Source organism: Cyprinodon tularosa, unplaced genomic scaffold (genome assembly GCF_016077235.1).
Source record: "Cyprinodon tularosa strain WSP-4 unplaced genomic scaffold, ASM1607723v1 ctg155, whole genome shotgun sequence".
In the NCBI taxonomy this organism is placed as follows: Eukaryota; Metazoa; Chordata; class Actinopteri; order Cyprinodontiformes; family Cyprinodontidae; genus Cyprinodon; species Cyprinodon tularosa.
The window spans coordinates 30,146-98,611 of NW_024038386.1; the positions used below are offsets into that span (position 1 = coordinate 30,146).

General features: G+C 38.9%; 2 protein-coding genes across 2 annotated transcripts; both read right to left on the bottom strand.

Annotated features, from left to right (window-relative positions):
• Positions 1-8,879: 8,879 nt before the first annotated feature.
• On the bottom strand, positions 8,880-13,732 carry LOC119780109 (transmembrane protein 233). Its single transcript, XM_038280011.1, has 3 exons — positions 13,319-13,732; positions 9,344-9,478; positions 8,880-9,162 (listed from the first exon to the last, which is right to left on the bottom strand). The coding sequence occupies exons 1-3, from the start codon at positions 13,493-13,495 to the stop codon at positions 9,151-9,153; spliced, it is 324 nt and encodes a 107-aa protein (XP_038135939.1). The 5' UTR covers positions 13,496-13,732; the 3' UTR covers positions 8,880-9,150.
• Positions 13,733-15,627: 1,895 nt separating this feature from the next.
• Positions 15,628-52,923, bottom strand: LOC119780111 (RNA-binding protein Musashi homolog 1-like). The gene is made up of 14 exons (XM_038280013.1): positions 52,634-52,923; positions 52,074-52,114; positions 51,364-51,445; positions 49,577-49,661; positions 36,719-36,760; positions 36,283-36,375; positions 29,383-29,431; positions 28,728-28,810; positions 26,815-26,932; positions 24,356-24,436; positions 23,784-23,840; positions 18,861-18,917; positions 18,557-18,711; positions 15,628-18,478 (listed from the first exon to the last, which is right to left on the bottom strand). The coding sequence occupies exons 1-14, from the start codon at positions 52,906-52,908 to the stop codon at positions 18,437-18,439; spliced, it is 1,260 nt and encodes a 419-aa protein (XP_038135941.1). The 5' UTR covers positions 52,909-52,923; the 3' UTR covers positions 15,628-18,436.
• Positions 52,924-68,466: the final 15,543 nt, after the last annotated feature.

The window sequence follows — 68,466 nt, forward strand, 5'->3', positions numbered from 1 at the left end:
TACTTTGTTTGGCATGGAAACCTGATCGGAAAACATCAAAGAAGCTGGTCATTGTTATGAAGGCATGTAACTATTGGAACACAACTTATTCCAATAATCTTACTGATGAAGGGGAGGTCTGAGATGGGAAATGTAGTTCTGCAGGATCTATTTGTACATTGTTTGTTTTTTTCAACAATGGTTTGATAGTTTGGAGAAAACAAACAAAATAAGGGATATGTTTATTATTTTAGTCAAATCAGACTCTAAAACGGCTAAAACTTTCTTAATAAAACCCATGGGTAAAACATCTAGACAGCATGAAGTGGAGCTTAACTGCTTAACATTTTCTTCAAAACTTTTTCAGTTTATTTTGCAGAATTTAGGTACTGTATTTTCACGACTATAAGGTGCATATAAACGTCTTTTTTCCCTCAAAATGTGCGGGGCGCCCTACAGTGCGGTGCGCCCTATGTGTTGTTACTGCGGACGTTGTTGAGACCACCATGAGAACGTTAAAGGGGGAAGTGTGGGCGTGGATTGTGTATAAAAGAACAGGTATGTGCTTTATGCAGAACATTGTTATCTTAACAACCCTGAAAATGGCAAAGAGACACACCTATGAAGCACAGTTTAAACTGAAGGCTGTCAGCTACGCAAAGGAACATGGAAATCGAGCAGCTGGATGGATGAGGAGATGATGAAAGAGTGGCTGAGGGAGGTGTATGTAAGGAAACCAGGTGGTTTTTTCCACGCATCACCATCGCCGTTAATCTGTGACTCCATGCGTGCCCATCTCACAGCCGATGTGAAAAACAAGGTGAAACAAATGAACGCTGTGCTTGCTGTTATTCCGGGAGGTCTGACAAAGGAACTTCAACCGCTCGACATGGGTGTGAGTAGTAAGTAAGGCTGCGAGCGACGTGGGAGCGATGGATGACCGACGGAGACCACAGTTTCACGAAAAGTGTAAGGCAGCGCCGGGCAAGTTACGCCACAGTTTGCGGACGGATTGTTAATGCTTGGGCTAACATGTCTGCTGGCACTGTTGTTCGAGCTTTCGCAAAAGCCGGCATCATTTCCGAGGAGCCGCACGGCACGGAAAGTGACTCTGACAGCGAAGAAGGGGAAATTGGCATGTCTGATTTTGTGCAGCTGTTTAATTCAGAAACAGAGGATGATGACTTTGATGGGTTTGATTAAGACTTTGTAATAAATACATGAATAAAGCACAAACATACTCAGTTTTGCTCCCGCTCTATTTTTAAATACGCAGTAGAGGTATTTAAACGTAGTAGAGGATATGTACCGGTATATAAAACCCGCCCCCATAATCCGGTGCGCCTTATGTGTGTGTTAGATACAGTAATGGCACACATAACTGAGACTGCGCCTTTTAGTACGGTGCGCCTTATGGTCGTGAAAAAACGGTAAATTAACAGTTTATTCTAACTGGAGACAGTATTGGTACTGGAGTTGGCCTTGATGTGCAGATCAGTCTCCTCCCAATGGTTACTCAAATTGTAAATTGAACAATTATCTCGGGAGATATTTAAAAGAAACTATCAACATCAGACTCAGCTTCCCTTTATATTGATCGTAAAAAAAAGGAATGCAATGCTATGTTTGTATGTAACAACATATGTGTCATGATTTTATCTAAAGCTCGGACCCACATACAGTGAAACCAAACAGAGAGACACGGATGAAAAGTTTGACGGATTTTATTGAAGCTGTTAAGCCCAGTGCAGAGTGTTTCTGAACTCTGCTCAGCCGGAACTGGAAGATGAGGGGAAGACAGACTATTAGATCAGGCTCAGTGGGAAATTTGATTCGTTGATTTGAAGCAGAGGATCTGGTTGTTGACTTTCCAGAGAAGTGAAGGATCCTTGACTCCAATTTGTCTGTTGTTTTTCCAGAGTTTGTCTGACTCGGTGGAGGGCGGAACAGGGTTTACCCAGAACTCGGACGGTGTAGGGCAGGGGTGTCAAACTGGTTCCAGAAAGGGCCGTGTGGCTGCAGGTCTTCTTTCCAACCAAGCAATTGCACACCAGACTCCAGTCATCTCATCAAGTCATCATGTTCAGATTGGACTCACTTGATTTCCTGCTGTACTTGAACGGGTGAAGATGATTCCCTTGCTCAGTGAGTAATTTCAACGTCCTCAAAGGAGACTGGATCCAAACCTCCTGTTTGAATCCCTGCCTCAGTTAAGACTCAGTTGATCCTTCCTGGGAGAAGAGGTCCGAAAAAGGTCCAGTTTGGAGGATGACTTCCTGCTGAGAGGCAAAGACAAAAAACAAAGTTAAAACTCAGGGAGACAAGTGGCAATCAGCAGCTTAAGAGCACTCCGTTAATGAGTTAACCGCCAGCAGGTGTGTGAGGAGGCGAACCATAACCAGGCGCCTCCTGTTGGTGGAAGGGAGACACACACAAAAACAAACACACAGACAGGAGCCCTGACAATATGAGCTAAATCTGTAAACATTCACCTGGTTGCTTACAGACAGGTTGGTAGGTAAAGCGTTTATTTAGACATAAATACTATTAGAATATGTCCTTTAAATACAATAATGGAAACACTGTTCTGCAATCAAAATCATTTGGGGCATTGGGAGAATGTTATCTCGTCCCACTGAATACATTTCATGTTCTTTACCTCCTGCATTCCCACCATTATCACGTTCCATTTATGCAGCTGCATGAACCTCCTGAATAGAAGGAATGTGTCATGAGATATGAGAATATGGAGACTGTGGCGCTAATGGAGTCAGCTTGTTAGAGAGGCCTATATCAGCGCTTGGTTTGACTCATGAATGTACAGTGAAAAGTGTTCCTAATAAAACACCAGCATGGCTACAGGTGATACCGTTTACCAAAGGGAGACATCAAATGCGTTTTGATGTAAGCATGTTAGAAGTAAAACTGACTGTAAAGCGCTCAGTTAATTGTATTTGTGTAATTTTTCCCCCTTCACTTTGTATGTCAATCAGTTTGCTGACACAAAAGTCTACCTTGATCCCTTGATAATCTGTCTAAATTCTTTCAAGTCGCCTAATCCCTGCACTCATTTTTCATCTCGTCCTCTTGAGTTTTGCTTTGGTGCGACATCAAAGAGGTTGCGCTACAACCGTGTTGCATTTCCTTTTCAACTGACAAGAGATAATAGAGCAAAGATTAGTGCTAAAACTGACTTGTCCAAGTGAATTACAATGTCTGCATCAAACCTATTCAGGGAGGAACTGCTTTGACTTCCACCTGCATGGGGGAGATATGGTTTCACAGAAGGGTTATTTTTTGTGCGTGTGTGTGTATTTGTCTGTGTTGCATGTAGGTGTTATTTGTGTCATCAAGGGTGCTTGGGGCACCATTTTAGCTCAAGGAGGGCAATGAAACGCCTAAAAACAGCTGGAAAGTGTTGCTTTAAATAACAACAATGAGAAAACTGAAATGAGTCATGAGATGAAACAGACTCAGAGGATCACAGAGCTCCACAAACCTCATCTGAATCATCACTTTTATTTGTTCCTACCTTTTTCGGCTTCTTTTTCAGTCAGATTGAGGTAGGGCCAGTGTTGTTTGGCCGTGTGATGGAGTGGGCAGTCTGCAACATGGAGACAAATCTGCTATTTTTAGCCGGTAAAATACTTTGATATATCCAGTGACAAGAAAGTATCTAAGGAAGGCAGTTTGCATTACAAGCTGGATGGAGGAAGGGAAGTGGAAGGGAAATATTTCAGACTGAGATTAGCCATTTATCTTAATCTCTTTACAAAGAAGTTAAAGTCTTTGTCTGCTCACAGAGTTTTTGTATTGCTGCTTTTTTGCTTAGATTACAGGAATAAATAGAAGACAATACTAATTCTTTAATGAAAGCCATCCAAACAAAGTGGCTCTAAATTAAGAAGTAAATGCCCCCTTTTTCTTTTTGACAATTTTGTTGGGACTGCCAAGCTTATTTTAACTAAACACATCTATTTACACCTAGCCTTATAAAGAAACCACTTGGATTGAAAGTGTTAAATAACATCTAATAGATGTAAAGCACATTTAGAAAAACAAAGTCACTTTGCAGCAGTCTGTAATTCTTCGCCCTCCATTGTGTGATAGGCTGGTGCCTGTTCCATCACTGGAAGAACATAAAAACCCTACGCAGAAGACCCCAAGTTGTGATTTCAAGACAGGACTTTCTATTTTATTAACTGAACAGTTGTACATCCTCCTATGTAGACCATAAGCATAAAAAAGACTAAACTTGAATAAAATGTATCAAATATCTTTTTTTCTGATTGTCTTATCAATACTGTCTATTTTGAGTCACTTGATCGACATTGAATAAAATAATTCGTCCAAGGTTTTTTATCCCTTTTTGATTCTCCTATGAAATTCCCTTGTCCTCCGATGTAGTTTACAACTGCATGCACAGGTGCTATCAAGTGTGAAAATGGAGTAGCTTGGTGATGTGACTTGGCACACCTCTGACTTCCACTGTCCTCGGCAGAAGTACTGTGCTGACTCTGCGGTCGCTGGGTGCATCAGAGATGGAGAGAAGCTGAGTACAAGGAGATGTTGAACCAGTTTGTGGCATCGTGTGGAAATCTGATCTGATCTGATCTTCAATATCAACAAAACAAGGGAAGTGATTGTAGGTTTCAGAAGAAAGTAACACCATGGGATAAGAAGTGCAGCTGGTTGACGAGTAGAAATACCTTTGCATTTACCTGGACAACAATCTGGAGACACAATTGTGAAGCCATGTACAAGCAATGATATTTGAATTGGTAACACGGCTTCGGCTGCTAGTTTAACTTCGTCTCCTTAGCTGCTCTGCATAACAAAACCAAATATTTTAGATTTCAAGTGTTGCTGTTGTGTGTTGAAAATACAGCGTTACTTTAATGCTTTTTTGGTCTAATTCAACTATGCTAGTTCCTGCAAAGAGTTAGTGTGTATCCTGGTGTATCCTCGAGTGGATTTCTCCCAGAATTCCATCCTGTGATTTTTTTCTTGGAGCAGGGCGATGCTTAGAGAGGGACAGCAGCAAACAACACGTTTTAATACGTGAAGTTGTCGGCCTTACACAGGAAAGGGCAAGGCAAGTTAAGGCAAGGCACGTTTATTTGAATAGCACAATTCAGTACAAAGATAATTTAAAGTGCTTTACAGGTATTAAACAAAACAGAAGAAAAATAAAAGCAGAGTAAAAATAAAATAATAAAAAAAAACATTATAAAAAGCAGGTAGTAAAACAAATAAAACATTTGCACCAAAAACCTAAACTATAATACCTCAGTTAACGGTTTAACTCCCACAGTCTTTAAATTAAAAGAACTTTTAGGACTTTTACAGTCTTTTAGGAGATTGTTTCAGATAAGTGGAGCATAGGAACTAAATGCTGCATCTCCACGTTGAACTAGAAGACCTGAGTTGTCTGGGAGGCTGATACATTGACAAAAAAATCTGTGATGTATTGAGGTGCTGATCAATTCAGTGATCTATAGACTAACAGAAGGATTTTGAAATCTATTCTCAGAGCTACAGGGAGCCAGTGGAAGGAGTTGAGAATTGCATTAACCTCTTACACCCTCAGGGGGTATAAATAAATTTCTGCCTGACAAAAACACACAAAAGTAAATCACTTATAGCCTCACAGCTATTAGATTTAAGAAGAAACTTTTGGTACCTCTGTAAAGGTAAGATGTCATAGAATGGTTTTCTGGTGTCAGCACCATTGTAGCTTTGACCCTGCCTGAAATATTAGGGACAAAATACAAAATATTTTGCATTTTTTGAACCTCGCCAAAATGTTCTTTGAAATAAACATTGCAAAACACTACCAAAATATTATTTATAGCACAAAAAAGTAGTACAGACTTTTAAATCTAAATGTTGTGTAAAAATATACCAAATCTGGACTCAATCAGATGAATCATATTTATTTTAGAATGGTATTAGTGAGAAATTTCTTAGGCGGAGAGGCCATTTTGGCACATTTATCCAAAAATGTCACCAAACTGTGCCAAATGTGTTTTTTACATCAATACTGGAGGTCTGTTAAAGTTAAGAGGTCACGTAGCAACTGGACCCACCGGTGGGTCCGTAGGGTTCTAGGGGTTAATAAACTCTACAAAAGTGAAACGCATGAATGAGTTTTTCTAGATACTGTTTGGACATAATTCCTTTACTGGAAATGTTCAGGTGATAAAAGGCTGACCTAATAACTGCCATGTGCCTCTGAAGTTTCAGGTCGGAGTCCTTCATGGCACCAAGAATTTTTAACCATAATCAGTGGTTTCCAGCTAATTTTCAAGCTGTTAAGCAGGGACCCAGGTTTGGCCTACAGTTCCTGTTTTCTCTGGGGACAGGGACTAAAAGTCAGTTTATCTTTGCAAGGCAGGTAAGATAAATCTCTATTAAAACATATGCGCTAAAGACAATAGCGTCAAACATTAACTCTAAGTATTGGTAGATAGATTAAGCCACAAAATGTGTTGAAATATACCTAATGAACTAAGAGTGGTGTTTCACCTCTGTCACAATGTGAACTGTGTTACAGTTTTAAGCAAGTTATTTTGACTTAATACAATGTGGACAAATACGGACACTTTTAAAGTGTTGGATTTAACTACGTGTGGTTTGAATTAAGACTTCCAAACTTAATGTGTGTATTCAGCTACACACAGAGCAGTTTAAGGCACAAAGAAATGTGAAACAGGAGAAAAACATTTTTTGTGCCAAATTTTGGTTTGTATCTATTAGCTGGAACTGCTAAGACACATTTCAATGTGAATGATCAATTATCCATCGCAACACTTTAACATGCTAAGAATAGCTTAGTGTTTCAACAGACTGTTTCATCAGAAAATTGAAATTAGTTTTTGGTAGACTGGTGAAGTTTTTTTTTTCTTTTAAATCTTTTAAATCTCTTCTATTGGTATCTGTGGGGAAAGCTAATAAAACAATGTGTGTTTAAGGTGATTGTCAGAAGATTATATCTTTATGAAGCTAGTTAAAGCCTTATTGGAGCAGAATACTGAGGCTTTCCTGTTGAGACTACAACAAAGCAGCAAATCTTCGTCGGAATGGCCAAGAAAATTCTAACCTTTCAGCTGCAATGGCCTAGTCAAAGTCGTGAACTCTTGTTTTAAATATTGCCAGTACCCCCCTACTAGAAAAGGGTACAATAATGGAAGTCTTTATTCTTATATAACTGTGATAGACCATGATGTGAAAAAGACAAATCAAGATCTGAACTTCCATAACATGAACGACAGGACATGCAACAAAGAGAGGAACTACAGTGTTCTGTAGGTTTGAACTCTGCAGGACAAAACTTCTGACACTCTGAGGCGTTAAGGGAGCAGAAGATGCTCTAAGCTCAGTTCTTAAAGGAACATCAAAGCAGCATTGTAGTTTTTCTGTACAACTCTGGAGCAAAAAGAGGAAAGGAGTTCTTTTGGATATATTTCAAAAAGATTCAAAGCGTCAGATCTTTGAAACCACTTTTTGGCAAAGGTTGCTTCAAACACAGATTCTAATTTTCAGTCTGCGTAAAAACTCTTTACACTTTAAACTTGAGTTCCACTCAGCAGCTACAGAGAACCCCTAAAATAATGGATGTTCCCTGTGCAAAGCAAGGTTGAATTACTACTTCACTTAACCTCGGGTAAAACCTTCAGGTTCTGGACAAAAACGAATGCAATTAAGGAAACAAAGAAATATACTAAGGATACAAAGAAATGTAAAATACATTTAGAAAATAAGGTCATCTTTTATAAAGCCGCTAACTGAAATAAGATATAAACACCTGCAGTTGTCACATTGCTTCTGTCTATGCTTCATTTGTAATCTTTAAATGTGTCAGAAAATTAAAGATATACAATAGGGGAAACAAGGTGTTGAATAAAAATTTATCCCGAAATAAAACTAAATTAACAATAACTCTTGAATAATATTCATGGAAAAGTCCAAAGTTAAAATTAAAGTTGCCAGAAAGTTTTACAAATGCCTGTCTCGGATTTTCTCATGTCTGCACCCAAATATGGTGGTGGTAGCCTGATGCTCTGAGGATTCTTTCCTGCATCTGGACCTGAACATCTTGTTGTAATTAATAGAACTGTTTCAGGAAACCCTTATCCAGATTGGGACATCCAGATGTAACGCAAACAGTGGGACAATGATGGGAAGAACACCAGCAAGTCGACTTCTGAAAAACTAAAAAACTCACATCAGATTTTGTGGTCTAGTCAAAGTCTGTAATCAAATGCAGAGAAGATGTTCTAGAATATTCTTATGTCAGTATTTATGCTAAGAAATCCTAAAGTCTGCTGGATGACGTCAATTTTACAGATAATAGGCAAAAATCTTTCACAATGGTGAAAAAGATCGACAAATCACAAATGCCACAAGGGCGGCACAATCAGTAATTGGGTTTAAGAGCCTTTTAGGAGGGCAGGTTACATAGTTTATCAGAGGTTTTTGTTTCATTTGCAACAAATGCTAAAGTTTTTTGTTTACTTAGGTAATCTCTGTTGTATTAAAATTAATATTTGGTTATATAAAATAATTTAGGCAAAATCAAGTCATTGGTTTTGTTTTTGAATTTATTATTTACAAGAAAACATAAAAATACTGACACATTCTACAGGATCAACATCAACACAAACACACTGACTTACATATTTGGGGAAAAACATCATTTAGAAAAATCAAACCATTAATGTAAATACAGCGGAGAAGAGGGAACAAAAAGTATATCAGCTTAACTGTTTTGGAAAATGTACTTCAATGTCAATCTGAAAAGTAATATGTGACCTTTTAGTTTCTCTTTGGGTCCGTATCAATGCTTTAAAATAAAGGGGAAATCATTACATTTCATTAGAAGTTATATATTTTATCTGTTTGAGTCAAGAAATGGCTGCAAAAAAAAAATTTAATCTACCTATACTGAATAGCAATTCTCCATCGTCTTGGCCTCGTGCAAACTAAAATCAATGGATTTCTGTTGCTTTTAAGCATCTGTGATATCTAGTGCAGAAATAAATCGCATTTATATTGACAAAATGAGTCATATCCTCTCAATGGGTGTGGGTAAATAACGGCCAGTCCAGATAAAACCGTCCAGAGGTTTTTATTCCATTGTCTCATATTGTTTCCCCCTTCCTTTCACAGCTAAAGATCCATCTGAAAGAAAAAACATGGCCTCAAACATCAAAGAGAGTCTGTGTCAGACATGTAGAGGCACATTATAGATGCAGTGATTCTCAGGCACAAACACGACATGTTACAACATTTATGTCGCTCAGTGTCACCGTCTGTAGATATGGGAATGAAATGTGCAGAGCGACGGAGCTCTCTGACTTACTGTGGTGAAGTGAACAATGCAGGTGATGGCGATGACGAGAAGGCCGATGATGACTGAAGCGATGGAGACGTACAAAGCGTTCCTGCCCAGCCTCCTGGAGCCGTCATAGTCACCACGATAATAACTGTTTCTAGACTGGGAAAATAAAAGATAGAAGTAGATTAAATCTAGCATTGTGAACAGGTTGTGCTTTTCTAGCCTTTGAATTTCTGTCTTCGATTGACAATTACTTCTTTAAAAATGTCTGTAAGCCAAGTAATTACTGCTGCACCTATAGATGGTTTTAACCTTCATTTGGGCATTCTAAAGAAAGATATAAATAAAAATAATTTAGATATAAATGCATGTGTATTATATAAATATATATATATATTTATTTAATTTCCCTTTGGGATTATTAAAGTATTTTGAATTGAATATATATGCTTTTATTTGATGCTTATAAATATTTATAATTAGTATTTGTAAGTAATTTTGTCTTAATTACTGTTATAATGATGATTTGATCACCAAATTAGTTGAGGACCATTTCAATAATGAAATAATGAATACATCACAACCTATAACTTTAAAAGGGTCTCTATGCGTTGCCAGCTTAGATTCTCAGCAAAGGTCTGTCATGGTTTCGTGGCAATATCTTCTGTATTTAACCTAAATCCATTTACCCATCAGCTTTTTCATTGTCATTACACTGTCACTAGTATAAAGCAACAAAATTCACTCTGCATTTAACCCATGCCCTTTGGGAGCAGTAGGCATTGTGCAGTGCTCAGGGAACAGAGTGGGGTGAAAGGTCTTGCTCAGAGACCCAGAGTGGCAGTCCGTGGGAGTCGGGCATGGGCGTAGGTTTGCATAGGGACCATAGGGACATGTCCCTACCAAAGTTTTGAACCGACCTAATTGTCCCTACCAATAATTGGATGTGAGCAACATGTTTATAATTTACAGCAGTAGTTGTTGCAGCAGAGGCTTCTTTTCCTCTCGCAGCTCCTCTGCCTGGTCTCTCCTGTCCCTTTCACGTAGCAGCGCATGGAGCTGCGCTGCGCTGTTTAACTCCACTCATTGGTTGTTCTGCCTTAGGTTCCGCCCTCTCTCTCTCTGATTGGCTGTTTTCTAGTCCTGGTGTGCTTGGAGCACAAAATTGAAAATTGATTCACACTAGAATGCTGCGGTTATTACAGTAAATATTAGGCTACAAAACTAGTCCCAATTAAAAAAAATGAATATCATGTACACTAAAAAACAAAAACCTTTTTTTTCTTCTATAAAGCGAAATATTCTGAGTCAGCCAGGAGTTCTGAAGACACAAAATGGGCAAATAAAGGCTGTAAGCCATCAACATTTCTGATTCTTATCCACAGCCAACTAAAAAAGAAAAAGTGAGTGTTTCCTTTTTACCAATATGTAGTTGCTATTACTGGTTTCATTTTTTTATGACTCTTTGAGAAAGTTCAGGTATAATTATTAGCAGGTGTTATTTCTCTTATAGAGTACAACAACAAGAAATGGGGCCTAAACATCAGCTGTTTTTCGTTTAAAAAACATAATTAGGGTTCCACATAAAAATAGTTCTATTTTATTGACTATTTATACTTCTAGAAATAGGATAAAGACAAGAACAAACAAAGGAAGAATATAAACATTGATTTTATCTTACATAGATTTCCACACAGTCTATAAGTAAATTAGTACAAACATTAATGTCTGGTAAAAATGCTTGAATCTGGCTGTTTATTTTGGATAATGTTAAATTACAGATAAGATAGTGTTATATTGTCTTTTATAATTGTTAAAAATTATTTTATATTTGAATACACTTCGGCTCATTCTTAGTGTTGTGTTTGTAGATGATGCCAATAAAAAAGAAAATACAGTAAGGAGCTATTTAAAGAGTCAGACAGTAAGCAATATAGGACAATGATAAAAGGTTGTGTTACATTTAATCCTTTACTATTAAAAATGCACTTATACATTATATGATTATAGGAAACACAGATATCCAGTAATAATGATGCAGGGCAGCTTGTAGGTGAAGCAGCTGGCCCTTCAGTGCTTCAGGTGATGTCTAAATAAACCAGGTGAAACTAAAATATTTCCACATGGATGGAGAATATACATTTATATTATGTTTTATAGTCTCCATTCTCCAGTTAATGATTAATCACATACTAAATTAGTTGACGATTATTGAAATAATCAATTAATACGATTATTTTTTTCAGCCCTAGATAAAATAGATGAAATGGGCTATACAGAGTAACTACAGCCCAGATGTTCAACTTTTATAGTGAAGTTAATATTTTAATGAATGTATTATTTTGCTTGATACAGAGAGAGCATAGTAGGAAAAATATAAGAGTGGGGTTTAACTCTGCACTATTGTATATCTTCAAAAGAATATACTTTATTTACCTTCTCTATTAGTCATGCAAATGAAACCATTTACAAAGTGGAAAACAGTCCTAATTCCACATTCATCAGAGCCTGTGATACTTCAAACATTGATAAACAGCATCTAATGAGTGTAGTGCTTATAAAATTTTTATTAATGTAGCAAAATGATGCTTTTCTCTTTTAACAATGAATTCGTCTTATCAGTACGGATGCTCACATCGAGCATAAAAAAGGGCACGCATATTGCAGCACCAATGACACCAGACCAATAGTGTCCCCACCAAAGTTCAAATCAAACCTACGCCCTTGGAGTCGGGCTTGAACACAGAACCTCTGGATTCCACTAGGCCGCCACTCCCCTACAATGGATCTCTGTAGCTTCTCCATAGTAACCATCCTTGTTGACTCTCCGATGACAGTTCGTTTTGCCTGCCCTGTCCGTTTGGAAGTAAGGACATGTCTTGTTACATATGTTTATCCTATTTTCAGGATGATGTATTGAACAGTTGACAGATGTTTAGAGCATTGTTTTAGAACCTAACAATGCTTTTACAGTTTTAGTTTTTTTTCATTGTGGTCTTTGTGATCCTGCTTCTCTAAATAATATCCTTTAAAGAATAATCTTGGACATATATTGAGATGAAATAACAACTGGTTGGATTTTCTATAACTATTTTGAAAATATCAAACTGTAAAAACACGATTAGGGTGAAACTCCGCCCCATTGAAAAATTCTTGTGCGACTGGAGAAGCCCGAAATCATACAGTGTATGCCCGGCTTTAGATAGTAGATAGTAGACCCCACTTTGGGTCCTTGCTCAACCAGTTTGTGGTGTTGAGATACACAGATACAGAAATCAAGCTAAACAACAATTTATGTCATTGTGTCAAGAAATATAATATCATCTCTTAAAATGAAAAAAGCTACTTTTGTTGTTGATGTTGCATGTAATGTTCTTACACCTGCGGTTAATTTTTTTTATTCGACCAATAGTTTGGGTCATGAGTCGACCATATTGTGAGTCTGAAACTGAACAATTCAGTAACCTCTGCTCTAGATTGCCCTTCAGTATGAGTGTGTGAGTGTAGGATTGTACTGAGCTGCCCAGAGACCGCCCTGGACTGCTGATCCGTCCTGCCACCCTGTCTCAATGAATAGATTTAATCAGCATAAACCAGACGATATACACTAGGATGCCTTTCATGTAGTGATTTAAAAAAAAAAATCTTAAATAGCAGGGATCATCACAAGAAAAAACAAAATAAGGTGCAATGATTTTGGTTTTAAAGTGGCAAAATGTGAGAAATATATCAGTGTTTTATCCCAGGACACTCTACTTTGGCAGATTCAAATTCTGCCGTCTTCAGAATCAGTCCTTTCTCATTTTCCAAAACAGAGGATAAAAATAGAAGATGCAGTTGTCTATGAGGCAGGGTTCATCACATTCACTCACAGGTCAAAGGGCAGTGTCACCGCACACCTTCAAAACACCATTTCCTTCAGCTTGTTTCTGGTTATTTCTCAATGGCCAAAGAATTTTGTAAAATCCAGCCTAGTTTATCTGTGTAGTCCATACATACCATGACAGAGAAGACCAGGGCCACGATGTTTACGGGACATGCTGGACAGAAGCACGCCAACATGGTCACAAAAAGGTAGCTCCGGAGGGGAGGTGGAGGTTCCTGCTCCTCTAAATAAAAAAAAGTGCTCCCGCTTAAGGAGCTTTTGGTTTGTGAATCTAGCACACCGACTGCCATTGACGTTCCAAAGAAACACGGTATGAAAACAATTACAACCCAAATAAAACTGATTAAAACAATTCCAAAATGCAGTGAATACAAAAGAAGGAAGCTGGAGGAGCTGAAGTCCAAAGTTTATCCAGAAACTAAAAGAAGTTATTCTTTGGAAGCCATTCCGTTTCACTTCTGTGGGTTCTTGTGTTTGTAGGCAGATGGTAAAAGGAGAGAGGCGAAAGAGGATCTGTGACCCTGCTGGCCTCTGTCCAGCTCTTCATATGTAGGGGGGATCTGGTACCCCACAGAGTGCACTATGAGCTCCACTAACTGGTTTAAAAAATCTTTCATGTTAGGGTAAATTTAAACAGTTTGTTGCCCAAAAAAAAAAAACTCTTTTCTGTATGGATTTATGTGCTTTAATTTTTCACCAAATGCCACCACCTGCAGAGATTTAATTGGTAGAGCTGGATTTTTCTCATTTATATGAAGATCCTCCCAGCAATCATGAGGAGGGGAAAAAAAGAATTGTTGAGCAAAAGTCAAACTTTGCTGTTGTTAACATTGATGTTTTATTTTTTCCTGAAGCTATTAGTCTTATCAATGTCACTACTTTAAAAAAAGAAAAAAGTCCTCTTTGTCAAATGGGGGAGAAACAAAACATCCCACAACATTATAGACCATTCAACCTTACTTTACAGTGACTGAGTTGGATTTTTAATAAATGATCTCTGTCTAAAGTGCCATCCTCTATCTTTAGCAGAGGTCTCAATTTTTATTACTCAAGTAAAGGTATAAATGCTACTGTCGATAGGTGGGGTACACCCTGAACAAGTCGCCAGTCCATCGCAGGGCAACGCAGAGACAAACAACCATTCACACACTCACTTCTAAGGAGAATTTAGAGAAGCTGATTAACCTAAAAATCATGTTTTTGGGTTGTCGGAGGAAGCTGGAGTACCTGGAGAGAACCCACGTATGCATGGGGAGAACATGCAAACTCCATACAGAAAGACCCCAGGCCAGGAATCGAACCCAGACATTCAGGCTGCAAGGCAGCAGTGCTACCCACTACTTCACTGTGCAGCTGGAGTATCCACTCAAGCTTTTTACTCAAGTAGTAAACTAATAGTAACAGTGTCAATTTTAACAGCATTTTTTTTTTAAATACCAACAAACCAATAATAAGAATCTCCTTAAATAAAATAAAAAAACCTAACAAGTTTATTTTTAAAATGTAAGGAGTAAAAAGTAGAGAAAATTGCAAAAAAATAAAATAAAAGAAGTGGGCATTAAAAGGTGTTAAAAAAATCCAGTAAAGTATAGATAAATATACCTATTATCCCATATTATTGGTGGTGGGAGGATGAACTCCTCACAGTTGGAGCTATTTTTGTATTTTTTAAGGGGTCTGACAGAAGATGTGGGTGATTTTTGGGGAGGAAATAACTTCACGAGAGTTCCTCGTGAAGTATTTTCCTGACTTACAAAACTAAAAAAAATCAACCTTAGCTGAAGGGATCTCTTTTCTTTCCTATTTTAAAGGGCGGCTGCAGGAAATGAGCCTCAATGTTATATTCTATTAAAAACAAGTTTTATAAGTTAGTATTTACATTTCTGAAAACACAATTCAGATTGACTTCATTTCTCCCAAATGGATATAAAATGTTTTTTGTAATCCTTATATGGGTTTTCTTTTAAGAGATGTTGGAGAAACATGGCTGTGAGGAGGAAGGATCTCCGGCAGCAGTCTGTTCTACAGCGACTCTAGAGAGGCCTGACTGAAGACTCTGTTTTTTTTACATCAGTCTGATGAAGACATTCACTTTTTTCTATACTTTTCTTCATGGTAATAATTTCTCTTTTTAAAATAATTTCAAGAGCCTCTAGAGTAGTTACAGAACCTTCTATAGAAACTTGTTGTGCATCTTTAACGTTAACTTCTTTTAAAAGTGCAATATAAATTTATCTATTAATTCAAGCGTGAAATGATGCCACAGCAATGAAATATTTATTTTATGTTTTTTTTTTTTTTTTACATTTTCATTGGGACGAATATATTTGGGGCATTTTGAAACTCTTGATGCTCAAATTGATTCCCCATGACCAAATGATCCAAAGCACAGTCATGTTTGATCAAAAATACTATTACAAACTGCTTTAGAATAATTTATTAGGAACTTCAAATTGAAATATTCAGAAAACAAAAATAAAAAAGGAAAGCTTGGCGAGGGACAGTCAGAATCTTTACCCGAGCCCACATGGAGCTCCACTCCAAATATTGGCCTATTTCCATACATCACCAAAACAAAAAGGCATCTGTAAAAGCAACATACAAGGGGGAAAAAACATCTCAAAACAGAAAAATATAGTTCTTTTCTTCCCAGAAAATAAGTCTTAATGCCGCAGAATTTCCCACTTCTTGTCTGCTATTACCAATAATAGTACTATTTTCATTTGTAAGGTAAAAAATAACTTATTGCTTTATTGTACGTTTAAAAAGTTACAGTGTTGGTGTCCAGCAGTAGTTTCTATTTATTTTTTTAAAACCATGTCCCAGCCTGTCTGACAGATGAACTGCTGGCTTCCTGTGGCAGAGAAGAGGCTAAACAGGCAGGCAACTTGTTTTTTGTTTTTGCAAAACTCTTCCTGCTTCTCCTGCCAGCCAGCGGCGTCTCATAGTGAACCCCTGTATCAGAACCGACTGGGAACGTCACCCTGTTTCATTTCTGATTCCCTGCCATGCCTCCGCCTTTCCACCTCCACATGGAGCAGAAACATTAAAATTAATTTGTTGGTTTCAGAGAAGCACATATTTGGGAGAAGGTTGGGCGAGAAATGGAGGCCAACCACAAATGAAACAGGGTGTTCTTTTTTTTTTTTTTTTAGTACCAAAGAAAAAAGGCAATTAAAATGATCCTCCGCTGCCAGAAGTAGTTCCATATTACACTCTGGATGTATGCGCACAAACACGGACTCACACACGCTCAGACGCAGCCACATGCACCTTCGAACAGTGATAAGAGGACAGAACAGGATTGTGATTTTTTTTCTCATCTTTTTTTCACAACGGCGTTCTCTGAGAGTCCTTCATTTGTCTTCACGGTGGACAGCACCGCATAAAAGAATCATTTATTTTAATAAGAGAACAATAAAACAGAAACATTAAGAGAACCGCTCAAAAAAAAAATATATATATATATATATAATATTTTCAAAAAAAAGAGGAAGTCAAGCAATACCCAAATCCCTCATTTCTGGTTTAAGGTTGTTAGAAGAGTCTTGCAGTGAAGACCACAACAACAAAGACGGAGAAAAGGCTTAGACCTTTAGAGACCAAGACCTTATATGGTCTTGGTCTCTAAAGGTCTTGGCCTTGTCTCGGTACTCCTTGGTCTCGGTTGGTGTAGCTGACTTGACTACAACACTAGTCTGTGGTGTTTATCTGAAATGGGCAGCATGAAGATGTAAGAGTTAAAGTAGCATTTTTAAGGAAGTAATAATAAAAAAGGATGACTTTATCAAATGTCCAAATAAGCCTAAAAAGCTCCTTAAATTGTACTAAATAATCTTCCACAGCTTTAAGATAGTTTGTCCTCCATAAGTTGAAGTTGACAACTGATCTATTTTTTTCTCAAATGTGCTACATGAAGATGCAGAAGTCCAGCTGGCAATTCTGAAGGAGTAAAGCAATTAAAAAGGGGATGACTTTTGAGTAAAATGGATAAATATGTCAGCTAGAAAGCAAACGATTCAAACGGATTTTCTCCTTCTTTGTTAGCATTCATCCTTACACCGAGTCCTTCTAGCATTTTGCAGGAGGTATAGCAAAAAAAAAAAAAAAAAAGAAAAAAAGCAAATTGATTGTTATATACAGAGAAAATAGGCCACAGAAGATCCTGGAAATGTATTCATGTTTCATCTTCTCATTTTAAGCTAATTTTTCTTCCATAAGTCCACTTTGTTTAACTTCAGTTGCATGGTCATTCAAGAGTCAAACGCTCACTCTTAAAGTGAAGGAAAAAATAAGATTTGGTCGATTATTGGAGCATATTTCACCTGACAAACTCCTAAAATGCACGTTTCAGCAATGCACGGAAGTGACACAAAAGCGGACTGGCCCACAGTGTGCACATCTAACCATATGCATACTGTTAAAGTAGTGAGATGCTTGGAGACAGTAGCATATGACATCCAGTCAAAAACCAACCAATGAGAATCCCCTCCATCCCACCCCACCTTTATATACAATATCTTACAGGAAGACATAAAAACATTGCTTTAAAACCAATTAAAGAATAAAATACCTTACAGATTATCATTATTATGTCAATATTAATAACAATATTACAAAGGTTTTTTGTTTTTAAAGACTACCAAAATATACATTTTTTCTTCTTCTGTTTTCAGTGACAGTTGCAGCGTAAAAAAGGACTTTTGTTGGGTTTGTTCTTCCTTTGTTAAAAATGCCCCCACCTCACATATTTTGTTTGTTTTTACCACATCAGTAACAGCTTTGAAAGATTTCATGATAAAATAACACATCACATTATAATAAAATCATTTAGAAAAAAAAAAACATTTCAAAACAGTTCGTCCTCTTCCTCCGACGGCTTTTCATACAATTTTCCTGCAGTTTTCTCCTCTCAGCCTCAATAGAGGAAACAAAAGGATGACCGAGGAAGGATGTCGGGGTTGTCGAGGGACTAGTTTGAGGACATGAGTACAAAAGAAAAGAAAAAAAAAAACTAGAAGAACCGGGGACGTTACGTCGAAGTGAGATTAGTACAGAGAAACAAGGGTTCTGGTTTTAAAAAGATCTTCAGTCGGTGGGTGGAGCCACGTGGTGCCAGGAGAGCCCGCGGCCAGCCAATCAGATTGTGCCGTCAAAGGGCAGTCAGCATTCTGATTAGCACAACAGCAGACAGAGGAGGAGCCCTCCGATCCTCTGTGACCTGAGCCTCTTCAGTGGTAGCCATTAGTGAACGCAGTGGCAATCAGAGGACCCTGAGGACACAGTGGCAACAATGAATGCACTCTTTGTGAGTACATATGTGCAGCCTTGCATGTTTCTGAATGACCTACCCCTAGACCATGTCCGAACCCTGTGCTGGGGGCGGGGCTGGCGGCACTGATGTAGGTGCTGACTCCTGAGTCTTGGTTGGCTGCGGCGTACAGGTCAGCCATTGGTCCGGGGCTGCTGGTGCCCAGGAAGCCAGCTGTGCGTGATGGGGTGGAGCCTGAGAGGCAGAGGAGACGAGTCAAGCTTGGACACCAGAGGGCTTCACACACACACACATGCTTCTAAAAATATGCTTTTTATTTGTTCAAGCGAGCCTGTGCAAACATTGCGTACAAATATAAAACACACTGGGAGTCACAGACGTACCTCTGACTACTGCTGCTGCAGCTGCTGCCATTGGACCGTATGCAGTGAGTGGAATGGCTGAGGATTACATAAGAAGCCACGTTAAACGCCTCATTGTGGATCCGCTCTGATATCAGATCATAAAGCAATAATCTACAGCTCAGTGTGGCTGAATCTACATCTGCTCACACATCTGTCACGTCATTTCAATCCAACTGCTAGATGCAGGAGGGCAACATAGAGAAGCATCTGGCTCTGAGTTATCTAGGATAAGAAAAAAACGCTACGAGTCACATGTCGGGCTCAGGAGTTTTGAACCTGAAGTACAGCTGCAAACGACATGCTCGCAGATGTGGGTCATATTTATAAAATAACCCAAACTAACGGTGCCTGCTGCTCTGCTGTACCAGGAGAGGGCATAAAAATAAAAAACTCCCTCTAACTGGCATTTATGTAATAAATTAAATCCTCTTTAGTGTTAGAGAAGCAGTGCTGTTGTATCCCCAGGACTTAAAACTTATGCTGCTCAAGCGCAATCTGTGCCACAGAGGCCGGTCCTGCAGTTACATAATCATATTCAGGTAGCTTTTACTCGTTACTGTCCCTTTAACTCCCCCGGCATAAAATGTTATTCAGCATAATTAATCAGATCATAACCTCTGCTTTAAGGTGCTTTCCATCTAAAACACAGTAGGCAGACACACTGAAAACCCGGTTTGGGCCGCTGTCCCTATTTAATCTACAAATCAACGACTCTGCCTTGAACGGATGACGTGTTGGTGTTAGATTTCCAACATATTTAGACTTTTGCATTACAGTTCATGGTTGTAAAATGGAATTGGGAGGTCTATGAAGACCTTTTCTAAGAAGCTGCACTAACGCTGCAAGACGTTTGTTCTGACAGCTTCTCTGGCATGAAGGATTAAACTGAACAAGAACAGAACCAAATCAGCAACGGAGCTTTTAAGAGTTAGATATACAATATACATTTGTAACATCAGTATGTCCATTAAAATAGCCTAGGGCTATGGATGCAAAGATATACAAATTTTGGATGATATGGATTTTCTGATATTCATATTGTTGTTATGGCCTAAACTGGACATTTACTAATATCATTTTTTTCCATTGTTTCTGACATATATAAATAAACTAAGTGGAATATCAGCCAATACAGATAAATACCAATAAATCGAGCATCTCTACTCAAGAGTTAAGGGTCCTTTTTCTTTCTAGAAATCAATTTCTTTAAAACATAAACCCACAAGCTAAAAGTTTGGTCAAGAGTGTATAGTGTGTTTACATTTTCAGTTTAAACATTCGCTCCTTTTCCACTCATTTTGGATTATTTTAAGAAATACTTCTAACTTATTCAAATTATGAGTCATTTAAGACATTTTTTATTTTAAGTACAAATATTTACAAAACTAAACAGTAAAATGTTCCACGGTAGGCCCCTTCCTCTGCTCCAGGTCGCAGCATCATTAGAGAACTCCATAATGCATCTTTAGCTGCTTTTATATGTATTTTATATAGTGACGGTGTATTAAGCATTAAGACTTTTGGGAAAAAAAAATTCATATTACAAGCAAGATAAAAAATAAATAAACCCTTCTTATGTTATAAATTGTTAGTTGACCACTGACCAAGGCTGCTGCATCAAAGAGCTACAGGGGATTTTGACAAGTGTTGATCTTTGAGCTTCTTCACTATTTTAAGAGCAGTTTTGGGTTTTCACCTTTTCAGATAGAAAAAACAAACTTTGCCACAGTACATTAATTTTTAACCACAGTAAGGTTGTTTCCCGAATCTGTTGAAGGAGCAAAGTGACCCAGATAGCAGAAAAGGCTGAATGTATTTTATTCTTTCCAGATTTTAGCCTCTGCCTGTCATGAAACATTTACGGATTGGAAATGTCCTTTAGGGCAGTCATTCTCTAACTTTTAATAACCACCTGCAAATCTTCCGAGATTTATGTGCTGCATCACAAAAATGGAAATAAATTAAATTATGCATCACATTTTTACTCAAAGGTTAAAAGTTTCAAGTTTTCAGATCAGAAAACATAAATTCCCCCAAAGTAGAGGTTTCATGCCAGGCACTGGCTTAAATTTCAATATGGCTATATAAAGGTTGTGTAATATAAAAATATCTGATTTAAACCTCTCAATATGTTTAACAAACCATTCTATATGGCATGGTATGGTATTTGAAAGTGCAATATACTGAGAAAATAATTTATTAGCATGCTTTCTCAACAAATGCAGGCTGTCAGGGGATGCGCCGAACCCTGCAATGAGGCGTTGGTTCTGGTTCATGTACCACCCTGGTATGCTGCATGTCTCCCTCCTCTGTTTAATCCCAGTTCTTTCTCCCTACACTGAAAAAAATAATGCAACCGGTTTTGGCATTTACTTAATCATATTTAGTTATCTGACACGCTTGTCCTGAGTGGGGTCGCGAGGGGTGCCGGTGCCTCCAGCAGTCAATTGTCACCTAAGGACAATTTAGAGAAGCCAATTAACCTAACAGTCATGTTTTTGGACTGTGGGAGGAAGCCGGAGCACCCGGAGAGAACCCACGCATGCTCAGGGAGAACATGCAAACTCCATGCATAAAGACCCTGGGCCAGGAATCGAACATATTTAGTTACTTTAACACAATTGCTTCATGTTATCAGGGTAGGACATAAAACAGTTGTGTTAAAGTTAGTGTTGCACCGATACTGGTACCAGTATCGGACTGGTCCCCGATCCAGCACTAAAATAGTGGTACCGGTATCGGTGAGTACCAACAAATAGGGCACCGATACCATTTTGAGATCCAACAGTTTATTCAACTATTGTGACCCATTCCAGGTAGGCAATAAAAACTTCTACTGAATTTGTATTAGTCTTATTCCTGCTTCACAAAGGTAGGCAGCAGCTTCAAAAAAAGCCATGATGGCAATTATTTTACATCCAAATAGTATGCAGTTCTTCATATATACACACACACACACACGTCAATTTCAAACAAATGGTATCGGTATTGGCTGATATTGCACAGCCAGGTATCAGGGCCAAAAAATGGCATCGGCGCAACCCTAGTTAAAGTAACTTAGTATGATTAAGTAAATGTCTTAAGTGGTCGCATTATTTTTTTTCAGTGTACTATCAAAGGTAACTAAATAAAGTCCACTGCCTTCAAATAATTAAGAAAACAATGTTAGCTCATGAACCATCATAGCTCTACATGGTTCTTAAAGTTTATGAAACCATGGCTCCATATAGTTATTATTCTAAGCCTTTAAACCCTAAAGAGTCCAAAATTAGTTGTAACAATAGACTTTATTTCTGATTTTTTTTTACTTTTTTTACTTTTAATAAAGTAAAAAAGTATATATATTCTAGCACAGACTTTTCCCTGTTGTTTAAACTGCAAGGAGTTCTGGGTAAACAATGTAAGCTCGGTCCTGTAGCGCTGGCCAACAAAACAATGAGTATCATTAAACCTTTCCAGTTTGAACAAATGAAATTGATGACAGTATAGAAAGCTATGAGGAGGAATAAACGAAGGAAGAGGGGAGAGTTGTACGAAGAAGCTGGTGTTTGTGCTGCTGCTAAGAGATGCTAACCTAGATTCTCCAGTTTCTAACAGGGGCTGTTTATGGTTAGCATTGGAATAAAACTTTTTCTCAGATATATTAAAACAATGTGCTGCAGTGACAAAAATATGCTTCACTTTAAAAAGTCGTTATCTTCCAGTTTGATTTTTATATGAAGTTTAGCTTATGCTAATGGTCTTAGCTCCTGCTAGTACAGTAAACAATAGAATACAAGCTTATTACATTTGTTAGTTTAACAGGTTACATTGTATCGATGGTAAAAACTTTGAGTCAGTGACACAGTGTGGCATTGTCTAAATTTACACCCATCAAATGCAATATGATGAGAAAAAAAACAACTTGGCTGGATGAAAAATATAAAAAAATATATATATATAATATTTGGAGTGATTATTAGATTTTTACGTCTCACAAAAAACTATTTTTAAGTTATGGTTAAAAAAAAAAAAAAGGTAAATCAAGGGCCAGCACCCCCCTCCTTGGAAATCTTATGCAAAACAGTACCTATTGTCACTCATTTGCAATATTCTTCTCTCTCACTGTGCAATAACACGTGCCAACTACTGTGTAAACTGTGTAATTTTCTTACTTATCTCTAAGGTCAGTATATTTCTGCAGTGCAAATGCAATAACCCAAGTCAACTACTTTGTACTCTTCCCTTAGCTCTCTACTGTGCAGATATTTTTATATCTAAGTGAAACATATTCCAAGACATTATAACTTTTTTTTTTTTTTTCTTTTTTTAATGCTTTTTCTTTGGTACTATATACACTTTTTTATATCGTCTGTCGTATTTTTATCTTTAATGGCAGCTTGCTTTAACTCGTTGTACTCTACATAAGCATAATTTCTCTGAAGGAGTAACCCCAATCGATAAATAAACTTGAGTCTAAGTCTAAATCACAACATATTTAGACCCACATGTGCAGCTAGGCAGTGATTTTTTTTGTTGTTGCTTTAAAAGGTAATGTCTAAATCATTTTGTTTTTAAACAGAAATTTTTCTGTACAGATACTGCTCTCCTTCATACACACAACGTGTTATGTTAACTCTTCTGTTAATATAGATAATTAATGAAGATGAATTAAAATACATTTTTCTGAATACCAATAATATCAAAATCTGCTTGATGAGGTCACTATAGGTCAACGTTTTACAAAAATTGGTGATCAGAACCTGTTCAATAATCTCTCATTGGTGCACCTCCATTTATAAGTACTTCATCTCTATTCAAGACCAGAGACTTTAATCTCAAACAGTTCAGTGTGACGTTTTGCTTCTAAATGTTTGTTTTTTTCCGCTCTTTTGGCCTTTAGAAGAGAAAGGAGGCACTGACCTGCCAGCTCAGGGGGGTGGGATGATGTCAGAAGGGGGGTCCGCTCTAAGTGGAATTCTAGAAACAGAGAAGGTCAAGAGAAAAATGAGAGAGCGCTTTAAAAATACAGTCACCATCCACAAGACAAACTACAAAGCCCCAGACACACAAAACGGCAAGATGAAGGGACAAGTATAGCACACAAGTATAGCAAGAACAAAAAAAAAGGAAAAAAATCCTTTAAAGACGGCAGGAAGTCAGGAGCAAAAGGAAGAGGAGGAGCCATACGGTCTAAATGAAAGGGAGTTATATAAGCAGCTTAAATAAACAGAATCATCAAAGAGCAAAGAAGTAAACAAATGTGGAAATTTAAAGGAAAAAAATTAACAACGTTAATGTGGGTTTAAGGGAAAAAAGTGAAGCTTCTGACCAACGGATGGAAAGAGATTTGGTCATGAATGTATGTGGAGAAACAAAATCCAGAGAGCAAAACAAGACCTCTGTACATCAGCGTTTTTATCGTATGCGTTTAGACGCCTTCCTGTTCGAAGAGTCACAAAGAGCCAGGCATGCCAGACATAAAAACAACGTACCTGGAAACTGGTAAGTGTATCCAGGTGCTAATCCAGAGTAACTGCGGCTGGTGTAGGTAGTAGTCTGGAAACCTGGATAGCCTGTAAAAAACAGAGGCGATGATCAGTCTCTCATGTAAAAAGATTCACTTTTAATGCAGAAAATGAGCTAGGCACAAAGTATGTTTTATTCAGTTGCAACAATCTATTAACTGCTGATCCAAACAACAGATGCATTTTACAGATAAGTCACTTTTTCTATTATGACCAATACTTTAAAATAATTTGAATCTATAGTGAAACACAAGGTCGGTTATAAAGACGCAGTAATAACAAAAAGCTTTGTGTATAATTTAAATACCAATGCTATTATAGGAAGAATTAGAGTTAAATTATAACTGAAGAAACACAAATGGCCAGTAGGGGGAGCAATAAAACCACACAGGAAGAAGCTCTTGCTTTTCTCAATGAAAATATCTTCAAACTATTTTCCTCCAATAAAAAACCTTCCTGTCTATGACATTATGTTCAGCGCACATCATAGATGAGACACAAATCACAGCAAAAGCGAAGTAGTTGATTCAAGACAAACTGGATTTTATTATTTTATTTTATTTTTTCAGTCTATTTAAAGAGAGACTGCTCTACAAATACAAATTCTGGATGGTACTTGTTTAGATCAAAATGAATTATCTTTCCATCTTATCTTAATGTTCTTTGAAATGGAATATATGAGATTCAACAGGTGTAAATGTACCTTGTTCTTTAATCAGTCCTTTAAAGACATTATTGCAATTAATAATTAAAGTGTGTCTAATTAAAGGCCTTATAATATCAGGCCTCTTCTTGTGAAGTGAAAGATCATTATGATCTCTAGATATAGTTCTCTGGTTTTGGTCTAAAACAATATTTTTGTATGTTCAAGAATTTTATTCTGAAGTAAGAAAGGAAATGGCTGTTGAGTTATCCTGAAATGTTGAAATAGTTCAAAATGATAACTTTAAAAAAAAAGACTGTCACTACCTGACCTGTGCTTATCTGAACCATCAGCTCAATAATGCAACCAAAAAATACACTTGGGTCGCCATCAACTGAGCTTAATGATGATAACGTCAAACATGACAACATAACATCAAGAAGGTAAATGCTTCAATTTTCTTAGCAAAGTTATTAGTAATAATTTATACTATTTAGTATACTTTAATCCTTTAAGGATATAAATAAGTACTGTTGTTTACGTAGTGACATTATTTAATGGCGACCTGTTGTACATGCTTATATGAGCTAAAGGTACAGATTGTGTTTCCAGCACAGATCAGTAGTGATACAGACATTCTGATGCGAATGCTAAAGAATAGGGGTGCCTCGATACAACTATTTAATTTCCGGCATGATACCATTATTACAACTTTAAGGACTGGCTGATGCAGATAATGCCCCGATACAATATCAACATGAATCAAACATGCTCTTATGATTTATTTGATACTGTTGGGTTTTAAAAAATGTTTGATCGAGTGATGTTAGTAAAACTGAGAACTAAAATCAACAATAATAGGTGTGAGAAAAACTGACCCATGTAATATTAACCGAGGTTTTTATTAGTTTTTAGTTAATATCGAACAGATATCAGATATTATATTCGGATCAGGACATCCCTACTAAAAATGCTCCATCACTTCGAATGTCTTTGTTTGAAAATTTGAGTGTAAAAGAGCTTTTATTGTGCATTGGATCGTCTCTACTTAAAATATAATACAGAACAACTGGCGCAATGAGAAAGCACTGTGTACAGTTTCTAAAGAGCCTTGGTAGGATTTAATATCTCAATTTATTAATCCACAAATAAGATACAGAGATCCTAAACATTTGCTTAGGAACTTCTAATGTCCCCTAATATTAAAGTCCTTCCTGAATCTGAAATGATTTGATCATATCAATTCAGACATTTTTAAACAATTGCCTAAAACAATTGTTTTAAACATTAATGGAATATTAGCTAACAGTCACTGCTGATCCTAAAGTTAGCATGCTTCCCAACATCTTTAAAATATTGTTTTTCAGTGTTTTTTTTGTCCATTTTTTATATTGGGGGCACAAGCAAAGCGAAACAAAAATATTAACATACGAAACAAAAGTGGAGTGAAACTTTTAAACTTTTGACAAATGAAAAAACATTTTTAGTACTCAGTTTGTTGAAAAAAGTTTGAAGTTTGAAAACATAAATGGTTAATTTTCACATTTCAAAATATTGCAAAAAAATGAATCTAATGTAATGTGTGTCTAGGTAAACCATCCATGTTCTGATATACAATGAAAAAAATGCAGATGACAGGAACAGTTTTCCAAGATTTTTTTTTTATTTTTTTTTACCAGTTTAAAAAAGCATATTTAAAAGCTAATTTCTACCAAAAACTAGCCATTTCAAAGATCCTTTTCAAAAACAGATTGTTTTCTTCATAATTAGTAAAGGGCCTTACCTAACATGCCAATGCCCAACATGAATGTATCCATCCCATAAGGCATCACTCTGGAGCGTCCCCTAGCAGAGCCTGTTGGTGTCATCACTTCTTTGGGCTGGGCTTTCTTACACTCCACCTAAACAAAAATAAAAAATATTAAAGTATACCAAAGATGTAAGAAGCTACTGGTTCAAAGTTAAATTTGACACCATACTACAAATGAAAGCCTTTTTTAGAAGTCCTAGAGTGAGCCTCTCCCACCTCTTTTTACTCACTACTGGTCAGTAGGCTTAAAGAGTGCCACCATGACTTTCCATTCAGTTAAAACAGTGATAGATTAGCTGTTTGGAAGTGTTTGTAGTATATATATATATATATATATATATATATATATATATATATATATATATATATATATATATATATATATATATATATATATATATATATATATATATATATATATATATATATATATATACTTTTTCCACAAACACAATATAATAATTTTAACTTCTCATTTGCAGAGATAATCCATCCCACCTCACAGGTTGTGCCATATCAAGATGCTGATTAAAACCTTTATTAGTGCACAGGTGTGCCTTAGACTGCCCACAATAAAAGGCCACTCTGAAAGGTACAGTTTTGTTTTATTGGGGTCTGGGGACTCAGAAAATCAGTCAGTATCTGGTGTGACGACCAATTGCTACATGCAATGCGACACATCTCCTTTGCATAGAGTTGATCAGGTCTTCAGTTGTGGCCTGTGAAATGTTGATCCCTTCCTTCAATGACTGTGCAAAGTTGCTGGATCTTGTCAGGAACTGGTACATGCTGTCGTATATGCTGATCCAGCGCATCCCAAACATGTATAATGAATGACATGTCCGGTGAGTACGCCAACCATGCAAGAACTGGGAAGTTTTCAGCTTCCAACAATTGTGTACAGATTCTTGTAACATGGAGCCGTGCATTATCCTACTGCAACATGAGGTGATATTCTTGGATGTATGGCACAATAATGGGCCTCAGGATCTCGTCACAGTATATCTGTCCATTCAAAATTCATTCAATAAAATGCACCTGTGTTCTTCGTCCATAACAGACGCCTGCCCATACCATAACCCCACCGCCACCTTGGGCAACTTGATCTATAACATCGACATCAAAAAACTGCTCACACACACATTGCCACACTAACTGTCTGCCATCTGCCCTGAACAATGTAAATAGGGATTAGTCCATGAAGAGAACACCTCTCCAAGAGCCAGACACAGCGAAGTTAGAGAGACTCAAGTCAGTTACGCAACAAACTGGAGTCAGGTGGAGACCCGATGAGGGCGACGAGAATGCAGATGAGCTTCCTTGAGATGGTTTCTGACAGTTTATGCAGAAATTACCAATTGTTTCAACAGCTGTCTGAAGCGCTGGTTTGAGATGATCTTAGAGGTGAACATGCTGGATGTGGAGGACCTGGCTGGTGTGGTTACATGTGGTCTATGGTTGTGAGTTTGGTTGGATTTAATGCCAAATTCTCTGAAACGCCTTTGGAGACGGCTAATGGTAGAGACATGTTCATTCAATACACGAGCAACAGCTCTGGTTGACATTCCTGCTGTCAGCATGCCAATTGCACGCTCCCTTAAATCATGCCACCTCTGTGGCATTGTGCTGTGTGATAAAACTGCACCTTTCAGAGTGGCCTTTTATTGTGGGCAGTCTAACGCACACCTGTGCACTAATCATTGTGTCTTATCAGCATCTTTATATGTTTTGTGAACAATATTTGAGGGAAATATTTATATTGTGTTATATTGTGTATGTGGAAAGAGTTTTAGATCTTTGAGTTCATCAAAAATGGGAGCAAAACCAAAAGTGTTTACATTTTTGTTGAGAGTATTTTCATTGTGCAAACCCTTCTAAATGCATACCATTTTGTTGTTGATCTCATGGAAATGGATCTCACAAACTTTCTCGACCACGTCTTCATTCTCAAAAGTGACAAAGCCAAAACCTAAGAGAGACAAACAGAAGACAAAATAGAGAAGAAAATATTAGGCTGCTGCTCTTCTAACAAAACAAAACATTCAAATCAACATTTTGCTGTGCATTCATCATCATAACACAAAGCCCAGAGAGAGGAGGTGACCCTTGCATGTCATGGTTGTCAATCAGAAATAAGCATAATAGAGGAGAGGAAAGAGTGGGTGTGGCTCCTAAAAACTGATCCCAGATGATCATCGGTTTCTCTGCTCCTCTTTTTTTCTCTTATCCCCCCTCCACTTCCCTCCCTCCATCTTCATCTCCTCGCTTGTCTCGTTAAGTTACATCATTCCCCATAGCCATCTTGACTCTGTATGGCGACCCTCTGCGGGCCCTGCCCTCACCCACAGAGCGGACAGAGATAAATGGAGCAGGAGGGAGTGGAGGAAAGGCAAAATGATGTGATTGGAGGGAAAATGCTGCCTGTTTTGCAGCGGTTCACCTAATGACTCTATCACGCTGCTTCTCCTTTTTATTTCCAGGGACCCATTTCTTCATGTCAACATATATTTACATAGAGGGAATGTTTGTGTGCGCCTTTACCTCTATGTCTGTTGGTCGTTTTGTCGAACATTAGCATGGCATCGTCAACCTGAGGGAACAAAGCAGAGGAGACATGAGCTTGGACATATTAAAACTCACACATCATTACCCAGCATGGGGTGCCATTGTCCCTCTTTAGCATTAGAGTAAGAAGGGAAAACAGATGGAGAGGGTGGACAGGGACAAAGGACGGGCGGGGGCTGACAGGTGACAAAGGAGGCGGCTGTAAGGGTGGAAACAAGGGAGAAATACTGCAAAAAAAAAACTATTTATGGGAGTTAGGAAGAGTGAAGGAAACTCTTTCCTATTCTTCCCCTTTTTCACTCTACTTCACTTAAACTGTCCAGCTCGCTGTCTCTGCTCGTTTTTTTATTCTCTTTCGTTTATTAGTCCACTGTCTTTCTTTCCTTCCCCTGCAAAGTTTACTATTCCCATGGATACTCTGTAAAGAATTTCAATTAGAAGAACCAGCACCCCCCACCATACCTCCCCTCTAGCACACAACTCATTTTCTTGAATAGGATGGAGAGCAGAGGGGGTAGAAAAACATGAGTGAGAGAATGCAAAGGAAGAAGGAAAATAAAGAGATGTTTCTGAAGAAAAACAAAAAAAAAAAATCAGTAGAGGATCAAGTTGGGATGATGGGTGGAAATTCGGTTAGGGAAGATTGTGAATTTTAAAGTGAAAACAAAGTGATTCAGGGTCTTTGTCAGCCTGCTCCTCTTGTATTCTCTCTCCTCTTTCTTTTTTTGCACTCACTCCACTGCCCTATTCATATTCCACCCCCCACCCCCACGCTCTCCTCCTCCCTCCCTTCGCTTGTCCTTCCCTCGGCAGGAAAGTTTTCAGCTTCTGCTTGAGCTCCGGCAGCATAAGGAGGAACAGAGAAGCAACCGAGGAAACCAAACTTTTGAGGCTCTGTGAATCTGCGGCCCGGCCCGGACACGTGCCGACTATGACCACACGGCTATTTCCATTTGTCAACATCAGGTGAAACTCAAACCGGTGTAACATGAGCGGCAGAGGCCTCTGGATGATCCAGCCGTCCAATTTCAGACACTTATATCACATGAAAAACAAGACACGCTTGCTTTCAGGTGGATGAGCACGCACACCATCAAGGTTGCTCCAACAACCTCACTATCTTTCTCTCACACACACACACACACACAAACACCAAGCTCCTCCCAACCTCTATCTCTGCCCTTCATTCAGGTTTTATCCTCCCCCTCCTCTCATCTCTCATATCTTCCGCCCTTCCGGTTGTCCAAACTCAATGACACAGCAGAGAGTAGTGGGGACTGATTAGAAAGCTGCATGCTAACTATGCAGGCAAATGTTTGGAATCTGAAAACAGGCTTATCAATCCAAGTTTAAATCTATTTCTTACATTTAACATTTTTGATAGGATGTGAAATCTCTTTTTTTAAGTTAAGGGTGCAGTTTGGGGTTTGGTAAGCTTTGATTTGTTATATATATATATATATTAAAATGTGCTTGTTTATTACACTTATAAATTAAAAAAATAGTTTTTATTTCTGTCATTAAATACATAAACACAAAAAGTTAAGTGTGTATAAGAAGTGTTTTCACAAGTATTCCTGTTCCTCCGGTCTGCTTGCATCTGTCGTGTGTTCGGGTAAAAGGTCTGTCCTAACCAAGCTCAACCCTGTCCGAAGGGCAAAAAAGAAAAGAAAAAGACAGAATATAAAAGAAAAAGTGGGGAGCAGCGGCCTAGTGGTTAGGGCTTGAAATCCAGAGGTTGTGAGTTGAAAACCCACTACCAAAGACTGTCATTCTGGATCAACGGACACTGCTCCCGGGGTGCCGCAAATGGCAGCCCACTGCTCCCCAAGGGGAAGGGTTAAATGCAGAGAGTGAAAGATGCAAGCTGAAAAGCAAGGAAAATATAAAAAAGGACTAAGAAATTAAGAAAGAGACATAAAATTCAGAACAAAGATGAATAAAAAAAGGTTTTGAGATTGTTTCTCTTTAGCAGCGTTCTGTCATCACTTCAACCTCCAACTAATAGAAAACTCTGTAGTCCATGGGTAACTAACAGAACAGTTAGCCTTAGGGTTGGCATTAGCAAGATCTATTCTGAATTAAATAGCTAAACGTGCCAAATTTTAGGTAGTTGCCTATTAATAAAATACATTAAAATCAAAGGTAAAAGATCTACAGATATGCTAGTTTACTTTGGGCAAACGTCTGGAGGCGAGTTCACATTCATAAATGTGCAACTTCAGAAGATGGAGAATTTTATTTCAGTTCCTACATCACTCTACTCCATCTTTATACAATTGTCATTTCGAAAGATAAATCAGAATCAGCTAAAACTCTTATAGCAGTAAGGAGCTTCAGAAATATTAGAAATTACCCATAAATTTAGGATCTGTTAGTCTCTTCTCACCAGCAAACCTAGACCTGCTGTTGGCGTTCACCATATCTGTTCTAAAAGAGATGTCTCATAAATTCCACTCTTTACTTCTTTGTTATATTGAAAAAATAAATCTATTCTAATGTGCAAAAATGCTTTTATGCCTTCATGCTTTTGTGCCTTCAGGTAAGGATTTCAAGGCATGTTACTGCTCAGTAATGTGGGGAGGCCCTGAACTTTTCTGGACTTTTCTAATATTTTATTTCTACCTCTCTTTGAATATTGTTCTTAAAAATAAATTAAAGATTGCTTTAACCTTTACTAGTAAGTTCAACATTTACGCTATCTGGATTCTGGAATACACCCATGAAATGATGGGGATCTCGCACACTGCTAGTCTTGCAATTAGCATGTTCAACTTAAAGATATGGCCAAGAAAAGTTAGGCTTCAGAGCTCTACTGTTTATATAATATACATCAAATACAAATAGTGATACCCTGATGTATAAAAATGCAATCGTGATTTAGGTAAGGCTCTGCAGCCACGTAATCATGTTGCATGAGCTCTGAATATTACTACCAAAGCCTATAATAAAGTCGTTCTCACGATGTCCGCTTCCCAGGGTGCTGTAAAACTATCTGATGCCATAGCAGTGGGAGTCTGAGATCGGTACAATCACCAGTTATTCTAGATAGTTAAAAAGTGAAGGTCATATTCTCAAGTTCTGGCTTCTCAGACGAACAGAAACAAGTGTCAGCCGAGATGCCGATCAGCCTTTCGAGCGCAGCCTTAAAAATACTCATTTCTATACGTTTCTATTGAAGCGTACGGCTATTGTCTGAAGAACAAGTGTTTGCTGACAAGTCCATTAAACTTTTCTGTGAGATTATGAAAGGTGGCATTCACATTTTTCCCCCGCTGTCTCTTCACATCTCCCTCTTTGGGTTTTTTTTTCACTCTGGCTCTCCGGCCATCTCTTTCTAAACAGGCCAGCAGACAAAGTGTTCAGTCAAGCCTTCTAATCGCCTGCTCACATGGGTGAGCGGAGTCCCAACTTTATTCTCCCGTCTGCCACAACCGTGCTGCATTTTTCATCTTATCCACTTTTTGGTCGACACTCTAATGCATCCACTCATTTTTTTTGTTTTGTTTTTTTTTTGTAAAAAAAAAAAAAAAAAGCTGGACGGGAGGTTTGGGATGAAATCAGGTTTCCTTTTTGGTAACCTAGTTTCAGGTATGCAGAGTTGGTGAGGCGAGGATAGGGAGGTATAAAAACAGGGAATCCCTGGCTTTGGCAGAACTGGCTATACGATCAAAGGATCTGAAATGCTAATTGTAGCATGGTCTGTTAATACCAGTTTTAAACACGTCTGGGATGTTGATAAGTTCTGCTTCTAGCCTTGGTCAGAAAAGGACTGTTTTTGGCTTAGGGGGCTTACAACACCTCAACCTCAGGATTCAGATGTGTTTCTCAAACAAACATGCCTGGTGCAGCGTTTCTTTGGCCTGGAAAAATTCACCAACAGGGGCCCAGATTTGTTCAGTTAGAAAACCTGCATAAACAGACAACTCCAACTCCTAAGGTTTTGGTTAAAAACGCCCGAAAGGTCGACATGACTTTGCTTTAGAAGTAATGCTGCAAAATAAATAAACCCCAGAGCGTATCAAAGAGTAGCGTAAAATGCATAGTGCATTCAGTGTTTTTCCTGCAAGGCGGAGCCAAGGGATAAAAAAATAAACAGGACAGTGGGCTCTGTAACATCTAAACCTGCACCTTGTAGCCAGGCTCAGATAATAAACAAGAAATACCTCCTGCTCAGCGGGAATGCACTGTGGGATTGCTGCTATCCATGATACAGCTCTGGTCTCACGTGTCCAAATAGTCCAAATATTCCTTCGTCCTGCGGAGGGAGTGTTGTCTTAGATATGAGTGTGTGTAATCACCGAGGAGAACTGATTCAGCACACAGCCGCAAACTGCCATTTTAGAAAAGCTCATCCATGTCAGCACGGCCTACCTGAATGGGGGAGATGGTCACACGTGGAATCTGTATCCACGACTAATAATTAAGGCGTTTAAATTTTAACCAGCACCTGAAATGTGGTAATAGCGCAGGCATGAGTCAGAGGCCAACGGAGTGGGGGGAGAGAAAGAGAGAGCTAGAAAAAGCCCAGCCAGACACAAGACAGAAGGAGTTTCACGCTGTTAATTTCTTCCAACCCATTAGGCCAACAACCTAAAGCGGTGCTCATTTTCAGACTGTCCTGCTCACCGACAGCAGCACAAGCACACACTTAATGTTTGTGACAACTGGATCAGCGCCTATGAGCCCCACTGTCTGTCTGTATTTCCACAAATGTATGCAAGCTCGCCTCCCTCTGCAGCCATGACGATGACACTGTCACACTTTCATGCGGGTGCACGCGCATCTTTCCATTCATGCAAATGCACACTTCTCACTTTTCCTTTTTTTCATTCTCTCTCTCTGTTTTGGGAGGGTGGGCAAAAACACACTGGATTACAGCGGGACAATAGGCGAAGGCAGGTCACCACAGCAACAAGCAGAGAGGGGCAGGAGCAGGGGCTCTTTATGTGGAACGGGATGGTGTCTGAAGTACTGATTTTGGGGAAGAAGGCGGGGGAGGATATTCCAGCAGTTGCGTTTGATAAGTTAATAAAACTCAACACAACTCCAAATGTAAGGCATTATGGATAGCTTTCATGTATTTTTGTCCCATTAGTGAGTAATGTTTTTTCCCCTTTAACAATCACTTGTGCTCCATCTCAGCACCCCTCCCTTTTCTCTGCCCTTCAACCTTCCCCGAGATCCCCTCCCTCTGTCTCCATGGGGGGGCAACTCCTTCCCTTTCAATCCCCATGCCATCTCCCTCTTCTATTCACCGCCCGCTCTCTTGCTCCTTCCACCCTCTCCCCCGGCCACTCATCTATCTCCACAGCATGGGCTGCTTTTTCTTTTCTTTTTACCAAATTTCATTCAAAGCAGCCACAGAAGGACAAACTCAGAGGCTGAACAAAAACCCAGCTATTTGATTGGAAATGAGCAAATAAAAAGTAAACAAATGGGAGAAAGGAAGGCATAGAGTTAGGAAAGTGAAGAGATTAGCAAAGCTACTAATGAATGCAGAGTCACTTTTAATGTCACCTCGCTTGTATCAGTTTTTCTTTTTACTTTTTAAAAGAAGAACAACCATTTAGAGGAGAAATAGCTGTTAGTAGCTGGAAATATTGCATTGGGATTCCTGCCCAGTGGCCCTTTCCATCTGTAGGGAGAACCTTCACATCTGAAATGCACACAGAAAACCTGCAGTCTACCTCAGGGAAATTCATTAAACAACAGCTAAAAACTGACACACTTATTCAAACATCGACCCTGAGACTTCAAGACATCGTGCAAAAAAAAAACAACTAGAGCCTAGAAACAAAACTAGAAAGCAGAAAAAGGCAGCCAAATAGATTAGAAATAAAATAAAATGTACCATGAACCTATATATTCAAACCACAAATATCTTTATTTTCAATGTTTATAATAAATATGGTTGAGTTCTAAACCTTATTTGTGAATCATATATGGTTGGCCTAATAAACAAATTAAAAACAGGCATAAAAGACTGAAAATAAACATAAAAAAAAATAAAAACAGTAGACATGAATGGCCATACAACATAGAGTATTCAGTGTAAAGATGGAGGCAATCCATTCCACAATCTGGGGGCCACACTTCTAGAGTATTTTAAAGATTTTAAAATTTGTTTTTTGGAAAGATTAAGACAGACTGGGGCCTAAAGAGCTAAGGACTGAATTTCTAAATATAAAGTCTTAAATGTAAAGAGATTAAAACAACCCTCTTTTTCATGTCTGGAATTTGCTAATTAGCAGAATATAATGTCAACTTGTGCTTCACAGAACACAAATCCCCTTTCCTTACATGTGAAGAAACTTTAATCACCACTAGCAACTGCAAAGTTCAGCCAAAACGCATGAATTTAAAGGGAAAGATTAACAGATTTTATGTCTCACTATCACTGCTAGGAGTTTTTCTTTTCTCTTGTTTTATCATAATTTTATAAGATAATTTCATTTCATTTCACAAAGGGACTTTGAATCAACAGATCATGTCATAAATATATCCAATGATTTCTATTAAATTAGTTATATAACTTTTAGGCTTAAAAAAAGAAAAAAAAGAAAATGAGACTCTAGGCTTCATTTTGGTCCCAATCATGGCAACCTTCTCTGCATACTCAGCCATTGCATGCAAGTTTATGCAAATCTTCGTTACTTAGCCCCGTCAACGTCATTGGGCTTTGGAAAAGTCATAAGTCATTGACTGCTGGTTTATTTTGTTTACAGCCTGTTTTGTTTTTTTTATGCAGAGGCTACAGAGACTTTTTAGAAAAGAGTTAAAGAGCTGAGAAAATGTGATAAGGTGAGTTTATTGGAATGAAAATAGGAGTCATATCTAGTGCCATTCAGATGTTTGACAGCAATAGAAACTCACCTTCCCAAACTGATCGAAGTATTGCTTTACATCCTCGATGGTTGTGTTGACCGAAAGCCCTCCAACAAAGATCTTCTTTGTTCGGGTGACAAGCTGGAAACACAATCGGAATGACAAAATGACTTTTATGAGATGCAGAGACTTTCTTTGAAAGGACGTTAATTTAGTAAAGTAAGGTTTATATTTAAACACTATTTTAATAGTTTAATGTGTTCTTAGATGTTCAACAGATGAGAAATGTCCGAAATGTATTTATAAGGGAACCAGTTAGTTAAACATGTCTCTGTCATTTCAGGAGGTCAGGGAGTCATGGTGTCAGGTATTTTTCTGGTTATGTGCCTGACTTTTATCCCAGCCAACCAGGGTTTAGGGATATATTACATCATCATCAAGCTGTTTATTATTCTGGGGTGGGGTGCGATGGGAGGAGACTCACCTTAGGCTGAGCCCTGCGAGGAAAGGCCACCTTTGGGTCGATCTGCAGGGGAGAGATTTAAGCCCGGTTATAAAAGCTGGGAGAGAATACATAAAATTAAAGATTGATGGATTATTTTAAAACACAAAGAATTTAAAGGGAAACCCCTCCTGGGTTTGCTGTTTTTATGGGCCGTTTCATTTATGTTGAAGATTAATTACATCCTTTAGAGATCCACCTCACACTGAGCTCAGGCAACTTCACAACAAATGAAAAGGATTTAATGAGCTGCATTAAAAAATTAAATATTGAAATAAGGGGAAAATAATAATTTATGTAACCAAACATATCAGACCTCATGTGAAAAGATACTCTGATGATTATCTAATATTTTCTGAAAACTAAAAGTAGAATTTCACAACTTGAACGCTGGTCTTATCTGCTGCCAGAACTATACAATAAAACAAGACCTATCTAACAACATGAAGTAGGCTAAAAGATTAAAGTAACTCCTCACATCCCACGCTAAAAAAAAAGGTTAAAGAACAAAGTCAGTGTAAAGTGAACCTCACCTGGAGTCTGCTCAGATCACAAAAAACTCCTAAACTTCATTCATCGCTAGTATTATCTGTCCCAGATAAGTTTTCAAAACAAAGTAACCAACTAGTCTGTCGCTTATATACCAGAAAAAAAAAAGACAGTCTCTAAGCATTAGGGGGCGGTATTTTAGAAATGCAGCATCTTGGTAACATCTTAACGCTCTCAGGCTCAAATTAAGTTGTAGTTGCAGGAACAATCTGATATTTGGAGATAATGATCATGAGAGGTAGTAATACACAATTCAGACTTTTTTTTTGAGAGAGACCTTCACATGCAATAAATTCTGGGATGTTGCAGATTTGCAACAGTGGCATGGAGTGGTAAATTAAAGCGATAGTTCGGTATTTTTGACATGAATCTCTATGGCATCCCCATCACCAGCGGCATGCAATCACACTGACTTACCCCTGGCAGCGTCCTGTGAGCAGAGTTATCGTCCAGTTTTGGTCAAGCCAAAAGTAGTCCGGCAGGTTTTTAGGAACAGCGAAATAAAACTTTTCTCTTCCCAAAACATTATGTGTTCAAAAGAGCGATATTTTTGCATCCCAAAAAGATTGTAGTGGGAAAAAGTCACACGTTGTTATCAATTGGTCCTATTTTCTCTCTGTTCGTATCAGTGCGCGCCGTCATTCAGACAGCGAGCCCAACAACAGCCATGTCTCCCTCCGCGGCGGAAGGAGACATGGCTGTTGTTGGGCTCGCTGTCTGAATGACGGCGCGCACTGATACGAACAGAGAGAAAATAGGACCAATTGATAACAACGTGTGACTTTTTCCCACTACAATCTTTTTGGGATGCAAAAATATCGCTCTTTTGAACACATAATGTTTTGGGAAGAGAAAAGTTTTATTTCGCTGTTCCTAAAAACCTGCCGGACTACTTTTGGCTTGACCAAAACTGGACGATAACTCTGCTCACAGGACGCTGCCAGGGGTAAGTCAGTGTGATTGCATGCCGCTGGTGATGGGGATGCCATAGAGATTCATGTCAAAAATACCGAACTATCCCTTTAACACTGAAGACTGAATCTGATATGAATGTTAACTTAATTTGAATGTCACAAACAAAAAATTAAGAAAACAAAATTCGAAAAAAAAGTTCTCTCACAAAATTAGAGACAACTTTTTCTCAAACTTTTTCTCCACCAACATCTCAAAACCTCTCGAGAAGGCCGTTTCTGTTAAAATGTTGCTCAAAATATTGGCAAACTAGTAGCTAAAGCATGTAGCATCCATTTGTACCTGTTTGGGCACAGGTTGTGAATCCACAACATTGAAATCTAGATGCCTCTGGTGAAAAACCCAGAGGAGATCAAATCTACTAATTGCCATGTGTCATATCTATACACATTCATGATTCATCTTATGTAATATTGATTTCAAAATAATAGAAATTGGTAGTGATACTTAATTGGTGCTTAGAAAATCTGTTTCAGTGACACCAAGGACTCAGCCATGTTGAAAGTGAGTCAGCAGTGCTATCTGGTGAGCTGGAGAGAAACTGTTTGTTGCAAATGCACAACTAAGTCCTTCTGTTGTACTTCTGAGTAACAAAAGCTCTTAAAATATGGATGTGGAGTAATTAGCTAAGTAGGATTTAGCTGTTGCAAATCTGCAACATTTGCCTGGAGAGGGTTAATATTTTGGAGGTCTGGGGTAGGTTGGATGCTCAACAATCTAGACAACCTGTCATAATTGATGAAACCATTATTTCTGCTCATGACCAGAAAATGCTAAAGGAGAATAATTAAGCCTTCCTTCAATTCATGACCTTAATCTGAAACACTCTGGTTGTGCAGCAGGACAGAGTCCTAATGCCTAAAAGGAAATATAATGCTGTAGTGGCCTAGTCAAAGTCCTTGCCTTTCTTCCAACTAAGATTCATTGACATGACCTTAAGCAGGCTGAATTAAAAGGGAAAGAAATGTAGAAAATTTAAGAATGAAAACAATTGTGTGGACAAGAGTGGACCAAATTCCTCCAGAGCCGTGTGATAAAACAAACTGCTTCTTCTGTCGTCTGTTAAACGTCGGCTGTTGTTTCTCAGCGTGGCCCAAATCATCGCTATATTTAGCTATATTTATTCCTCACAGCATCAAGTTGTTTTGGATATCCCTTAGCTCTCCTGTTCATACAGGTCATCTTTCATATCAACATTTGTTTCATATCTAAAAAGGGTCAAAGAGGCAAAAACAGAAGAAATCCTTACAGAGGCGAATAAATCTTCAAAGCATAGCAAAGCATCAACAACATAACACAAGAAATGCAAACTATAATGTAGCATACTGTTTGAGCTTAGACTCAGACCACTATCCAAACCTCAATTCACAAAGTTCCCAACTCTTTCTGCTCTATATTCTGGTCAGGAGCAAAGAACTCTTGCTGTGGTAACTATAACCCAAATTAGTCAAAACAAACAAGCTTTTAAATCTGACTACTTGGAGAGCTAAACTCCAGAAATAGAACGTATGCTAATCTGTGAATATGTATAGTAAACCCTTGTTTATGCAAGCCCCCACAAATCCAAACCCAGCAGCCAAACAAACAGTCAACGGGAACAAATTAGTCAGTGAGACGACAATTCATACTCTCTGAATTTTCTCCTGGACCCGTCCAGCCACAAAACTAGACAAAGCGGAGCGGTCTAAAAATCTAAAATGAGCATTTAATATTCTGACTGCATTTAAGATGGATGTGTTTGGGTTTTTTTGTTTTTTTTTTTCCTCTAAGTCTCACAAATCCTGACAACCACCATTTTGGATTAGTCAGATTTGACTGTATCAAGAGTTCCCAGCCCCCCCAAATGGAATGCCTCAGCAGTGGTCAAGGTTGCGGATAAAATTAGAAATAAATGAGCTTTGAATGAGCTGGCATTTTGATAATGTTAAATATGCAAAGCCCAGCCTGGTATTTTATATATTTGCATGGAATTGTGTGTTATTCTCACTCAGGCCAGCTGAGAGAGATGATTTTAGGTCACAGGACCCTGTAGTGTATTATAGTCTTAGGCTTTCCATCTATGTTGCAATAATTGGATCTGTAAAGCAAAGCCTCTTGTGTCTCGCACGGTCGCTATTAGGTGTATTGAATTGCAACTGGCAACGATAGAGAGTCTGTCAAATAGCCAAAAATAATTAAATATAAAGCGGACAATATACGCATTATTAAATAGGTTCCTCATTCAGTGTTTTTAAAAAGAACCTTTCATCTCTTTACAGTGATAATTGCCCGCTTCTGATGGCAAATACATCCTTTGAGGGCCTTTAAGTGCCTCAGATTTCCACCACTCTGAGAGCACAGTGCTGTGTAACTAAGATGCAGCTGCAGCGCCCTTGAAAGGGATTGCAGAAGGACTCTGCACCTTGAAGTGGGACGCAAAGATGAGAGGAGTCATGTCACCTCCAGCTGGTCTGAGCACAAAGAGGAAGGTGACAGGGACTTGCGAGGCCGACGGCGACAAACGGCAGCACAACACAGCGAGGTCACGCAAAAAAGGGCAACAAAGCAGTTTTTATAGTATCTGTGATTAATGTAACATCATAGATCTGTGTGATAAGGAGATTGAAATTAATACCACTTTCTGTCCTTAAACAGGATACTTAATCAGTACAGTACGCAGCACAGAGCAATACAGACAGCTTTTTCCTTTTAAACAAAAAAAAAAGGTTACCAGAATGGAACAAATGTGAAAAGACAACCATGCTTCTATATATTTTTTTTTGGTGCAAAGTCGGGGGGAATGTTCTTGGCTTTTCTGGCTGACCTGGAAGTGACTTCTAAGCCGCTGGTGTTGAAAACAGCCCACCTGCTTTTAAACGGTCAGACATGACCAGAAGAGTGAAGCCGCCTGAGGCCATTAAGAGGCAGAGACACTGACACACCGCAAGCTGGCAGCGATCAGGCGCTGAATCACATTTGACACAAAACTGAAGTCACAAAAACTTGCTTAAATAAATAAATAAACAAGAACAGGGGCGAATGATGCTCGTTTTGCATCATCTTGTGATTTCTTGTAATCATGTCTGCGTTTGTCAAATGCCTGGATCAGCTTTGAAACCAAATTTGTTTTACTGATTGAAATCATATGCAGCAAATGTTACAACACATTCAACCAGGTTTTATTTGAAAGGGGGAAAAAACAACATAAAAATTCCTGGTTATTAAACACATCAGGGCTTAAAACTAGTTTTTTGTTGCTGAATGCATCCATATTAGCAAACAACACATTGTTTCAATGGCTCACAACGCTTTGGAAACCATTGTTTTTTTCTAAGTCATTACTACAAGAAAAAGGTCCTGCAGTATTTTTAATATCTATCCCAAATCTTTATATATCTATAAAAATTAGGCCGTTTGGAAACTCAAAGCTTGTTACTAAAGGTTTTTCATCCAATTTTCTTTTTTTCCCGAAACATGAACAGAAAATTGAATGTGGGGCAGAACAAGAATATAATATTTATTTAAAATACATATAAATAATTACTTTAAATAATTTTTCATGGGTCTAAAATATGTAAATACTGACTTCTAGTTATGATGCCAAAATAAGGACGAAAAGATTCTGCACCAGTAGGAATACTGCGCTGAAGTTATGCCAAGACGGAGTTTAGGTGCTGCCAGATTTTAATACTTCTGTATTATAGCTGAGAAATCGCTTTCCTAATAGAAAAAAATTAAAGATTTAAAGGCCAGCTTAGGGAGGCAAAAGCAATTCGTGCAAAAGCAAAATAAGGCTTGCAAAAGCAGCTGACGGAGAAGGCAAATGTTTCATATTATAAACCTGCTGGAAAATTGTACGAAAAGGGCGGACGACTGCAAGATCGCCCCCTACTGACTGGGAAGCTTTATAATTGTAGCTATAACTTTTAAATCTATATCTTTTTTGACAATCAGCAAAGCGCAAAACCTTAAAACTTGCAGGTGTTGTTGAGAAGCAAGCACGTTTTTAATAAACGAAGCGCCCTTTAAGATAATCATAAGATTGAAGAGATTTAAGAAAGGTATACAACTTTAAAATAATAGACAATAATCATTATTTTTTATATTATATCTTGCAATAGTCAAACACTTCATTTCTCACTTCTGCCCTTTAGGTGGCAACAATACAGTTAAAGTGAGTTTATAGCCACATAAGAGGAAAGAAAGAATTGCTGTTAGCTTGCAGATCGATACATGCTAGCTAGAAATAAGCACTTTTCTAATCAAAAACAATAAATTAGTACAACCATGTGACCAAAACCTCAGTCATTGCAACCACAAAACCGGCTTAAGTCGGAGGTGGCTGGACTTTCTCTCATTTGTATGTACAACAACTGATGTTCAACTCTTCAATCAATTATTTTGCATACAAATATTCTGATTAATAAAGAAAACTCGTCTTCTAACATGTATGTATATCTTGCATAGTTGTTGCTTCAGTTGGTGCACAGGAAGTCGAATTATAATCACACTTTTTTGGTAAAATCCCGCAGCCATTCCTCAAAGATGGCCTCAGTATAATGTAGCCAAAGAGTAAGTAACCAAAGATATATGGGGTCATATTTAGAGGAAACTTTACACCCTTTGACTGAACCTTATTAGCAAATAACAGAAAATGTTAATGTCTAGCAAGTTGTTCTGTTAATTCTTTTGACAACTCTGATTCAATCACAGAACATACTGGAACATTACATGTTAGACATATTGATGTAAAGTATCTACTTATTCTGCAATAAAAGAACTTGTTAAAAAAAAAGGAAAGCTCATGCTATTGTCCATCTTTACCTTTTGAGGTACATAGGTTGGTCAGATTTGTTTAGGAATCCTAGAAGACTAGATAAGATATTTTTTTTATTCTTTCTGTTAGGGTTTTATCTGTAGATTCCACCCATAACCAGAGGTTTTTAACATTCTGATTGTTTTCAGTAACTCAAAGAGAGGTAGCTCTGTAAGCTTGGTGTTTTTGTCGATCATTTCATGCATTTCTTTGTCAACGTTTTATCCTTTTATTTATTTTCAATTTGTTTAAAAAGTTAAACCCAAAAAAAGCATTCGAAAACATGATCAGTGCGTCAGATCTTCACAGAATGACCACAAAATCTCTAAAATCGTTGCTTGAAAGAAAGAAAACTCATAAACTGGCTAAATAGAAACCCAAGAAAGGCAAAAAAAATAAAAATAAGGATAAAATCGGTATCAGCCATTAAAAGCCTTACGGATGTTCATCTACATATATCAAATGTAGAAATACATCAATATTATTTCACCAACACCTCAAAACCTTTTACTACTGCAGGTTCTCTAACAAACACCCTTAATGATGGCTACCAACTACACTAGGTTAGACCTGAAGCAACATCGGTAACAATGCTACTACAGCTACAATCATGCCATGCTGTTAAAAAGTAATCATTCCACTTGAGCGGAAAAACAGAATATATATCTAAGATGTAATTTCTACATCTGGCTCTTCTCTGAGGGAGACAAAAAATAAATGAAAACTAAAGCATCTATCAGAGTGGCGGAATAGCCTCAAGGAAGACAGAAAGACCACAAAGCAAAAAAAGGGGGAAAAAGAAAGACGTAGCCAGGTCACTGTTTTCAACACTCAGGAATAACTCTTCAGAGGCTCAATGTGCGACGAGAAGCAGTCAGACTTGTGAAAATGAAGATACTAATAAAAAAGAAAGTAACAGGAAGGGAAAAAAAGGTTGGCCTTCTGAGCTTGACAGAGAAGAGTTACAACCGAGTGTTCGTGAAATGGTCTGACTAACATCCTGCTGCATGACATCCAACCTCCGCTCAATCTAAGCAGCAAAGTGACAGCAGAGCCTAAATTATGATTTTTTTTTCTTTTTTTAGTGGTTTAGCTTTGAAACACTACGCTAATCTACAACAAATAGTCACCTCGCTTGGCGCTGAGCGTCCACCAGCGTAACAAACTGGAAAACAAAAAAATATATAAAGGAAATAATGTCAAAAAAAAAATAGATGGAGGTAGATGGATAACAGAAAGAGGAAGTTGAGGAGGAGAAAAAACACAGGACAGAGAGAAATAGAGAGAGGAGGTATCTGGAAAAAAAACATTCAGCCCATGAGAAAGAGGGCCTGTCCAGCGTAGCGGTGCAGCGGGGCCATCCCAGCAGGCAGCCCCCCTGATTTCATTAATTAACAGGACAAAGAGTACAAAACAGATGGGCCCGCAGAGAAACTGGGGCTCCTGAGTGACCCTCCATACATACATGCCCACATGAATATCCACAGTGTAACAAACGTAACAATATCACATGCATGTTCCTCCAATCAAACAAACAGGAACACAGACTTAAGCAGCTAATGATGATGTCCCTCTTCCAAACACACCGGCCAACTTGCCAACTAAATGGCAAACAGCCACAATGATGAAAAAGGCACGACGGGACACCAAATTATGGCGGCACAATCAATATAGGCTAAGCAAAAAGCTATAAACACAAGAGGAGACAAAGAGGACTTGGCATGTCAATGAGTGAGAGAAGGACACTTGGTTTGGGTCGGGGCCAGCAGGGTCAACCTGCACAGATGAACAATGGAGCGGTAATTAGTTAACGAAGCACACTAATGAGCCCCGGCGACCCGAGCCTATCCCTAACCCCCTAACCCTGCTAACCAGGCTGGGTGCGGTGGGGCTGCATGTGGGCAGAAGTCTGAGCCCACCTTAAGAGCAAGTCTGATCTAAATCCGAGTATGAACCTTAAAAGGCCAATCCAGTTTGCTTCCTTCAATCCGATTAGTTGTTTTTCAGATCCATACTAATTACAGCACAGGAGCTGAGCCTCCCCCCCTCCTCCTTTCCTATCTCTTCCAACCCCCCAGCTCCAGTTTTGTCCATGTCAGCATTACCAGCTAATCTTCCAGTGGAAGGGCCACTGCTAACATCTAAGCTCTGGTAACCAGGTGTTGGAACAGTAACCTGAACAAAAGGGCTTAAACGCTCTTTCAGAACATTTTAGATAAAAATCTGAAACTATGATTTCTCTAAATGGGATTCATAAAAAAATATAAATGTTTATTCTAGGGTTACTTGATTTTAAAACTGTTCGTTTATTTCAGTATTTAGATTGGGTTTTCCTGTTCCTCTTTGATGTATGACCTGCCAGATTTTGCTTCAACTAAGGGATTTTGTTTCTTATTGTTGTTTTGATATCTTTAATGAGAGGAAATAGTAAATTGAGGCTTTTCATCCTTAAACCTGCCAATCACAAGAACTGATTGGTGCACCTCTATTCATAAAATTATATATTAGGACAATGCTCTCAAATGGAATAACAGCATGAAGCCATCACACATGAGGTTGCAAAAAGCCTCGTCAATCAATCACTTATAAATAAAGAAAAAAGAAAAAGAACCACTGGGTTTATGGGTAACTGGAACCAGAGATGCTTGTTTTTCTGGGAACATCTGCTCCCTTCTCCTCCTAATCCTATAACTAGTTTCAATGAAGCATCTCGTGGAGAAAAACAAAACACCATACCAGCGATGCCCCCTCCGCATCCAAAAGAACACAACTGCACACCACAGGCCCGAGGCAATACTTTGCCCCCGACAGGAAATCTAACCTCCAACCAAAAACAGCAGCCTCAATAGACCTCTCTCTCTCTCTCCCTGAAAAACAATCAGCAACCTTGTGTGGATTCAAAACGATCTGCTGTAATTTCACCTGTGACTTTTCAGCGTTTTAAGGAATGATTAAAAGCAAAGCAGGACGTAACAGTATTGTGAATGTTTAATAATGTTTTTAACCAGTGGCATGGACCTTGCTCTATCTAATGTAGTTTCCCTCCCACTCTGTGTGTTCTGCTGCTCTGTTAAACAGCGTCCCTTGGTTCTGCCTTTGCCCCTTTGTGGTATTTGCCAGCCAACCCGAGGGGCAAAAACACCTGAGCGTCGAATATTCTTCCTCATTCCCTTGAGTCACGTCTGTCTCCAATCTGACGTATAACTACAGGGCCAGGAGTGTTGCAGAAAAAGTAGCACAGGGATTTAAGCTACACTTGAACTTTATGTCCATCGATACAGATCGATAATTTTTTATATGGGCTTACTGGAAGCCGTGACTGAGAGAACATATAAACCCCTGCAGATGGATTTTACAAATACAGTCTGAACAGACAAATATCAACATTCTCAACCCTAACTAGAAAAAAAAAGGAAAAAAAAAACAGACCAGAAGCAACCTGAGATGGTATGGTGCACTGGACATCTTTATGCAAACAAATGTTTAGTTGGGGACAATTTTAGACGTGCACTCTATTGTTCACTAGTGATAAACTTCACTGTGCTTCTGTTAGTTGCTGGAGTAAAATTCAGTAAAAAGTCTCCTCAGAAAAATGTTTATAAATGCCAATAAATTCCTCAAGTGATTCAGACACCCCCCCTCTGCAATTGACATTTATTCATTCCTTGCACTGTTTTTGCACATCACTATCACTTTATTTGGATTTAGCTATACATATTCGTGTATATACATATACATATATATACAGAAGAGTTATATGTGTATTATCTTGTGTGGTTTGTTGTATATATATATATATATATATATATATATATATATATATATATATATATATATATATATATATATATATATATATATATATAAACTCTGTATCTGGAGTATGTAACAAAAGTAATTTCCCTCTGGGATAATTAAAGTATTTCTGATTCTGATAACATAGCCCACCTGGCTTTATTCAAACCAATAATAATAATCATTTATGAAAGTTCTCACATCTCAATATTTATACATCCTCATGTTGTTGTTTTTACAGATAGAGAGTAAACACATGAATACAGGTTATTATTTGCTCTTTTCCTGCTCTTTATAGTTACAGCTGTTTTCTCTGGCAGGACTGTTTTTCCAGGTTGCTAGCCTGCAGTCTGCTGCTTTACACGCAACTGTAGTTTGACTTGCTTTCCTTTGATTTTTTCTCTGTAACCCTCTTTTTTTTATTACTGATAAGTTAAAAAAAAAACACTTTTACAAACATTTGTTACTAATTCTTGGATTGCATTCAGGATTCCTATCTGTTCCCTATTCAACACTTTCCTATTTTAATTTTGGTTCCTTTCAGTTCAAGCTGAATTTATTTTGAAATTATTTTATTTAAAAAACACATTAAAAATAAGCACTTAAATTCTATTATTAATTTTCATACATTTTAAACAGATACTTTGGTAATTTGGTACAATATACGCATCATTTATGATGCATGGTATCAGTGACATCTGTAAATGTTGTTTTGTTGTTGAATATTACATTGATATTTACCATCACCTTAAACTCAATCAGTTTTTCAATTATATTTCCTCTTGTGTGAGTTTTAGCATTTCAGCCACTAATAGATGGGCATAAAAGGATGTTGTTAAATATTTCTTAAACCTCCTCTGGACTTTATAATGAAAATGAATGTAAACAAGTGGTAAATTAAGAGAAAATGTAGAATTTACCATTTTAGAAATATGTTTAATTTTATCTATAAACAGCTTAAAGTTCATCTGCATTAACCGCCATTGTCTTTACTATGGTTATTGGACGCCCAACATCATTCCAAGGGCCACAGAGGGCCCACAATCCACGCATTTGATCTAAATAAGGCTTTTAAACTTTTAACATATGTTAACATATAAGGACAAAAATGGGTGAAACTAAATTCATCACACCATTTTTTTCTTATTTATATTCCTGTTTTTTTCTGTTGGAAATCACATCCTGTTGGTTGATGTGTTTAAAAATAAAAACATTGTGAGATTTAAATAGATTGGTGGAAAAAAATCCCACCTTTTCAGTATTCTACCTCCTTATAAGAGCCCATCAAAGATGAAATCATAAGATTTGGATCTCAGCTGTGCTGCAGAATCTCCAGTTTTTAACTTTTCATATCGTTACATCCCTGCAAAGTATTTTGGTTTATAACAGAGCAACATCTAATCCCCACCAGCGACCTGCCAAGCTGAGCTTCCAAAATCACACACAGGGTTCTGACTTTCAGGAGCTTGAGCAGCACCTCATTTTAAGAGGTAATATGACTCACTGAGTAACTTTGCAGTTGCTCAGGGCCTATTTGAAGCGAACACAGCAACAGGCATGTTGTAATAAATCTAATAACGGCTGTAAAGACAAAAAAAAAAAATCAAATATTTGTAAGTTGCAGCTCAGAAATAATGAGACGTATAAAAAGTGAAAGTCTGGCATGACTTGACATTATCTCTGTGTGTCAGAGCTTTGCCGCCCGACTGAGTCCAGCGCCTTAAGTTAATGCAAAATAGCTGAGAAGTTGTTATGGAGACATGAATCCCATTGGGTTATGCTGTTACAGCACCGTCTCCAGAGGCTGGCGTCACCCCCAGCAACAGACTTGCTCCAACAACTGCACCCAGGTCTACCTTTTCTCCACCCCTGGGCTCCGCTGCCATTCTGTGCCACCATTTTTCCCTCTCAAATGATCCTATTGTGAAGCCGCTGGTGTGTGTGTATGTGTGAGTTCAAGCTGACGAAGACACACCCTGTCCCCAGTCCCACACCCAATCTACATGACCAAGACAGCCACATTCACACCTTCATGGGTATTCAAATCTCAGTCAGCAGCTTGGAGTCACACCAGAAACAAGCCGCTGGGATTCACACGTCCTCTCTTGCCTTTTTTTGCCTTATATATATTAATAAAACCAAACACAAGCATGACCTCTTTCTGGCAAAGCGTCTGTCCCATTTACCTACATTTGAATTCTAATGTTGCAGGAGTGAAGGATGGGATTTTTTTTTTTTTAAATATAAACTTTCCAATCAGAGCAGCCTCGTATCTCAATCGTTACTTCAATATTTAAATGAAGACTCACAGGCTGAACGAGAACTGGTTTTCAATCCGACACTAACAACCTTCTCTTCTTAAACTCAGCTGAAACAACTCCTGGGAGCTCTGTGCCATGCATAAAACCTGTGAGGGGTGTTAGCAGGGGCTCCTGCTACCCCATTCAGGTCCCCCAGGTAACCATGGCAATGAAGACCAAGAAAGAACGCTTTCATGTTGGCGCCCTGAACCGGGATTTGGAGGGGGGAAATGAGCAGACAGGAGAAGCAGAAGGAGGAGGAGGGTGGCTGCTCCAAAAAACACACTCCTGAACTTTACAAGCTATACAGTGGAAGGCAAAGTGCACAAAGAGGCAGGAAGAAGAATAAAAAAAAAAAAAAAAACATGCTGGTAGAAAAAAGTTATCCAACCATTAAGCACTAAAAAAAAAAAAAAAAAAAAAACTTACCGTTTTAGAATCCAATTCATGTCTGTTTTGCGCCAAAACCTTTTCCACGCCGGCCTGATCCGCGTATGTAACGAAGCCAAAGCCCCTGCATGAGGAAAGAAATGAAATAAAATCACACATTAAGCCATCTCTGCTGGAGAGGCTCAGTGGTTTCTCCTAAGATCCTAAGAGGGGGGTCTATATGCACAACTTTTTACAAACTCAAAACAGAGGAGTAACTCCTTAACTTGCAGAAACAATAAATCCCACTCCTTCTAAAATTATTATTTAGATACATAAAATCTAGAACAGACACCTCAAAATATGGTGATAAATTCTGCAGAGAATGATGTTTTTCTTGAGTCCTGATTTTGTGACTGTAGAAATCTCATTCGGGGGGGGGGGGGGGGGGGGGGGGGGAGTGCAGAGTGTTTTCAGCTGCTGCTCATGTTTATGAATCACCCCCCCACCATTAAAGCTTAAAAACATTTTTTTCCCTCAGCTTTCAACATTAGCAAGACTTAAGTTGGACCTCTTTTTTTTAAATTGCTTTTATTGCCTTGTTAAAATCCTCTCTTGTTCTTTTAAAGTATGCTTTCTAGTTTGCAGCTACAGTTATGTTCGGTACTTTGTTTCAGCTCTGGTTGTTTTAACGCACTTTATTAAGTTACATTTAAGTATATTTAGGTTGATACAGGTTGCTCTTGTGAAAAAGAAATGCAAGAAATGTCATCATGGTTTTTATGTATTTAAAGATTCTTGTACCACAAACCAAGACCTTAAGAGAATTGGCACATCTCTGAATTTTAAGAGCTAGTAGAATATAATGCTTAATCCTTTCAGCTCTTTAAATGGTACCCCAAGTATTACCTGCTGCTAGTAGAATACATACAGTAAGCCATTGAAGGTCGACCTTCAGATGAATGTTTTTGAGAGAAAACTGGGTGATATCTGTGTCTTTAGCCACACTGACAAAAATGTCTGCTCCATCTGAAGAAAAGTAACCCCAGAACATGATACTGCCTCCACCATACTCCACAGAGGGCACAGTTTTCCTTTTGATTATCTAGTACCTTAAAATGTTATTTTCAGTTTGAATCACAAACATATGAAGAGAATAGCAGATCATTGTCGGAATTAAAGCTAAAAGCAAACTTCACTGTTACAGGTGGCCTCCAGGCAGCGTCCCAAACCATGTTCCATCTTATGTTTTTAATACATTCTGGAGAAACATTAGATTATGTCATAATTAATCAATATTTTAGCTAGGATTGCTATTAGCAATAATTTAATCGAATGATTATTTTAGTAATTGATTAATCTACCGATTATTATCTAACTAATTGATTAATCTAAAGAGATTCATCTTTCTACATAAGAAAGGCGTATTTAAACAATTTTTATTGCACATTTTAAATTAATTGTATATGGAAAAAACACAAGAGCACAAGCTGCTAGTCGCATACCAAGTGCACCTACTTTAACTTTAAAATCCAATGTTGTGCCTTCTTAAAGAAATATTTCCAAATAAGCCAATTTGTCTTAAAAAAAACAAGCAAAATCACTTCCTTCTTGAAGCCAGCTGACCTGTAGTGTGCAGCAACAGGCGGATTTTACATCTGCTATTAAATTCTTTCAAACAGATATACCTAATTCTGTTATTGTTTTCATATGAAGGCATGGTCACCATCTGATTAACCCCGTTTGAAAGTTTCTAGGGGCGCCCCTGGAGACTATGCGTGGAAAGCAGACCATGAGGCATCCAGTGATAGGACGGCGGGGCGCACACGCCTCCTTTCCTCTCTTACCTCGACCGCTTGGTAACGGGATCCCGCATCACCATGCACTCCTTCACCTCGCCAAATTTGCAGAAGTATTCCCTCAAGCCCTCTGCAGAAGACAGGACAAGAAAACTGTTCAATAAACTCCACACACACACACATGTGTTGCTGGGGTGGCCGGAGAGAAACAATGGGGTGGACCACGTTGTGTTTGTGTCCCTCCAGACCTCCCAGATTACAACGAGGGCCACAAAAAAAGCAAAAATGCAAGATTGCAGGTTTAGAGTAGCAGCATCTGTGGGATAATAACACGGCTAACTAGAATAAAGTGCATGCATGTTTGTTTCCTAGAATAAATGCAACGTTTAGAGGGGGGGTGGAAAGTAGGAGGCGCACAACTTCAGCTTTGACTCTAAATAATCAATAACTTTATTTATGCGTGTATTTATCTGAATAGAGCCCCTCTTCTCTGTTATTACATGCGTAAAAGAGCGCACATGCGGGAAGAGAAAAAAGGAGGAGGGGGGAGCAGACAAGTCTGGTTGAATGTGTGCGCGATTTCCACGGTTAATCTCCTGCGTCTCTGCAAGTCTTAAATCCTAAGAGCTGATCCTCAGCGAGCTGCAGCCTCCTTTTTTTATTTCATCATAGTGTTTAACTTGAGGGAAGCTGCTGTGCGCTCATAGAGATGGAGGATTCATCCAGACGGTGGTAAAGTAGAGTGCGGGACAGCTCACCTTGTGTTGTCTGCCAACTCAGACCCCCGATGAACATTTTGCTGAATGAGAGAAAAACACAAGAAGGAGTCAAAACACAACAGAGCACATTTAGGGTGGAAATCTGGAGGATTTTTTGGGTTTCTTTGTCTTTTTTCTTTCTGTGAAATCAGTAAAGTAAAGAAGAAAGCATCGGCCATGTTGCGAAGTCACCCATCGGCCAGCCGGGCCGTTATAATCCCTAGAGGAGGAGGGAGAGATAATAATAATAATAAAATAAAATAAAAAAGGTGATGATGGAGAAGTTGCGGGGAGGCTATTTGGAGGAACGGTAAATAAACAAACAAGGAGGATGAGGAGGAAGGAGAGGGAGGCAGGCGGAAAGAAGCGGTGCGTCTGCGTCTCCTCCGGTGCGCGGATCCATTCAGAGAGAGACGCGCGCGCACGCGCTCAAGCAGCGTGCTCGTCTTTTGTCTCGGCGCGGAACTCCACTAAAGTCCAAGGTGAACTCAAAAAATAAAAAACGGCTCCAAAATAAAAGAAGAAAAGAAAGCGAAGGGGCTTCGGAGCGGCTCGTTTACCAGGGGTCGTGGGGGGAGTTATCCGTGCCGGACGACAGGCTGCTCTGGCTCCCTTCCGTATCCATTCTGCTCTCCCTGCTGCTGTGGTTCCCGCACTGCTGAGGCGAGGAGAGGCAGTGAGGCTTCCACCGCTGCTGCTGCTCCACACTCAGGGGCGGAGGAGGAGCAGGAGAGAGGGGCAGCGGCGGTGGGGGTGGGGGGGGGATGGATAGGGGAGGGCTGAGCGAGGAAAACACATGAAGGCAGGCGCTCTGAGGGAGAGACTCCGCCCCCATCCCCTACCTCTGCTGTTCGCCTTGCCTTGCCTTGCCCTCCTCCTCCCCTTCCTTTGCCCTTCCCTGCTGCACATTGGCTGGCTGTGTTCATGCTGCCACTGGCGCTCTCTCTGTAGTGTTTCCCCGCCGTTCCTGTCATTGGCTGATCACAGCAGCATGGTCCATTAAAAACTATTGAGTGGAGCTGAATCCACTGTGTCCTCTGCCTGTTTGGTAACCTGGGAGCCAGTGGCATCACAACAGCATACGTATGCAGGAAATTGAAGAATATACTAGGACGGTGGTCTTTAACAGGGGGTCCACAATCACAAAGTTTTGGTTCAGTAGACTTTTTTTCATATGCCCCTCTGGGAGCTATTTATCAATTTTTAGTTAAATCTTAGACTTTGGATTATTTATTTTGATTTGTTATTTAGAATAGGATTTGTTTAGCGATTCACTTAATAAGTTAATTAATTTTGGTTTGGGATATGGTGTTTTACATTATGCACGTGGGTGGTCATATGTTTTATTTTTTATTTTTTTGCCAGTACTCAGTTATCAGCCAGTTAATCAATCAGTCAGTCATTCAAAGAATATGTGCAGGAATCAGAGTGAGAGCAATAGAAGAATCCTGTGAAGCCTGTAACTTGTTTGTCTGTACGGAGAATAAAGCATGCAAAGAACTGGATTTTGACCCTGTTTGGTCTTTTTGAACTGCGTAAGCCGGAATCCATGGTGCATCAGGTGGCTATTTGGGTCACCTTTAAGTCTTACGTTTTTTTATTTTAGTTATGTACAAATAGTCACTACAGCCCCACTGCATTTTTTTCCACTAATTAAAAGGTCTTTAAATCCACATTAACATGAATTTAACACACTGACGATAACAAATAAATTGAGGCAGGAAATGTCTTTCAGTCATCAATGCACACATTCAGTGACACACAAGAGGTCTTTCAAGCTGGGCACCGTTTCATTCACAACACCTGTCCCATCATCCAAGAATCAGATTAAGAAATACTTTAATAATCCCAGGGTGAAATTACTTTTGTTACATTACTCCATCCATAATAGAGTGACTATAGGACCAGTTTGATATAAAACAATTTCATACAATATATATAATTAGGGCGTCCCCGCTCCATCTCACCATCAGTTTGGGGGTTCTTGGCCTGGAAAACATTGAAGACCCCTGTACTAGGAGAATACGGTTGCAAATGAAGGCGATAAAAACTGTAAGAGGCCATTTGATTACATGCAAATTCTATTGAATAATAAATCAGGACATCCTCCGATTGAATATTGTTAAGATCATCTAGAAAGAAAATTGATACATGTTTTTTTTAATTCTTTTTTCAATTCTTTTTTTTTTTTTTATCTCTATAAACATAGGAGCATCTTACAGCTGCACCTTGAATGATATGTGTCACTCTGCCATGTGTGGTTCTAGACTGGGGCTAAAAGGGGCCAGTGCCCCTGTAGAACTGGCCCTGACTCTTGTTATGGTTCATGTAATGAAGATATAATATAAGATATTCTAATGATTATATGTGCTGTCACAGAACACCCTTTTCTTTAGAATTCTGTTTTAATTATGATTTATACATTAAAATTACAATAAATACTTTAAATATACGTATTTTGCACCATGTTTTTTCTCCCACACTGTTTACATTTGGTCACTGCTGCAGTTTATGAAATGGAAATGTTAATTTCACTGTTGAGCTGCTCATCATTTACCGCCTGAAAGCTGTACAAAAGGAATACACTGTGTATACGAAACAACCATAAAAGTTTTTTAAGTCTAAATTGGCTGCTTCAGTTATTGCTATAGGATCACAGTTTTATATAAATTAGATTTTTAACCAGATGTAAATAATAACAGCTGAATTTCTCAGTTTTAATCTAATTATGATTTGATTAAAACATGCCATGCTGATTTGAAAGTAAAAAAGAAGTAAAAAATGTTTTATTATGAATATACATTGACCCTTATATTTCAAATAATATATTTTTTACTAGATATTTATTTAGCAACTAATTAATTCTGTTGCTTCTTTCACATGGTAAGGAAGATTTTAAGTTTTAGGTAAATAAAACGAACATTTTAAAAATACAAATATATTTTTTAAGTGGAACAGTATAAATTGAATTAAACTAAATGACATAGGTTCGGGGCTATTAATATATTAGTTTTAAATCATGAACTATTACCCTGGATTTTGTTTCATGCTCTCTACCAGCCTGGCACATGCAGACTGACTTTTTACCCATTTTTCTCTGCATGATAGTTTAGGTTTATGATTGCACTTTAGCTCAGAGATATCTTCCAATAATCTCTGACCTGCTTCCCTTTCTCTAGTTGTGTTTCCATTCAAATGAAATTCGAATTTTAACAAAACCTTTAAAAGTTGCAGAATAAAAGAAATGCAAATTTGCAATTCCATTTGATTGGAAGCGAATTACACCGTAAAGCATGTTGCTGTTCAACATCTTTGTCCATAGGAGTGGTAGTCTAATGGTCATGGCATATAGCTTGGAATCCTGAGGTTCTGACTTCCAGCCCCACTCCCACAGACTGCCACCCTGAGCAACCCCCTGAGTCTCTGAGCAAGACCCTTAACCCCCTGATTGCTCCCCAGGCGCCCCACAATGGCAGCCCACTGCTCCCCAAGGGGATGGGTTAAATGCAGAGGTAAATTTTTCCAATGTGAGACCAATAAAGTTCTATTATTATTCTATTAGGCATCAGACATGGTTAAAGTTCACAGGAAGTACAGGCTGTAAATCTATGGAGCAAAGATCAATAATGAGAAAAATCTTTAATGAATATGTTGTACCTGGGCAAGTTGTCCTCATGTTAACATGTCGGTTAGTAATGGCGATGCTGCTTCCAGTCATTTCTATGCGCATAATAGGAACATTCAGGAAGACGCTAACCTTAGAAACAGCTGATCGGTCATGTGAGTAAAAGTTTGCTACGTCAGAACTGATTTGAAAAAAGGTGTTTCCATCCCCTTATCAGCTCGCAAGAACCAGAAAAAACCTCAATTGAGTGTAAAAAATTTTTTTTGCAATCTTAAGGGAGTTTTTTCTCAAATTTTGCTGTTTCCATCAAGCTTTTCTAATGCAATACTTCAAAATGAGTATTAGAAAAAGCTGATGGAAACACACCTATTGTCAAGGCAAAAAAGAAAAAGAAAAACACAGTATGATGCAACCACCACCATATTTCAAAATGAAGATGGTTATGTGCCTGTATCGGTTTTCTTCAACACATACTTTTATCTTTTATCTGCTGCGTTCCCTACATTGTGGCCTTGAAATGACTTTCTTCCTTTCCTCTTGCCACCTTCCCTTAAACGCCAGGTTTGTGGCTGACAGATTCTCACACCTGAGCCCTGGATCTCTGCAGCTCATCCCCAGTGACCACGGGTTAATGCTACCTGGCCTGGCCTGTAGTGTTGTTGTGAAGGTCTGTCCCAAAAATTATAATAGTTAATGGGGCATCAAGATTTTTAAAGGGAATGATATACTCCCTGAGCATCAGCTATATTTATTGGAAATTTTTACCTTGAATATTTTACAGAGAAACTGGAAGTTGACTGAGTTTTTATCTTAAAATGTTTTTAAGTTGTAAGTTAAAGAATTAGAAGCAACCTCAAATATCTGTAGTTGTTTTAGTTGACATGTTTTTTTTTTATGTACCTTTATTATTTGTAAATAATAAAGGTACTTAAATTATTTTGATCTATGTTTCTTATGTAACTTTGCTGCCTCTTGGCCATGGACTCCCTTAAAAAATAGTTTTTTTTTATCTCAATAGGATTTTTTTTTCCTGGTTAAATAAAGGTTAAATAAAATAAAAAATAAATTTGTAGGTTTTGATAAGAGATGATTAAAATCAGCTCTTTTTTTGAGGGAATGTGTAGCCTCAGGTGCCTGAAGAGATGAGTGAAATAGCCAACAGGATCACATTTCTGGGGCTTCTGTTTACATGGCCCCTGAAACCCAGCAGTTTATTAAAAAGACTCATAAATCAACAAGACATTAAAATGAAACCACATCAAAGAGATACATATTTATCAAAAGGAGGCTCTAAAAATGCTAAAACTAGCTTCATGCATATGTCCTTGCCTCTCTCTGCAGGGGTCTGGTGGATGCAAGATTTGCCCATGCAGCAGCCTGCTTCCCTTAAGTTTCCACATGGGCCAATGCCTGAATGCAGCAAGCACTTCATAGGATAGGAAGAAAAAATGGGAAAACAGACATGGCCTCTAATAGCTTGAATACATTACTTGAAATTGTTTGCCACGGGTTTACAAAACAGCCCAAACAAATTCAAGCTAGATGGATTAAAAGATGAAATACTTTAGGCAACAACTACACATGGAAGGAATTTGGTCTGAAACATAACATTACAGCTTTGCAGCTTTCTTGCCGAAGTAAAGCAATTGCACACCATGATGCTGCCACTACCATGTGCCACCATATAAAATAAAACTGAAAACAACCTTTTTAATTTAATTTAAATTAGCATTTTAATGGAAAAAAGAACAATGAAATTCTCATGTCAGGAATTTTTGGTCCCCTAAACTGGGTCCAGATGCTTAATTTTATTCTAAAATAAGAAAATAAAAGGGTCAGCGCCTTGAAAGGTTACTGACCAAACAAAACTTGAATTTAGAAACTGACTCTGCCGTTTTGGTCACAGGAGTCATAAGAGCAAGGGTGATCAACCAGGTGAGTGTTTATTACCCTTTAATTCATTTAGACAACATATTTTGTTTTCCTTATTGTTGTGGTGGGAGAAAAATCCACTAGAGCTATCATGTTATAAAAGCTCATGAAGTGTAATGTAAAGACCTTATTTTCAAATGCAGTAGTTAATGGTTGAGATTTTTTAAACAGTTCAGCTACAGGAGCGCAACGACTAAAGTCTGTCGCGATAATATAAAATGAGATACGGCATAATGTTCAATTGGTAAAGTGAAGCTATTCAGGTGATACTAAGATCCAAAAATAAGATAATAACCACAAAACATCAACAAAAAAAAGCTAAATGATCACATTAACTTCAAAAATGTCACAAAAAAAAATAAGCATTAAGTGTGTTACCATTTATTGTCATTATTTCTAATCTGCTGCAATAATAAGTATAAGTATCTACTGTTATGAATAACGTGTTTCCACTACAGTGTAAGCAGTTTCTCTCCCTGTACTTGTCTCCTTCCTCTGTGTTTGGAGCCATCTTTATCCATCGCACCCAAAAACAGTTGTGATCACCTTTACAGATCCTTTACCCAGGTCGTCATCCACACACCCAATCACACTTCAAACCCGACCTCCCCCAGTAACCCTGTCCCTGGGCCCATGTGACAGGCTGTACCAAGCAGCTAAGTGGCAGATTAGCAGCTTTAACTTTGAGTGGAGCTCAGCCGTTGCTGCTTAGCTGAGCAGTTCCAAGAACCTCACCTTCTGGGACTCTTTTATGTGGTCCATTAGTTATGGGTGTTACTATAGGACCAGATACATTTTTCACATCCCCAAGATCAAATGCAGTGTTTATATGTGCAAAAGGTTTAGAGATGGGAGATTTAAAACAAGCCCCATTCCTTAAATCTCCTCCTTTCAGTACCTGACTGCAAGTTTTAAGTTAGGATGAGTGAACATTCCCAGCACCACATGATGATCCATGCATGTGCCGGTTCTGAGAAGGACTGCAGGGTGTTTGTGTGTGTGTCGGTGAGGGGAGGCAGGTCAGGGGGAGTGTGTGTCTGTGGCCTGGTGGACCATGGAGAGAGAACAGTATGTAGGACAGAGCCTCGCTCTCGCCAACCTATCCCGGCTTTAGCCGCGGCTGGGCGTGCTAAATTTCTGCATGCATGATCAATGGCGCTGGATGAAAAAGAGAGGAGAAAGACAGCAGCAAGGTGGGGGAGGGGAGAGGAACAAGTTAGGGCACTGTTAAAAGACAGATTCAAGCAAAAATGATCAGGTTTATGTGCTACTAAAGTTAGCACGCTGTTGAGATTATTATTTCAACAGCAAGCAGTGCAGCAGAGCAATGGGAAACTGAGATTTTTCTTTCCATCTTGAGAAACTTTGGCTAACTTGTTTTATGAGCTTAGGCAATAGTTTTGGATAATTTAAAAATCTGGCAAAGCTTGTAGGAAGGCAAAATTTACACAACTGCCTGTGTGTGTGTATGTGTGTGTGTTCAGGGGTGGGTGTGTCAGTGTGTGAGAGAGAGCTTCTCAGTGCACTCTTTGCCCTCCTCTCCCCTAACCCATCTCCATCCCTCTGTCTTGTTGTCATTCTGCCACCTCAGTTGTTTGTCTAATGCAGGTCTTCACTGCTTTTGTTCTCTTGACCACGACTGACCCAGAGCTTGGAGCCTTTTGTCTAGTAGCGACCTCTGACCTGTCAGGGCCTGGGACTTGCTCTCCAAGACCCCTTAGGCAGTTTGAAAAAGAGCTGAGGAGGGGATTCCTCGGAAAACCCTTCTGAAGAGGTTCTAGAGTCATAATATTAACAATGTCAAAGCCTTTATTTAGCCAGGACAGGTCAGGATATAACATCTGTTCTGGCAAATAGTCCTGATCAAAAAGCGTCTTAATGTAAAAAAACGTTTACGTGGAAAAATAACCAAAGGTAACACAAAACTTTTTTATAGTCTGAGTCTTTTTAAAAATGGACCAGTTATTTTAGTGCAGGGGTGACTAATAATAAATATCAGAATAATGTAATTATAATAGGACTAATACTGGTTAATGATAATAACAGTAATTCAATACCTGAGGAAAACTCACACACAGCTCTAAATAATAGTAACAAAGCAGACAGCCCACTGGACAGGCTGCAGCTCAACTTGGAGCAGCACCTTAAGCATGACTTTTCTTATTACCACTAAGAGGCTCAATAAGAATATAACCCAACATGTGTCTGATGACAGGAGCAGAGAAGGTTGTGTTCAAAGATCTTTGTCCAAAGATCTAGGAAAAGGTGCAGTTTTACCAATTAAGTTGTTTAATCCGGAAACATGCAAATATGTGTCTGTGTAACGTACGACACAAGGTTTGAAATATTTGTAGTTAGATGATTGGTATTTTAAACTGGATATGGAAGTCCAATAACTTTCTATAAAATAAATAGTTCAGTAGAATATGATAAGTTCAGCATCTTTTCTTTATTGTTAATGAAGATGTGTAATCCCTGTATGACAAGAAAAAAAACAACTTTTCATATCAAGGTGTTAACAAAAGGATTTAGAGCGATTGTATATTGTATATCTTTGCTTCATCCGGGACCAGGTCGCTCTCTCTCCCCATATACCTCCTGAAGCCTGAGAGACATTGTCCATCCATTGTGGTCCTGGGCCATCTCTCTGGCTTCTTCCTGCTGGGAGGTGCCTGGAACACCTCCTGATGATGGTGTCCACAGGGCATCTGAAGAACATCCTCCAATCATATCAGCCGACTCCTCTTGATGTGAGCTCTACTTGTAGCCCCCTTCGGATGGTCAAGTTCATTAACCTCTAAGACTCTAAGTGAGTGTCAAGCCACTTTGCAGATTGATTATATGTCGGATGCTTGTATCCCGTACATATCAATTTAAAGGAGGGTATATACTAGTGTTGCGCCGATGCAATTTTTTGGCCCCGATACTGATACCCGATACCTGGCTGTGCAGTATCGGCCGATACCATAATAATTTAAAATAATTGCCATCATGGCTTTGTCAAGCTGCTGCCTACCTTTGTGAAGCAGGAAAAAATCTAATACAAAGTGAATCCAGTAGAACTTTTTAATAAAAAGTTCTACTGGATAATAAATATAAAAAGTTTTTCTTGCCTACCAGGAGTGGGTGACAATAGTTGAATAAACTTATGGCTCTCAAAATGGTATCTGTGCCCTATTTGTTGGTACTCGCCGATACCGATACCACCATTTTAGGGCAGTATCGGGGCCCCGTCTGATACTGGTATCGGTATCGGTGCAACACTAGTATATACCAAAGTTTGAAAGCAGTATAATTTTTCAGCCAACTGATGGACAGTGCACAGCAACTATGTTGCTCTATGCATGAAAAAGCTGACAGAAGTTTTTTCAGCTACTTTAACAGTTACTCCGACACTTTCACTAATATCTCATTTAAAGTATTTCCGACCAATGAATCAGTATCAAATAGTGATGTTGTTGGTTTAAAAACTAATTATTTGCTGTTTATTCACTCTTAGAGCCTACAAACCTTTATTTAAATGGGATTTTAAATGCAAATAATGCAAGGAATACGTTATTCCTCAAATAACTTACTGAATAAAGCAAACTCTAATGATAAAGTAAGAGATATGGAAATTATAAGTTTGAACAACCAATAACTTCCTTAAAGTTGAAACCAGGGGGCCATTTTGAAGCATTCCATTTGCTATGTTTTTTTTTTTCACCCGGCAGGTGGTGAGTAGAAGAAATCATTATATGAGAGAGGAGATGGGAGGGAAACAAGCACACCTGCAAACGTGCCCGGAGCTCCACCTCCGTTCTCCAATCGCAATCCCTGCATCCCTCAGGGGGGAAGGTGTGGCAGAGGCAGAGAGACAAAGGGAGGAGAGAAAGGCAGAGGAAGGAAGAGATTGAAGGGGAGATTTACATGCAACAGTTGACTGGAGTTTTAGTTAACCTTTTATTAATCACAGCCACACTAAACAAACTAGAATGATGGTGCTGGGAAGCTCTGAGAGAGTCTTCCAAAGGTGACTTCCTGCGAGAGCAAACACACCACTGCCTATCTACCTTAATGACACAGGACTATTTCTGTCTGACGGCCACATGGGTTGGGGAGGGTGAGTAGCAGCGGAAATCTGTGCTGTAATACCGCACAGACAGACGGCTGGGCGGACGAATCCAAGAGAAACTCACACACATACACACCAACAGGCTTGTGGGTGCAAATCAGCAGAGACCTAACACTTAAAGACAGATTGTCAATACCCCACTTGCCGCCATGGTGATTGCTACAGGAATCACAGTTTGTTAAAGGACTGTCTATCCATCACTGCTACTCTTGGTGCTTTATTAACTTCGAGATTATTTTTCACCTACTGTCACATCTACATACATTTGATTGGCTTTAAATCACAATCTTAAACATAGAAAAGCGTTTAAACACTTGAATATAGCGTATTCATTCAAAATACTTCAACACGCAGCAATTACTGTATCATTTGTTAAATCATGCCGAAAGTATCAATGAATTGTGTGACGTTCCTCATTTCCCAGCACTGTCCTAATTCTCTGGAGCACGAGGTTCACCACAGCACCACAAGTTGCAAGTGGATTTCTCTTTCAAGCCTAAATGAAATGGAGCAGGTGGATGTTGGAGACCTTCCTCTATTTACTGCTTAGAGATGCCCCAAAGATGCTCAATGGGGTTTAGGTCAGGAGAAATTAACAGTCAGTCCAGAACCTTCCTCTTTACTTCCTTCAGTGAGCAATGGCCATCTTAGAGGTAGGTTTGGGGTTGTCATCATGTTGGAAAAGTACTCTGGTGGGGTGCTACTCAAGGCAAGGTGAGAAATAAACTATTATTGTTCTAAAGTTTGTCACAGTATACGTTGGCTGTAATGGTTAACTTTATGAACTCTAGTTCCCCCACAGCCAACAGCAATAATGGAGCAAGTAAAAAAAAAAAAGAATGAAATTCCTTTATTGTCCCACAATGAGGAAATTCACTCTCTGCATTTGACCAATCTCCTTGGGGAGCAGTTGGCTGCCTTTGTGTGGCACCAGGGGAGCAGTGTGGGGTTAAGGGTTTTTCTCAGGAACCCAGAGTTCAGGGTATGCAGATCGAACTGCGTACTTTCTACCTTCTCAGAGAACAAGCGCACTGCTCTAACCACTAGGCCATCACTACCCACAACCATTACATGATTGATTGTAGGCAAGATTTATTGGTCTTAGTACTCCTCACTTATTTGTTCCCACAGACTTGTTCTCTAAGCACCCCCCCCCCCTCGCCACTCGACCTCATTCGATCCGTGGGCAACCTTTTCAGTTTCCACTGTCTCACCGACAGCTGGACTTTTGGCTTGAAGCCCCACTAGTCAGAGTGTCACTATTCCTGGTTACCGTCTTAAGATTTGCTGTGAGCCACCCAAACAACAGACATGTTTTAAACAAAAATATGAAGAGTAAAATGAACACCAATACTCAACATGGTCAAATGGTAAATGGCCTGTACTTATACTGTGCTTTTTCAAGTCAGAAGATTTGACCAAAGCGCTTTACTCTACATTCAGTCATTCACCCATTCACACACACTGATGATGGCAAACTACATTGTAGCCACAGCTGCCCTGGGGCTCACTGACAGAAGCGATGCTGCCGCACAATGGCGCCACCAGGCCCTCTGACCATCATCAGTAGAAAATCCAGGAGAAGTGTCTTGCCAAAGCACACAACCAAACTGAAAGCCAGAGCCAGGGCTTAAACCAACAGCGCTTGCAGGGCAAACTCCGGCATCCGACGCCACTGTTGCCCCGACACATTATATCTACAAAGAGTGGTTTCGAACCACTGCCACAGCTTTTAGTCCTGGTAATCATTGATTTTTTTTTTCCACACTTAAAATCTGTACCTTGTAATTCTCTCCTAAATTCCCCCTCACATTCTCCAAATCGAGTAGCTTGGTGAACAGCAATCAGTTCATGATGGCCATGCTCACCCCTGATTGGACTAATTCCTGAGAAAGCACCAAAAAACATCCCTTAACCAAAAAATAATAGACGATGTCATAGTATGGGCTAGATGAAGTGGAGCTCAGACCACAGGACATGCTTTCAGTAATCCATGTCCTTGTCCCGCTCATTTTCAGCACACTGTTCGCTGTCTTCCTTCAGCAATAACAAGGTATGCAGACCAATTTGAAGCTGGGTGTGTGGTGTATGACCTGAACACCTAAGGCTGCCTTTCTAGCTCTTCAATCTCTGCTGCATTGCTGGAAGCACTCATATTTTAATGGCCTGAAAACAGAAGATCCATAATTCAACCAGAAACAACACGAGCTGTTTAAACAGTTTATTAAAATATGAAACTAGTGTTGGTAAGGCAGTATTCACCGGAGTGAGCTACTGGAACTTTTTGGAGTTTGACGACGAACTTTGAGTTTCCGAAGAAGCCGGATGGCGTGTGACGTCATTGGTGAATCTCTCAAGATTCCTGAATCCGTCCAGGTTTGTTTGAAGGAATCCTTTTTTTTTTTTACAGTTGCTTGTTGGTCCAGAGAAATGCACAGGGACAGATCCATGAGACCAGAGACAGGCAGAATGATTGAGAGGACAAACCAGAGTTCGGGGTCTGAGAGGAAGCCAGGTGATCTTTGAATCAGAGACAATCCAGGGGAGAATCCAAGAACGAGATCAGGGCACAGAAAACAGGTCAGAGATCCAAAAACACACTATGACAGGTCTGATAGGGTTCAGGCAGGCCTAGAAAATTAGGAAGCAGAATCAGGTCAGATTCAGGCAGGCAAACAGGTAACAGGAATGCTGGACTAAACTCATCAATAGCTCGTAATAATCTGGCACTACTTGCTGTTCTGAGAGCTGGTTATATGGTCAGGTGAGCAGGTGAATCTGATGGAAGCTGATTAGAAACAAGGCGGGGCTGACAGGTGTGTTAATGATGAATCAGACCATAAACTAGTGCAATGAATCATGACACACATGCCTATTTTTAAAACACATAGACTTCAACCATTAAAATGTTGGACGCTGGGCATATTGTGTATATGACCACTGTATCAAGCAACCATTAGCTCACGCTTACAAATTCTCTTGCTCATACCCTTCGGTTTGGTACCGCTCTGTCCTACACTGCCCTACACTTTCCTGTACTTTTTGTACATATTTCACTCTAAGTCCGACAACAGTCCATAGACCAAGCAACGGTTTTAACATTGCATCCATGTCCTCCATTATCGTTACATGCTTGCGGTGCTACAACAATGCCAACAAATCGAGGTGGGACTCAACTGAAGTGGGAAAAGTCGCAACTGTGTTGAGTTGAGTGGAAAAGACTCAGGTAAGATCTTACTGATAGTTATGACAGAGGGTGAACCCTCACCATGGTCTCCAGTCTTTAACAACCTCTCATTGGTTTTCTTATACACGATACCTCTATAATTGGCTCAATTTATGTTAAAATCAACTTTTTCCCTGCTAAAGATGAGCAACCCCAAAGCATGCCCCCACCAGGTTACCTCAACATAATGACATGCTCAGGGTAATTTTCCCCCTTCTTCAGGTTTGCTGTCTCCCCTACATGTCTTGTCTTTCTTTATATTTATTTTGCCTTTTTTCAAAAGAAAAGACATCTAAGACCTTTTCAGAACAGCTGAATTTAAACGGAGAGTCAAATAGTTGAAGTGATGAAGCTTTCTGAAGTCACCTAAGACTGTTGCACCCTGGGTGCACAAAGGAACGCTTCAGCAGATCCTTCCTTCCGGTTGCTGTTAGACTTTATTTTCTTTTATGCTCCCAACAGACCCAGTAAGTTTGTACATGTTGAACAGGTTCCTTACCTGATAAAAGACTATTTCTCCCCACATCTTTCTAATCTGTTCACTATTTGCTCTTGGAAATTAACTCCTTTATCTTCACACATATTAATGACTATTTGCAGTTGTTCACCTCCTTTGGAAGTGTCTTCTTTTTCGTTTACATTTGGTTTATTACACTATAAACCAACTTGTAGTTTTCTTTTTGAAAATTCCATATTTTAACCTGAATATGTTTTTTTGTAAATAATCTCTTATAATTTTTCCCGAGATTTGTGAGTCTTTGTAGTCTTGTGTTTACGAGTGTGCTTCATTCTTTCTATTCGATTTGTCATTTTTTAGTTGATTTTGTTTTAAGTCTATTCTGGGTTTTGATTTAATTGATTAATGTAGAGTAAGTACAATAAAAACACAACAACCATGGATAATTATCCCTTCACCTCACAATTAATCATATAATATCCTACCCAAACACACTGAAGTCTGTGATCATGATGTGATAAAATGTGAAAAAGTTCAAGGGGAATACCTTGGCAAGCCACAGCATGAGCTCACATAGTTTATACTGTGCACATAAAGGGTAGCTGCTGTTATGAATGAGGTATTTTTTCACATCGAAGCTGATGCTTACTCATATTTACAGTAGATGCCTCAACAGACCTCTTCCAGAGGGAGAGAGATGAAGTCACAGGGCAATTGTTGGGAATCGCGCAACTGCACACACAAATGGAGTCACGACCATCCCTGAGACCATCTTTGCGCTGACCTAGAAGACGAGACTGCACGGTGACTCATCCTTTCTTTTGCGGGTGGTGTTGCTCTAACACATGATGGATCTCGCACCAGGGCGCAGGAGCCGGCTTGGAGCATGGCAGAAAGAAAGTGAAATCAGAAAAAGAGAAGAGAAAGAGAGATGTGTGCAAGCGGAGAAGCTGGGATGGATAGATAGATGGATAAAACGGGAGCGGGGGGTTCATTCAAGCTGCTTCCAAACACACCCGTGAGGAGTCCGTGTATCTCTTTTAATCCTTTTTCCAGTCCCTCCTCCATTTCTTTTCATGGGACCTATCATCACCATTCCTAGCTTCTATTTATAGGACACCACTGCCCCCCGTCCCCTGCCTCTGTAACATGTCTAGTGTGTGTGTGTATTAATGTGAGGTGGAGAGAAAAAGTGCGCATCTGTTCTAACGGGAACCTCAAGAAAGCGTTTTCTCTAACCCTTAATCTCATCATGATTTGATTGATTGAACAGAATTTAGGAGGAAGCCAGGTGTGTTTGTATGTATATAAAGGAAGGGTTAAATGAGCTCGATTTATCCCACTGTTCCTGTTGTTTCGTGTGGAGATGTGTGTGTGTTGACTTCCCAAATGACTGCTGAAATCTAAACCTCAAAGGCCTAAGAAAGCACAGATCATTCCTAGAAAGTGTTTTTGTTGCTGCTGTTTTGGTGGGAACTTATACTAATTGTGAGTAGTTGGATGGGATAGACCCACACACAGTTCAGTGCTGGACACAGGCCTGTGGCTATTGATTTATGAGCCCTGGTTTGTGGTCTAATCACCAACTGACACATTTGGTCATCACATTATAAACTATTAGTTAAGGCAGACATGCCGTTAGCACTTGCAGTGAATAATGGACAACTTCCATGCCGTTAATACAGATAACTCAGATTTTAAATGCAGGAAAAGACACACAACTTACTCTTTAATTTAACCCATGTAAGATTGTGATTATTGTAAGGATTTCTTTATAAGTTTTTTTTAAATAGTCCTTATTACTTTCTTCACATGAAAAGACTATATTCACAACAGATGTTTTAAAATGCTGAGATTATGTTGTCATGACTTTAAAAGCTACTGATGTCTAATAAATAAATAGAGGAACGCAACTATTTTAAGCAAACATAGTGACTCTTTGTGTCTCGTGACTTGAAAATCAATGAAAATAAACAGCAAAGAGCCCTATCTGTGGATCTCCTTTATAGAAAAATACTGCCATCAAACATTTTAGGAAGGTGAGGGGACCTGTGCACAGAAAAGTAATTCTTTAGGTAATTTAAAAGACATTTTTTATACCATTTTTAATGTCGGTGGAACATTTCTTGAAGCTACAGGGTTCCTTTTGGTGAAGAGCAAAAAACGGGACAGATGGACCCAGTGTTCAAGGTGAGAGAGACAGTGGGAAACTTCAAAACGTTTATTAACAAAAAAAAAACAAAAAACACATAACGGAACAGAAGTGGACTGCTGTGGATCTACGGACAGCTGCGGCTGCAAGGGGGGAGGCGGGGCACAGCCCAATCACTGACACTCTGGAGGAAGAAACACAGGTAAGTGACCACGATTATCTGACAGGAGATGATTATCTGAGTGAGTCTTTTACCTGGTTTAACAGTTCAGTCCATCCTCTCTGAGGGAGGCAGGATCCAGCTGTCAAACGAGCTGCTGCACAAAGTCACCCATCAGTGTCCACGATGCAGCAACCTCAGTGAGCAGGCAGGAATCTGATCCAAGTCAGGGGAAACATCATACAGGACAGAGTCCGCAGCCCGGTCAGGGGTTCCGATCCAAACAGGAACAGACAGATTCAGGGTTCCAGGAATCCACAGAAGAGGAAAGCAGGTTCAGAGTTCCATGAGTCCAGCAATGAGCTTAGGCAGAAGCACACAGATGCAGACAGGCAGGCTGAGCAGTTGAGGAACAGAGACAAGACATGGTACCAGGATTACTGTGAAACTTTAAACTTTACTCCATCTTGGAGCCAGGATTACTGGACTTTAAACTGGACTCCTCCAAGAGCATGGACACGATCAGGAGACGACAAGACAAACAATAAACCCTCTCAACCCGCTGGCCTCTGTGAACGGCAATATTAACCTAGGAAACCCTCAAACTAAAACTAACAAACAAAAATACAAACAAACATGAAACAATGATCCGGCCCTGATAGCGGGGCTGACCCGTATATAATGAAAACGAGCAGATGGATGATATGAGTGATAATTAGAGATCGAA

Bases quoted from the DNA above. Each gene is read 5' to 3' on its own strand.
- LOC119780109 (XM_038280011.1), bottom strand. From the start codon at position 13,495: ATGGCAGTCGGTGTGCTAGATTCACAAACCAAAAGCTCCTTAAGCGGG. The intron at 9,479-13,318 runs GTATGTATGGAC...TTATTTTCCCAG, and splicing joins CCCTGGTCTTCTCTGTCATG to TCTAGAAACAGTTATTATCG.
- LOC119780111 (XM_038280013.1), bottom strand. From the start codon at position 52,908: ATGGGGGCGGAGTCTCTCCCTCAGAGCGCCTGCCTTCATGTGTTTTCC. The intron at 24,437-26,814 runs GTAAGGCCCTTT...TGTTTTTTACAG, and splicing joins GTTGGGCATTGGCATGTTAG to GCTATCCAGGTTTCCAGACT. The intron at 18,479-18,556 runs GTAGGTCATTCA...CTGTGTCCTCAG, and splicing joins GGTTCGGACATGGTCTAGGG to GGTCCTCTGATTGCCACTGC.